The sequence below is a fragment of the Schistocerca nitens genome, chromosome 1 (assembly GCF_023898315.1).
Source record: "Schistocerca nitens isolate TAMUIC-IGC-003100 chromosome 1, iqSchNite1.1, whole genome shotgun sequence".
Taxonomy (NCBI): Eukaryota; Metazoa; Arthropoda; class Insecta; order Orthoptera; family Acrididae; genus Schistocerca; species Schistocerca nitens.
In genome coordinates, this window is record NC_064614.1 from 969,555,054 (window position 1) to 969,627,142 (window position 72,089).

A 72,089-nucleotide genomic window follows, 5' to 3' on the forward strand; every position below is an offset into this window, starting at 1 on the left:
GGAAAAGCATCATCCACACAATTCCGAAGACGGCAAGAGCTGACAAGTGCGAGAATTATCGCACAATCAGCTTATCAGCTCATGCATCGAAGCTGCTTACAAGAATAATATACAGAAGAATGGAAAAGAAAATTGAGAATGCGCTAGGTGACGATCAGTTTGGCTTTAGGAAAAGTAAAGGGACGAGAGAGGCAATTCTGACGTTACGGCTAATAATGGAAGCAAGGCTAAAGAAAAATCAAGACACTTTCATAGGATTTGTCGACCTGGAAAAAACGTTCGACAATATAAACTGGTGCAAGCTGTTCGAGATTCTGAAAAAAAGTAAGCTATAGGGAGAGACGGGTCATATACAATATGTACAACAACCAAGAGGGAATAATAAGAGTGGACGATCAAGAACGAAGTGCTCGTATTAAGAAGGGTGTAAGACAAGGCTGTAGCCTTTCGCCCCTACTCTTCAATCTGTACATCGAGGAAGCAACGATGGAAATGAAAGAAAGGTTCAGGACTGCAATTAAAATACAAGGTGAAAGGATATCAATGATACGATTCGCTGATGACATTTCTATCCTGAGTGAAAGTGAAGAAGAATTAAATGATCTGCTGAACGGAATGAACAGTCTAATGAGTACACAGTATGGTTTGAGAGTAACTCGGAGAAAGACGAAGGTAATGAGAAGTAGTAGAAATGAGAACAGCGAGAAACTTAACATCAGGATTGATGGTCACGAAGTCAATGAAGTTAACGAATTCTGCTATCTAGGCAGTAAAATAACCAATGACGGACGGAGCAAGGAGGACATCAAAAGCAGACTCGCTATGGCAAAAAAGGCATTTCTGGCCAAGAGAAGTATACCAATATCAAATACCGGCCTTAATTTGAGGAAGAAATTTCTGAGGATGTACGTCTGGAGTACAGCATTGTATGGTAGTGAAACATGGACTGTGGGAAAACCGGAACAGAAGAGAATCGAAGAATTTGAGATGTGGTGCTATAGACGAATGTTGAAAATTGGGTGGACTGATAAGGTAAGGAATGAGGAGGTTCTACGCAGAATCGGAGAGGAAAGGAATATGTGGAAAGCACTGATAAGGAGAAGGGGCAGGATGATAGGACATCTGCTAAGACATGAGGGAATGACTTCCATGTTACTATAGGGAGCTGTAGAGGGCAAAAACTGTAGAGGAAGACAGAGATTGGAATACGTCAAGCAAATAATTGAGGACGTAGGTTGCAAGTGCTACTCTGAGATGAAGAGGTTGGCACAGGAAAGGAATTCGTGGCGGGCCGCATCAAACCAGTCAGTAGACTGATGACCAAAAAAAAAAAAAAAAAAAAAAAAAATGGACTGGCCTGCACTGAGTCCTGACCTGATTCCTACAGAACATCTCTCGGATGTTTTAGAACGCCAACTTCGTGCCAGGCCTCACCTACCGACATCGATACCTCTCCTCAGTCCAGCACTCCGTGAAGAATGGGCTGCCATTCCCCAAGAAAACTTGAACTTCCTGCCTGCGAGAGTAGAAGCTGTCATCAGGGCTAAGTGTGGGTCAACACTGTATTGAATTCCAGCATTACCGATGGATGGCACCACGAACTTGTAAGTAATTTTCAGCCAGGTGTCCGGATAATTTTGATCATATAGAGTATAAATGGTTTTAACCTTATGCCTTTTCAGACTATTTTGCCATTGTGCTGAACGATATTGTGGCTCATTGTCCTACAGCATTTTATCGACATGACCAACCTGTCGAAGGAAATCCTTGTGTCAGAGCTTGGCTGATACTGCACCCAGTCGCTTTCTTCAAGGAGGTAAACGTGTTGTATTTCAACGTTAATTCTAGGACAACAAAAATGAATACATGACCTCTCTGTATTTTAAATAACGGATCCATGAGCTCTGTTGCTGCTATGTGTCTCAGTTTCTCCGGAATGATAGGGAACATTGGTTGTCTCGTTTTAAAAGTTACATGCTTTGCTCTCTGGCATTTCTTACATTTGGCCAGAAATTGTCTGATTCTTCGCTCCATATTTGCGAAGTGACAAAATATCATTAATTTAAAAAAACATTTCCTAGGTTCAAAATAACTGTTACTCAAATAAGTATACCAAATGTATTTAGTTATGAGATCCTGTGGTATGCACGCCACCATAAACTTGTACCTGTATTACGTCTGTAGCACAAAACATTGTCCTTTATGACATAGAATTGTCTAATGGCCCTTGATCCACAGTTTTTCCACATAGTTTTATCTGTGGCGAGATTTGGGTCTTTATCTTGTTCCCTGCCTAGCTGTTTTAATGTATTGGTGACGTAACATTCAAAAGACACATTTTTCAAGTAATATATTGCTACCTGCTCTTCTTCTGTGCCGGCCGCTGTGGACGTGCGGTTCTAGGTGCTTCAGTCTGGAACCGCGTGATCGCTACGGTCGCAGGTTCGAATCCTACCTCGGGCATGGATGTGTGTGATGACCTTAGGTTAGTTAGGTTTAAGTAGTTCTAAGTTCTAGGGGACTGATGACCACAGATGTTAAGTCCCATAGCGCTCAGAGCCATTTCTTCTTCTGTATTACTCACTCTGCTTTCGTTAACTCCTTCCGGCAATCTGGAGGGGATATGAGCTATGTTTGATGGACCACTCATGTAGATGATCCGAAAATCATATTCCTGCAGTTAATATCCACCGACATTATCTTCCTAGCAATAGCTTTGCACTTAACATACACTACTGGTCATTAAAACTGCTACACCAAGAAGAAATGCAGATGATAAACGGGTATTCATTGGACAAATATATTGTACTAGAACTGACATGTGATTACATTTTCAAGCAGTTTGGGTGCATAGATCCTGAGAAATCAGTACCCAGAACAACCAAGAATAACGGCCTTGATACGCCTGGGCATTGAGTCAAAGAGGGCTTGGATGTCGTGTACAGGTACAGCTGCTCATGCGGCTTCAACACGATACCACAGTTCATCAAGAGTAGTGACTGGCGTATTGTGAAGAGCCAGTTGCTCGGCCACCGTTGACCAGACGTTTTCAATTGGTGAGAGATATGGAGAATGTGCTGGCCAGGACAGCAGTTGAACATTTTCTGTATCCCGAAAGGCCCGTACAGGACCTGCAACATGCGGTCGGGCATTATCCTGCTGAAATGTGGGGTTTCGCAGGGGTAGAATGAAGGGTAACACATCTGAAATGTAACGTCCACTGTTCAAAGTGCTGTCAATGCGAACAAGAGGTGGCCGAGGCGAGTAACCAATGGCACCCCATACCATCACGCCGCGTCATACGCCAGTATGGCGATGACGAATACACGCATCTAATGTGCGTTCACCGCGATGTCGCCAAATTCGGATGCGACCATCATGATGCTGTAAACATAACCTGGATTCATCCGAAAAATAATGACGTTTTGCCATTCGTGCACCCAGGTTCGTCGTTGAGTACACCAACGCAGGCGCTGCTGTCTGTGATGCAGCGTCAAGTGTAACCGCAGCCATGGTCTCCGAGCTGATAGTCCATGCTGCTGCAAACATCGTCGAACTGTTCCTGTTGACTGAGGGATCTAGACGTGGCTGCACGATCCGTTACAGCCATGCGGATACGATGCCTGTCATCTGGACTGCTAGTGATACGAGGCCGTTGGGATCCAGCACAGCGTTCCGTATTACCCTCCTGAACCCACCGATTCCGCATTCTGCTAACAGTCATTGGATCTCGACAAACGCGAAATTGAAGTTTCAATAATGTTATCATCTAGCATCTAGTGCAATTCTAAAAATATTTGCCCTCGGTAACTCAGTGGAATAGTATAAGGCGGTACTCTTAATGGCTTGTAATCTCAAACCTTAAATTCGTACTGAACATTTTTAATGGCACCTAGTTTTTGTATAAATATCTAGGCATTTTGCTGTAACACTCCCTCTAATTCGGCTTTATCTGTTTCCGAAATATCCCTTACTTGTGGCAGTTTATTATATATTTGTTGATGAATTTCCACCATTACTTCGTCATCTGCCGGTATTGTTTCTTCTGTTGACTTATACCGGGGATGTCCCTCATCCGATTGATACAGATCCATTTGCTAAGTCCATTGTTTGTAAACGCCTGGCATTTCTTCATGTCGGAATTTTTCTTCAAAAATAAGACGTACCTTCCCGAGCATCATATACCCTTCGTCCATACTGAGTGTAACACGATTTTGACACATGAAATCGGCTCCAATGAATATGGGCACAGACAGTTTCGACACAATTACCATGCTTGGTTTTATTCCATGCTCCTGATAGGAAAAAGTTACACAGGTCTGTCTAGTAACTACCGTCGACGTAGAAGACGTAGAAGACGACGAGATGGGTTAGGTCGCACCACGCAGACCACTCCCCGGGAAGGTCGAAACCTCATTCGAATGGTGTTGCTGGACAGATCTGCGTCCTCCTCGACTCTGGCGCAAAGTGGAACAGTGTAACACGTCGTACACTATCAGGGGTGACAGTCCGTCACCGTTTATTATGGCACGGGTTACGTGCGCGTCATCCAGTTCTCCACCTACGTTTGACGAATGTGCAGAAACGTGCTGTTCGGCACTGGTGTATGGAACGACATCACTGGGGACAGGAACGGCATCAGATAGTGTTTTCGGAAGAATCCAGGTTGTGTTTGTTTGAAAATGATGGCCGTATTTCGGTTAGCCACAGACGGGCTGAGCGGCATCACAGTGACTGCATTCGCACAAGACACAAAGCGCCAACTCGAGGCCTTATGGCGTGGGGTGCTGTTGAGTACAACCACTAATCTCAGTTGGTGCGCCGGCTTGAGTGGCTGAGCGGTTCTAGGCCCTTCAGTCTGGAACCGCGCGACCGCTACGGTCGCAGGTTCGAATCCTGCCTCGGGCATGGATGTGTGTGATGTCCTTAGGTTACTTAGGTTCAATTAGTTCTAAGTTCTAGGGGACTCATGACCTCAGAAGTTAAGTCCCATAGTGCTCAGAGCCATTTTTTCCAGTTGGTGCGTGCCCATGGGCATTGTGACCAGTGTGACCTAAGTGAGTGTCCTGCGACCCATAGCCGTTCGGTCCTGCACAACACTTCAGACGCCATTTTTCAGCAAGTAACTGAACGAGCACGTGTTGCTGCACGAAAACGTGCCTTCTCGGTGTTACAGGATGTCAGCCTTTTGCCCTGGCCCGCCAGATCACCAGACATGTGGCCAATCGAAAATGTGTGGGGTATGGTGATCGACGGGTGCAGCGCTGTGACTCAGTGCCGACCACCAAAGATAAACATTTTAACCAGGTGAATACGGCATGGATGACTATACCGCAGGGCGTCATTCGCGGCTTATACGCGTCGATGCCATGGCGCATGGAACAAGTTATTGGGCCCATGGTCAACCCTGTGCCTAGTAGGCAACAGGGCACATGCTGACCGTTGTGACTGAAATGCTAATCATTTCTGCAGAACATAATAATGTACATGTCCTTTGGATATGAATGTCTTACCTCTAGTCGTTGAAGGTGTTCTGTTGCTTCTGAACATGAGTGTATGTAAGTGAATCATGGGCAACAGGAAAACCAGAGAAGAAGAGTATAAAAGCCTTTGATATATTGTGCTACAGAAGGATGTTAAAAATCTGATGAAATGATAAGGTAAAGAATGAGGAGTTTCTCCACAGAAACTGGGGAGAACAAGAAAACAGGACGAACATGTTGGTAGGACTTGAGCTGTAGAAGGAAAAAATAGCTGGAGATAACAGAAGCTGGAATGTATCAAGCAAATAATTGGGGACGTTGTGCTAAGTGCTATCTTGAAATGAAAAGATTAGCGCAGGAGAGGAATTCGTGGCGGGCCATACCAAATCAGAGGACTGGTGGGGAAAAAACAGTGAAATGGCAAGGTAGGTATGTTCACTGTCTTAAATCCAATCTGTAATAAAATATTGTAGATAGCAGGTACCTCATTACATGTATCACTGTACCATTCACGAGGTGTGTCTTCGAAGAACCTAAGATATAACTACCCAGTAACCCGGAAGGACTGCATATTTCTTTGATGTAATAACGTTGAAATTACGGTTTCTTTTTCAGAAGTTGGTATTGAGAGGTGACGTAATGGCTAAGTGTCAGACTACAAATCGAGTGATCTGAGGTTTTGTCCTCTATCTGTCCAAGGACTTTCCTCTGTCACATACCGCTTCCTTCACCGCTAATTGGTACGTACGAAAGATATCAAGTTGCAATGGTTTGGGGTCCACGTTTAAATGCTGATCCTATTTTAACTGCCACAGTAATTCTATTCAAAGTTCGCAGGATCGCTTTAGCATTGTAACCCATCTCGTCCTGTAAGAGAACACTACAACCAAATCTTCATTTTACTCACACTTATTTTCCAGAGGCTACTATCAAAAAATAAACGTAGCTAATTTAGTGTAATAATTGTATTTGAATACATTTCATTACATAGTACCTTTGCAAGCATTTGTGATGTAAACACTTTTCACTCCACATTGAAATAAAATGGTGACAGTTTAGAAAAAAAGAAAAAAAATACATTTGGGTGTCTCAGAGACACAAAAGTGATACAGCTAATTCAATTTTCTTAGCTACTTTTAGTGCTTGGAAGAGATATTTCAAGATATTTACGCACGCAGATAATCAAAAAGAACTTTTAATACTCCTAGAAACTAGAATTACGATAAATGAGTTTTTTATTTTCTTTAGCTAAAGATGAAACGTAGTTACCGGAGGTGACGAGATACAGCTGTTAAAACAATCATTCCAGATAAAAACGATCACCAATTCATGACTCGCTTACTATGTATAGCTGTAACACTGTCCACAATTTTTCGATTTTTCACTTTTCAAAATACAAATGTTCATTTGGTGTGAGGCCATAAAGCGGTCTTGCACTTACGTTTACTTGCTTATGACCGTTCTAAAAACAGAAAGTAGAAATATATTGGATTTCTTTTGAAAATTTCTGCTAAAACTAAATCAGTGCCAACTACAGTTCTACATAACAAATGAAGACATTAATTTGATTTGTTTCAAGGAATACACCGCTTATGAATACTTATTTTACATCGCAAAGAGTTACTGTACCAATATTTTGTAAGAGACATAAAAATGTGATTGCAATGGCTATTAAGATAGTTTGAATCGATCGATCTAGAGTTGGTTGGTCGTCAGTTAATTATTACAGTTTTGGTTTGTTTTGATGTATGACTTTGTTTCCAGGTTGTTCTTGTCTAAAACTGAGAACATGCGTTGGATTGTTTCACTGCTGGGATTCTTGTCTCTTGTGAGGAGCCATGAGAATTCTGGAAAAGACGTTGTCGAGATTAATTGAGGTACAAAACCAGGAAACTTCAGAATTTGCACAAATTTTATTAACAATGTGAGCAATATTAAATATTATGTAAGGGAATGCTCCTGCCTTTCCCTTTCACAACAACATATTTCACAACAGTTCAGGTACCAATACTAGGATCATGGGAATAATCATACTGTGGCAAGAAACCAGTGTGGGAAATGGCTCTGATAAAGATTGATACGGAATTAATCATCCTTATTAACAACTACCTTAGCATGTATTATGCTAAGTATTTTAAATTGCGATTTACAACTGTATTCGGTTTCTATGTGATCTTGATAACCAGAATCTAACTGTGACATCTCTATACCTTACTAAAAATGAAATGAACATGATAATGCAAAATTTGATGATGTAAACATGCCTACATTGTGGATAAAAAAACACGATAGGTTGTTCATAAGAGTTTTTGACAAACTGACAATTCCATATTTCAGTGAGATGCAGGTGCTGAATTAAAAAAACTAGGGAAGAATTGAGAAGAATATTATGAAAAATGTAAGAATAATTCTGTTTCAGAAACCTAATGGAACAACAAAGAAACATTGGTTCAAAATGGCTCTGAGCACGATGGGACTTAACATCTGAGGTCATCAGTCCCCTAGAACTTAGAACTACTTAAACCTAACTAAACTAAGGACATCACACACATCCATGCCCGAGGCAGGATTCGAACCTGCGACCGTAGCGGTCGCACGGTTCCAGACTGTAGCGCCTAGAACCGCTCGGCCACCCCGGCTTGCAGAAACATTGGGGAATGTTATGTAGTCATGGGTGTTGTAAGTACTGTTTTAGAAATATTAAGAGTGAAATTAAGAAAAAATTTAAATTAATTACTACTCATCGAGCGATTTTCTCATGGCATTATATTTACCAGTATGGAAGTGAGATATTCTACCCATTCCGCATCCTACTAAGTGGATACCGCGCTGGTACCACATAACGCACCAGTTGCACGATACGCAAACATTCACAATGTTCGCAGACTTTCACATGGATGACATTAGATGCAGTTGGTTGGGTACACACAGTCCGTCCTGCAGGTAAAGGGATGGGGACAGGGAGGGCATCTGGCCGGCGTCTACATTAAAAATCTCAGTTCTGACAACGTGCCGACCCCGTGTAGATACGAAATTAAGGCAAAAGCAAAAGAAGACTGAACAGAGAAACATGATTTTACCGCTATGTAAATCAGGGAATTTTGAAATCTGGATGTTGGCCGGCCGGCATCATACGATATTAAATCATTTTTAAACTTCTTGTTCCATTCAGTTTCGATGCCTATGACACATCTCATGGGACAGAACTTTTATTAAAAACTATCTGCTATAATTACCACCATAAAACCAGGTGAACATCCTAAAGACACGAATGCTGAGGATCCCATGAAACGTCAAATCGTACGTAATAGAAGCATAACAATGCCTAAGAGAGGCATATGTTTAATAAGAAATTCATACACGCTAACAAATCAGATTACTGTTGCTAGAACAAATAATTATGTGTACAACTATTGGAAATAATTTAAAAATGCAGTGCGGTTGCTTAAAAACAGACGCAATTTTTTTCTGAACTCTCATGACATGCTTAGCGTTTAAGGGTGGTAGTATGTCAAACGGGGCGACTTGGAGCAGGACAGACACCACAGGACATTTTAATTTCCACTATCTATATTTTTACAAATAAATTCATAAAACTTTGTCAGCATGACCAGGAAGGATTCAGGATTCACACTCATAGCAGTGGCAGTTCAAAAACATAACAAAAAAATTTTTACATGTGAAATTTCATCATTTTTTCACTTACTATTGGCCGCATTTGTTGCTATAGGTACACTTTTCTTCATAAGTAACAGAGATTCTTCGATGAATTTTGCACAGCATACAAACCATACGTACAGGTAAAACTTCCTAGCAGATTAAAACTGTGTGCCGGACCGAGACTCGAACTCGGGACTTTTGCCTTCGCAGGAGAGCTTCTGTGAAGTTTGGAAGGTGTGAGGCGAGGTACTGGCGGAATTAAAGCTGTGAGGACGAGGCGTGAGTCGTGCTAGAGCAGCTCAGTCGCCGGCACGGTAGCTCAGCGTGTTCGGTCAGAGGGTTAGCAGCCCTCCGTAATAAAAAAAACTGAGATAACCGATCAAAGACGAACTTAAACGAATGTCTTACGACGTCCGCCCCGTGAACGTACAACGAACGAAAACGAACAAAATGAGAATTAAAAAAAAAAAAAAGTTGGTAGAGCACTTGCCCGCGGAAGGCAAACGTCCCGAGTTCGAGTCTCGGTCCGACACAGTTTTAATCTGCGAGGAAGTTTCATATCAGCGCACGCTCCGCTGTAGAATGAAAATTTCATTCTACATACTTCCAGGTGTATGAAACTCAACAATTCATTTACTTTACGAAAAAAATGGATGAGCGGCTACATTTTAAACTTCATGTTTAGAAAAACCTCAAATTTTACAGTTAACTGTCTGAATTTTTACATCAGTTTTTAATAGATTTGGAAAATTCTAGCTCTCTTACTTATGAAGAAAAGTGTACGTATAGCAACAAATGTAGCAATAGTAAGTGAAAAAATGATGAAATTTCACATGTAAAATAAAATATTTTACTATGTTTTTCAAACTCCACTGCTATGAGTGAGGATCCTGAATCCTTCCTGGTCATGCTGACAAAGTTTTATGAACTCATTTGTAAAAGTATATACAGTGGAAATTAAAATGTCCTGTGGTGGCTCTCCTGCTCCAGGTTGGCCCGTTTGACGTCCTACCCCCTTTAATTCAAAATCTGTTAATCTGCTACAAATAGACAAAAGTAGCACATGTTATGTAACGGGTTTCACAGATTTCTTTTTTTTTTCTTTATTGAGTTTAAATTCCCCCAGAAGGGGGCGGGATGGCAGCAGCTTAATACGCCGCTCTTCAGATTACATAATTTGTTTTAAAAAGATAAAGACAATAAATAATAAAACCTGTCAATAAAATCGGTGACTTAAATGGTAAAATGTCGGAAAATTGTGGAACTTAAAACAAAGGGTTTATGATGCTAATAAAATACACAGGAAGCAGAAAAACAATAGGCAGACAATTAAAAAACTCGGTACAGTCTGGTTTCTGTTCGCAAGAGAGATAAAATTCATACCCAGCGACAGCGTGATGTCTGTTCGCAACACTTACGGGTTTCACAGACATACAAATTTCTTATAAATGTCGAACAAGATTCAAGAACAGAAAGCTTTTTGGTGCTGATATACATATCATTTTAGATACTAATACATGCGACTCGGATGTATACATCAAATACTGTCATGAATAACTGACAGAATAAAAGGTAGCACCGTCAGCTGCACAGTTCGACCTCGACCGTTGCAAGTACCATACAAGCAACGGCCAGCGGCGCCGCGTGCGCTGGGAGGAAGGCTCTGTCATGCTAGGTGGCGTAACCATGTCGGTGCACGTTTCAAGAGCGCCATACAACTTCGTATCCAAAGCATTACATTTAAATTGTTAAGGAAGAATTGCAAAAGATGCGTGTCAATATAAAGAACATTTAAAATACTGCTTGCCCTACTTGGGCAGAAATCCTATCTTACTTATAAAAGTGCAAGTGATATATTATGTAAAACCAGCGTATAAAAATCTTTATAAGGCTTTTTTTATTTGTATATGTATGTAAAATTATCAAGTTATTGTCAGCTGAAATCTGTTACAGTGTACACTGGCCATGTAACTTAACATAACAATACATTTTCATTTTTATTGCAAAGCAAAAGTCCTTGGGTCGTTATTCACAGAACGAAGTGCAAAACGGTACAACATTAGATACAGTTAAAACTTCACAAATGAATTTGCAACTTCATTTGTACAACAGAACAAAGACTCATGCGTCATTATTTACCTGATCCAGCGCAAAATAGGTGTAACATTAGGCGACTTTAAAATTCCAAGAGTGAAATGTTGTCAATATCTCAGGTAATGGGATAAGTGAAAACAAGATGGAATGGAAGTGAAGAAGTCCCGTGCTTCTTGACAGAGCGTAGGGGAAGGATGCGCGAGACCCGCACAGCCGTATTAGGTAAGGTCCTAATGGAAGTGGTTTGCCGTTGTCTTCCTCCGACCTTAATGCGGATGAATGATGATGATGACACAACACCCAGTCGTCTCGGGGACGGTGAAAATCCCTGAGCCCGCTGGGAATCGAACCCGGGACCATTAATGCGGATGAATGATGATGATGACACAACACCCAGTCGTCTCGGGGACGGTGAAAATCCCTGAGCCCGCTGGGAATCGAACCCGGGACCACGTGCTAGGGAAGCGAGAACGCTACTGCGAGACCACGAGCGGCGGACAGAAACGGGGTACTATATTATTTTATTTTAATTCGATGGAAGATTCTAGGTTTTTTGAATATTGTTTGGAACTGACTTTTACAAGAAATGTGCATTTCTGTAAAATATCTGTTACTTTTGTCTGCTTATAATAGATCAACAGATGAAGGGTTAAATCCAAAACGTGTCATGATAGTTAATAAATTCAGAAAAAAAGCAGCAGCTGTTTTTAAGAAATTACACAGCCTTACTGAATTCTTTCCAATAATAACACTCCTAAAGGTTGCAAGCCTGTACAAGGACTTTTAGTCTGAATTAAATTCATTACGCATTTTGAATAAAGTCTGAGCAAAAATTGAAAGAACAAGTAAATACGAGTATTTGAAGAAGCGAGCATGGACACGATGAATAAAGAAATAATGAAAAGCAGCATGAAAAATGAAAAAAATGAGAGGTATAAGTTGCAATGGAAAACTTATTAATGTAGTTAACGCTTTCAAATATGTAGGAAGTAAATTAACCAAGGAAGGAAACATCAAGGACGAAATTTTATTATTTTATATCGGAAATAATTAGAAATTAGAAAACACTAGAGAAAGCAACGATCATGACATACAAGTCGTAGTATCCGCCAATTTTGACATGTGGCGAAAATGTTGGATCTGGACAAAGAAAGATCTGAGTAGAATACAAGCAAAAGAGTTCCGCTTTCTACGAGGAATCCTAGTAAGACGAGACGGGTCAAGATAAGGAATGAAACAATATGCAACACCCTGCAGATCAAGCCCCAAAAAGAAAGTAGGCAGAAAAATAGGGTTAAATGGTTTGGCCACATAAAAGAGTGGAACCAGAGAGACTTCCAAGGAGAGAACTCGAATGGATAAACCATGGACGAAGACCAATTTGAAGACCATAAACAAGATGGAGATAGCAGGTGAAGGATGGTGTGAACCGAAGGGGACTGCAATGGGAGAATATGCTTAAAGATAGACTGAGGGAGGAAAAGAAAACTTGAAAGAGGCTCTGAACGAGCTGCATAGGCAGGAACGTTTCACGAAGAAGAAGACGACTGGTGAATATGAGGCTTTATTAAATTTACTGCATTATATTGGTGAATACGTCGCTTCATGAAATCGTTCAATGGTCTGTCTGTATAATAATGTCTCTGTTCAACACGTATGTTCAGGAACTGGCAGGTAGGAGATTAAATGATAATGGTGACAAACTATTTAAATTTTAAGGTTAAAAAATGGTTCAAATGGCTCTGAGCACTATGGGACTCAACTGCTGTGGTCATAAGTCCCCTAGAACTTAGAACTACTTAAACCTAACTAACCTAAGGACAGCACACAACACCCAGCCATCACGAGGCAGAGAAAATCCCTGACCCCGCCGGGAATCGAACCCGGGAACCCGGGCGTGGGAAGCGAGAACGCTACCGCACGACCACGAGATGCGGGCATTTAAATTTTAAGCGGCTCAGTTATGAAGAAGAAGTGTGTCTACTCAGTTATGATGGTAAGCTGCAGATATTTTTTCTTCCATTGAAACCAAAACATAATTGTCTTAAATTGTAGCTGTGCTGAAATTGCATGGGCTGTCAGAGGCGAAACTTACGTGCGTTAGCGATGTTTGCGAGGCTGCTACATGACCATACTACGGAGTAGCTGTCGTAGTCCGTGTCCAGAATCCAGTAGGGCGCCTTGAGAGAACCTGTAAGTAAAACACATTTAGCATCCGAGTTTACGAAGAAGTTAGTTCAAATGGTTCAAATGGCTCTGAGCACTATGGGACTCAACTGCTGTGGTTATCAGTCCCCTAGAACTTAGAACTACTTAAACCTAACTAACCTAAGGACATCACACACATCCATGCCCGAGGCAGGATTCGAACCTGCGACCGTAGCAGTCGCACGGCTCCGGGCTGCGCGCATAGAACCGCGAGACCACCGCGGCCGGCGAAGAAGTTAGTAACTTAATTTTTGCAGTTTTGTAGTTATGAGAATGTAAGAAAAACTTTTGTTTGATGGTGATCTAATGTATCCAAAATGTGGATTGTAATAAATAAATTCGCACACACACACACACATTCACGCGCATAAACTGTAATATAGACAAAACGACAAATTAGTTTAAATCTGCTTCACAATCGCTGAAACAACCGAAGATTTATTAGTGTACTTCACAGCAGAACCTACTTCTGTAACGTTATCTACTGAAAAAGGAGAACCGTCATTAGAGCGAAGTAACGCTTTATGCAAGACAGTAGTGCAGCATTACGAGCTGTTTCAAAATTCTGATCCAAATGTATTATGTTTTAATGCTATTAACCAGAACTGTATCTAGGGGATAGCGATGTATTTCTCACCCAAGAGTGCAGTCACAGAGGGAGCGAAAAACTGACCGAAAAGAAAGAAAGAAAGATAGTTTAAGAATGTACTGGGATAGGTACATGTGTTGTCCAAATCGTCGTGTTCCCATCTTCTGCCTATGAAAAGAAGCCTATCTCTCGACCCGTGACTGTAACCGCACGCTATTGTCACAGTGTCATTTCTAGAGTGTCATTTCGTCCAAGAGCATCACAAAGAAACGGCTGCCACTGACGAGACATCTATCGCTGCCGCGCGGAAAAGCCGAGTGGTCTGAGGCGCCTTGTCACATTTCAATCGGCTCCCCCCCGTCGGAGGTTCCAATCCTCCCTCGGGCATGGGTCTGTGTGTTTCCCTTAGCGTAAGTTAAAGTTACATTGAGTAGTGTGTAAACTTAGCGACCGACGACCTCAGCAGTTTGGTCTCATAAGGTCTAACCACAAATTTCCAATTTTTTATATCGCCTACATGATTTATGCAACAGCAGTACGCTGGGTTACGGCAGCTGCTGCCTGCTGCCTGCACAGCTCGAGCACGTTCAACAATGGAGCTCTTTCTTCTATCTGGGTACTGTATGCTAAGATTTTCAAGGGTCGAAGTAGGTTTTTGACAGGATACTTTGGCCAAGGCTTTATGTGTGCCTCCATACTGCTTCTTATATTTATTTATTTTTTTTAATTTTCATCATTTCTGTATTGTTTTTCTTTACATTATGTATATTTTTGTATTCTCATGATTTTGGAAAATTTTGAGCAATGCATATCTGTTTATTTTACGTGTATAAGTAATTCCGTTATAATTCTAGACCTGAGCCCGAAAGGAGAGAGAGAGACAGTGTGGGGTTTCCGCGAAGAACGAATTACAAGACGAGATTGTATAATCGAAAAAGCTGACAAATTTTAGCGAGAAGAGAACTGTTTATTGGTAAGAGATCAAAGGAAAAATTCTCATCATTGTGATTTGTTGAAGACATGAGACGAGGAAAGTAGTATTGAGAGATAAGGCGACATCTGTATTCCTGGTATATCTATTCTGAGGCCTGTAATAACCAATAATGTAGAGAGGAAGACGAATTCGCAAGAGGAGAACCTCGTAAGAAGAAGCAGAGAAAATAAGATTTGGAAAAGAGAAGAAATTGGAGAAGATTCATCGTAGAAGACGACACAATATATATGGCCTACATCCAAGTTCCCCAGGTGCTTGACTGCTAAGAATTTCACTAACGCGGTGGTCGTATTCTTTTGGCGGGTGCCAATTACTTTCGACCCCCTTAATTGCCGTTCCACGTTAGTGCGAAATTCACAGTGATACACGAACAGCCCTTGCAGTTTTGGGAATAAGTGAGCCAGCGTTAAGTACTTGTGAATACCCAAAATACTGCAATGCTATTTTAATATATGAATCAGAGGTTGCTGGCGAATACGGCGCATTGTTTGAGGTGTGCACGAGTACAGTGTGTGTTGTCTATGTGAGGGCCCACTCACCTGTGAGAGGAAAAGACACGAGCAGCCGGCCGTCGCTCCCGTCACTCGCCAGGTTCGCCGTTCCCTTGATTGTTTCCGTGATGCCAGTGCTGTAAAAATCACGGTTTCTCGACAAAAAATCTGTTACGTGCTACAAATATACTCACATGCAATGAAAGTGATGTTATAAATCTTCTGTATATTGCGCAATTTGTATCTACCATAGCAAAATAATCAAACAATCGGAATTCCAGGATGGAATGTAACAATAACAGAGAAGGAAAGTTGCAACTCACCATATAGCGGAGATGCTGAGTCGCGATAGGCACAATAAAAAGATACCAACCATTTCCTCGACCGACTCTCCACAGTTCCTTTTCCTTCACTACACAGTGCCCTCCCCGTCACTATTGATGCCGCCTCCCTGTACACTAACATTCCTAATGCCCGTGCCCTTACTGCTATCAAATACTACCTTTCCAGACACCCTATGGATACCAAACCAACAACCTCCTTCCTAGTCTCCATGACCAACTACATCCTCCCCCACAACTACTTCTCCTTTCAAGGCATTACCTACAAACAAATACGCGGTACGAATATGGGCACCTGCATGGCACCATCCTACGCTAACCTATTCATGGGCCATCTAGAGGGATCCTTCCTAAAAACCCAGAATTCTAAACCCCTCATCTGGCTCAGATTCATTGTTGACATCTTAGCTATCTGGATTGAAGGTGAGGACAACTTATTCACATTCCTCAACAATTTCTCCCCCATTTGCTCCACCTGGTCCTACTCAACCCAACAAGCCACTTCCGGCCGGCCGGTGTGGCCGTGCAGTTCTAGGCGCTTCAGTCTGGAACCGCGCGATCACTACGGTCGCAGGCTCGAATCCTGCCTCGGGCATGGATGTGTGTGATGTCCTTAGGTTAGTTAGGTTTGAGTAGTTCTAAGTTCTAGGGGACTGATGACCACAGATGTTAAGTCCTATAGTGCTCAGAGCCATTTGAAACATTTTTCTTGACCTCCACCTCAGAATGGCTACATCAGTACTTCTGTCCATATCATACCTACTAACCACCAGCAATACCTCCACTTCGACAGCTGCCACCCATTCCATATCAAGAAGTCCCTTCCGTACAGCATAGCCACCCATTGTCGTCGCATCTGCAGTGACGAGGAGTCCCTCTCTAAATATACCAAGGGTCTCAGTGACGCCTACAAGGACTGTAATTATCCTCCCATCCTTGTACAAAAACAAATCTCTCGTGCCTTATCTTTCCAGCCTTCCACAGCCTCCAAGTCGCACAGTCCGGCCACAGAGGAGAATTTCCCTCGTAACTCAGTACCATCCCGGACTGGAGCAACTGAATTACATTCTCTGCCAGGGTTTCAAATACCTCTCGTCGTACCCTGAAATGAAAAATGTCCTACACACTATCCTTCCCACTCCTCCTACTGTGGTATTCCACCATCCACTGAACCTACACAATATACTCGTCCATCCTTACACAACCCCTGCTCCTAATCCCTTACCTCATGGCTCATATCCCTGTAATAGACCTAGATGCAAGACATGTCCCATACATCCTCCTACCACCACCTACTCCAGTCTGGTCACTAACATCACCTATCCCATCAAAGGCAGGACTACCTGTGAAGCCAGTCATGTGATTTACAAGCTAAGCTGCAACCAATGTACTGCATTCTATGTAGGCATGACACCCAACAAGCTGTCTGTCTGCATGAACGGCCACCGACAAACTGTGGCCAAAAAACAAGTGGACCACCCTGTTGCTGAACACGCTGCCAAACAAATCCCTCATCTCAATGACTGCTCCGCAGCCTGTGCCATATGGAGCCTTCCAACCAACACCAGCTTTTCTCAATTGCGCAGGTGGGAACTTTCCCTGCAATACATCCTACGTTCCCGTAACCCTCCTGGCCTCAACCTTCGTTAGTCACTGTCCTCACCCATCCAGCCCCCTCCCTGTTCCCATTCCAGCACTACACAGCCGTCATTTCACCGCCACACCCAGTCTTTTAATTTATTTTTATTTTTATTTCTCTCCTTTCCACTACTTACCCCCTCCCCCCTCCTCACTTTCTGTCCTGCCCTCCGTCTAAACTGCAATACTTCACTGTCCGCCACTCCCATCATACTATCCCTCCCCCTCCCCACCCCAGCCTCCTCCATACCCCCACCCAGTCGCCACTACCATCATGCACTGGTGCTGCTGCTCGCACTGTAGTTTCAGCTCTCTGAGACTGCAGACGTGTGTGCAAGTTGTGTTTGCGTGAGTGTGTGTGTGTGTGTGTGTGTGTATGTGTGTCTACTGCTGACAAAGGCCTTAATGGCCGAAAGCTATGATTGTGTGAATATTTTTATTGTACATAACGCGACTCAGCATCTCGGCTATATGGTGAGTTATAGCAAAATAATAATAGTCTAGGTAACTTCCGTTCCTTCCGCCCGGGCCACGGCAGGAAAGCTGGAGCCGACCTGCTATACAGCCAGTGCTGACGCTGCGATACGATGGGACTAGAAGTGACTTGTACAACACGTCAGCCAACGACTCTTAGAGAACTATGTGAACATGCCGAGCAGGCGTGGCATAATGTATCCCATTCTCCTTCTGTACGATCGACTGGATGCCGGAGTCAGCACCTGCATTGCCATCTGTGGAGGCTATTCCACACACTCATCCATATGAGGATGTTTCAACATGGATCGATATCTGCCGGCCGGGGTGGCCGAGCGGTTCTAGGCGCTACACTCTGGAACCGCGCAACCACTACGGTCGCAGGTTTGAATCCTGCCTCGGGCATGGATGTGTGTGATGTCGTTAGGTTAGTTAGGTTTAAGTAGTTCTAAGTTCTAGGGGACTGATGACCTCAGAAGTTAGGTCCCATAGTGCTCAGAACCATTTGAAGCATTTTTGATCGATATCTGGTACCTTAGAAACGCTTGTGCTACGGATTTGTGAATGTAATAATGTACTCCATATGCACTGTTGCAACAAATATTAAGTGAATGGGAAACCTCTAAAAGGATGTACTAATTCTTTTTCCGGCAGTGTAAAATGTCTCATAGAGAGCAGAGAAATTTTCAAATGTAGAATAAAAATGTTTTTCTAGAACAGTACATTCTGAGTCAAAGAAGGAATTCCCGGACTGAAATCGTCATTCAGTTAGAAACCTGTAAAGGGTCAACATACTCGTATTTCTACTTTTATCCGCAGTGTTTTATTCTGCTACATCATAACATTTATCGCGAATGTGAAATAACTAACCTCGTCAGTTGCTTGGGTTGTGAGCGTGTTACGACGTTACAGTGGGTGGCTCAGTGAAACCTAAAAAGTCTCCGAGATTATCTGTACAAATAAAGTGTGGTGTGTGTGTGTGTGTGTGTGTGTGTGTGTGTGTATGTGTGAGAGAGAGAGAGAGAGAGAGAGAGAGAGACAGAGAGAGAAAATGTTCATGTGGTCACGATATGACAGTTTTGTGAATATACGTTCTAAACAAAAGGAGTAATTTTGAAACACCTCAGATGGTTTTATGATAGTCAAATCAACGTCAATTTAAAAAAAAAGGAAAACCTCTGGCAGTTTTCACTACAGTATTTCCAGCCTCGACACGAAACAAATATCCTTATCAGTTATGTATTGCTTATACGCTTGAAAATGACGACCTGGCGAAATTGCATGACTCATCGTAATCCCTAAGGAGGTAAACAAGGGGATGAAGCGCTTTTCTTTTTTTTTTCAAGTGTCGCTAGTAAGGCAATTTTGAAGCTACACCTACGAAAATAAAGAAATATGCGTTTCAGTATTTTTGGATATTTGACCTTATGGGTGGTTAATGCATTTTATTATCATTAAAGAACTACTGAAGTGTTTTTAAAGGTACATCTATGAACAGTGGTATTTGACTTCTCGGTTACAAATAAAGACATACGAATTGAACTCCTTTGCAGGTGAAATAAGAAATCAAATTTTTTACGAAAATGTTCTATTCTGAAAGTGTTTTTAAACCTAAGTCAATGAAAATTTAAATTTGGTTTCTCAGCTAGAAATGAAAAATACATGTTTCACTATTTTTTGGGAATTCAACCCCTATGGAGGTGAAATGGGGGATTTAAGTTTTTATGGAAATATTTCCTTGCACAAGCATTTTTGAAGCTAAATTTATGGAAATTTGTATTTGGCTTCTCTGTCATAAATAAAATATATGCATTGCACTGTTTTTGGAAATTCAATCCCTAAGGGCGTGATATATGGGGTGAAACGTTTTATGAAAATATTTCATTGCGAAAGATTTTTAAAAATTAAATCATTGAAAATTGGTGTTTCACTGTTTTTCGAAATTCAGCTCCTAACGGGCTGAAACAGTGTCAGACTGATTGCCTGACTCGTCACCGTCCAGCCCAAACCACTAAGGATAGGAAATTTGGAGAGGGTGTGGATCAGGCATCGATTAAGAAAGGATTGTCCGAAATTACTCTCGTAAACGGGTGAAACAGGCTTTTTACAAGTATGTCGCTATTAACGGAATTCTGAATATTTTTTTCAATCATTAGTCTTCTGACTGGATTGATGCGGCCCGCCATACATTCCTCTCCTGTGCCATACTCTTCATCTCAGAGAAGCACTTGCAACATACGTCTTCAATTATTTGCTGGATGTATTCCAATTCTGTATTCCTCTACAGTTTTTGCCATCTGCAGCTCCCTCCAGTACCATGGAAGTCATTCCCTGATGTTTTAATAGACGTCCTATCATTCTGTCCCTTCTCCTTGTCAGTGTTTTCCACATATTACTTTCCTCTCAAATTCTGCGCAGAAACTCCTCATTACTTACCTTATCAGTCCACCCAATTTTCAACATTCGTCTGTAGCACCACATATCAAACGCTTCGATTCTATTCTGTTCTGATTTTCCCACAGTCCATTTTTCACTACCATACAGTGCTGTGCTAAACAAACATATATTCTCAGGAATGTCTTCCTCAAATTAAGTCCTATGTTTGGTACTAGTAAAATTCTCTTGGCTACGAATTCCCTTTTTTCCAGTGCTAGTCTGCTTTTAATGTCCTCTTGCTCCCACCGTCATTGGTTATTTTGCTGCCTACTTTGACCGTCCCCACAATCTTGTTGCGTATGTTGATTTATTAATGTTTGGACTCAATTAGTAACTTGGGCGGCTCGTCACATTTTCACAGTGCTCGTCACGCTGAAACTGTGACATTCTGCAACAAGAGACAGGGGCAGTCGAATATAAATAAACAGATCTGTTAGTAATGAAACTACTCATCTTTCTTGTTGCTCTTCTTTGTAGTTCTTTGATGACTCATTATGCATTTCCTTTCTGAGATTTTTCTTTCTGTTATCATCTAGAGGATGGTCGGGTTGCTGTTCCAATAATAATGTTAAACCTGGTGGACTTTCTGCAGAATTACACATATACTTTCAGTCATTTCACTTCATAATACAAATCAATAAAATACACATAATTCGTTCTCTATCCTCGCACTTCAAACACGTACAACCAACTGCACTAAAGTACAAAGATTTACTTCTAAGAACACGTATCAAATAAATGAGTCATATATACATTCATTTATGCAAAACAAGCTTTGAAACATAAATTTCATAAATAAATTGCAATTAATTATCTCTCTTTCTTGAGAAGTCCATAATCATCGTTGTAATTTACATTAAGTATTTATAAACATTGACATCGAAATATTTTCGCATAGCTGTGTGTTAGTGGATTTTTGGGTCTTATGTCTGCGGTGCGGTATCGTTCACTTCATATGATACAAGGTCGGTTATTACATTTATCATGTCATAACCAGTTTTATTACACTAGACACTTCATTTACTTCCTGACCGTCTGTCCTGATGTTAAGCTTCTCGCTGTTCTCATTTCTGCTGTTTCTGCTGCTTCTCATTAGTTTTATCTTTCTTATTTATACTCTCAATCCATATTCTGTACTCATTAGACGGTTCATTCCATTCAGGAGATCATGTATTTGTTTTTCGCTTTCACTCAGAATAGTAATGTCATCAGCGACTTGTATCATTGATATCCTTTCATCTTGAATTTTAATTCCACTCCAGAACCTTTCTTTTTATTTCCATCATTGCTTCTTCGATGTACAGATTGAACAGTAGAGGCGAAAGGCTACATCCCTGTCTTACACCCTTTTTACTCCGAGCTCTATGTTCTTGGTCGTCCACCTTTGTTATTCCCTCTTGGCTCTTAAATATATCGTACATCAGCCGTCCCTCTCTATAGCTTACCCCTACTTTTCTCAGAATTTCGAACATCTTGCACCATTATACATTGTCGAACGCTTTTTCCAGGTCTACAAATCCTATGAACGTGTCTTGATTTTTCTTTAGTCTTGCTTCCATTATCAACCGCAACGTCAGAATTGCCTCTCTGGTGCCTTTGCCTTTCATAAAGCCAAACTGATCGTCATGTAACACATTCTCAATTTTCTTTTCCATTCTTCTGTATATTATCCTTCTAAGTAACTTTGACGCATGAGCTGTTAATCTGACTGTGTGACAATTCTCGCGGTTGTCAGCCTTTAAAGTCTTCGAAGTTGTATGATTGGTATTTTTCCGAAACTCCACAGCAACGTGAATAGTCAGTATGTTGCCACTTCCCCTTATGATTTTAGAAATTCTGATGGAATGTTATGTATCCCTTTTGCCTTATTTGATCTTAAGCCCTCCAAAGATGTCTTAAATTCTGATTCTATTACTGAAGTACCTATCTCTCCTAAACCGACTCTTGTCTCTTTATCGCATCGGACAAATCCTCCCCCCCCCTTTCCACCCCCTCCCCCTCCCGCAAAGAGGCCTTCGATATACTCTTTCCATCTATCCGCTCTCTCCTCTGCATTTAACAGTGGGATTCCCGTTGCACTCCTAATATTACCAGCCTTGCTTTTAATTTCACCGAAGATTGTTTTGACTTTCGTACACGCTGAGTCACTCCTTTTGACAATCATTTCTTTTTCGAGTTCTTCACATTTTTTATGCAGCCACTCCGTCTCAACTTCCCTGCACTTACTATTTACTACATTATTCAGCGACTTGTATTTCTGTATTGCTGAATTTCCTTGAACATTTCTGTACTTCCATCATTCATCGATCAACTGAAGTATTTCTTCTGTTTCCCATGGTGTCTTCGCAGTTACCTTCTTAGTACCTATGTTTTTCTTCCAATTTCTGTGATTGCCTGTTTTGGAGATGTCCATTCCTCTCTAACTGTAGTGCCTTATTGTTGTATCTATATCCTTAGAGAATATCAAGCGTATCTCGTCATTCCTTAATACTTCCGCATTCCACTTCTTTTCGTACTGATTGATCCTGACTGATCTCTTAAACTTCAGCCTACTCTTCGTCACTACTACATTGTGATCTGAGTCTATATCTGCCCCCCTTACAGTCTAATATCTGATTTCGGAATTTCTGTCTGACCATGATGTAATCTAACTGAAATCTTCCAATATCACCCGGCATTTTCCAAGTATACCGCCTCCTCTTGTGATTCTTGTACTCTGTTACTAGCTGAAATTTGTTACAGAACTCAATTAGGCTCTCTCCGCTCTCATTCCTTGTACCAAGTACATATCCTCCTGTAACATTTTCTTCTACTCTTTCCCCTACAACTGCATCCCAGTCCCCCATGGCTATTATATTTTCATCTCCCTTTACGTACTGTATTACCCATTCAATATCCTAATATGGTTTCTCTATCTCTTCATCTTCAACTCGAGACGTCTGTATGTACATCTGAACTATCGTTGACGGTGTTAGTTTGCTGTCGATTCTGGCAAGAACAACCCTATCACCGAACTTCTCACAGTAACACTCTCTGCCCTACCTTCCTACTCATAACGAAAAGTACTCCCGATATATCATTCTTTGCTGCTGTTGATGTTACCCTATACTTATCTGACCAGAGATACTTGTCTTCTTTCAGTTTCACTTCAGTGACCCATAATATATCTAGACTGAGTCTTTGCATTTCCCTTTTCAGATTTTCTAGCTTCTCTACCGCGTTCAAGCTCCTGACATTTCATGCCCCGACTGGTAAGAATGTTATCCTTACGTTGGTTATTCGATTTTTTTTCTATTCCTTTGGCAGTCCTCTCCTACAGATCCGAATGGGTGCCTATTCCAGAATCTTTTGCCAACGGAGAGATCAACATGTCCAATGAATACACATTATGTGTCTTTAATGCAGTGATTTCCATTGCCATCTGCATCCACTGCCGTTGACGGTTGCTCATTCTTTCACCTTTGTGGGCAGTTTACCACCACAAGGACAAGAGAGCGTCCTGAATCTCTGCTCCTCCGCTCTCTTTGACAAGGCTGTTGGCAGAATGAGGGTGACTTCGTAAGTAGGAAGTATTCAGCTGCCAATTCTGATTATTAACACAAATTTAAGCGGTGGCGTGTTTCCAACGCAGGACCAAAGACATTCTGATTATGAACCACAGACGGTACCCAGATACCACGGGTGTAATTTCGGAGATGTAACTACGAAAACTGATGTTTGGTTTCTCAGTCAGAAAATAAAAAAATCGTGTTTCAATATTTTTTTTGGAAATTCAACCACTAAGGGGTAAAGTAGTGGAGGAAAGTTTTTTGAAAGTGTATAGTTACTAGAAAACTACTTAAAGACTTTTAAGGTTACATCTGTGGCAACTGGTATTTGACATCTCGGTTGTCAGTAAAAAATAAGAAAAAGAAACGTGTTTGAGTTTTTCTGAAAATTCAGCCCCTGAGGTAGTGCAATAGGGGATGAAAATTTTTAAGAATATATTTCGCTACATTAAAAAAAAATTAAAGCTAAATTTATGAAAATCGACATTTCACTTCTCGGTTAGATATAAATAAATATATGTTAGAGAATGAAAGTTGCTATTGAAATACCTCCACAGGAATGCAAAAGGCATGATTAACAAATACTTTGGACTCCAGCTACCAAAATCGATTTTTGGTCAGAAGTACACTATGAAAAGACCGTGCTTAGATGTCCTTAATTAGTGTGAAAAGCTTAAGACCTGTTGCAGTTTGTGAACAACATAAATATTCAATGAAATAAAAACAGAAAACAAAAATCTCTTCAGGCCTTACAGCCATACGCCAGCGAAGCAGCGGACGCTAAGCTAGTAATTATATAAATTCCGATAGTAACTGATTGTATGAATAAGGGCTTTAACTCTCTTTCTACAAAGTTGTAATGCAATTACCGCCTAAATATTACCTATGTTGCAGGAAAACCAAATAAAGGAATTCTAAACAGTAGGACGTCCTTCATAGATACGATTTGAGCTACAAGAATACAATAATAATAATGTTAAAAAGATCCATAGAAGTTTCTGGTACAATCAGAGAGTGCTTGAGAATACACGCATGAACGAAAATTAGCCGCATTTCTAAAGAAATGTTGGTCGGAACGAGGTATATGACCCTGGACTTCTACCTTTAATGGCTACTATCCCATCACTTCCAGCGTTCACGTCTCCAACAAAGCCACGATCCCATGCATGTCACAGTCTTACAGTTTTCCAAGAGTTTGATCCTTTTGGGACTTACCTCATCTTTCTAATCCAAAGAAAAAATTGAGAAAACTCATAGCAAAACTGGAAAATTTATTCTCAGTGTAATGCTTGCTGCATACATGTAGCAATCGGTTGTCATTTAATGGTTACTCACTTTGGATTATTCGCGGTATTCTCGACGGTGACAACACCGTCCCCGCTGTCAGAGTACGTAGCGGTGACACAGTCGCCTTGTCCTTCGAAGATGGCGAAGTAACGGTACTGCTCGTACCATTTTCCCAGGTACTGAAAGTGAAAACATACGATAGATAACATTCAAGCTAAGTTACTAACAAACATACAGAGTCTACAGACAATGATTTGATGTACTGGGAACAAATGAAAGGTTACATTATAAATAAAAAATGATTCAATGTTATTTTATCCGTGTTGGAGCTTGTGAACTCCTCGGCCTTTAATGGTAGTTGGTGAATGACGCAACCAGCCACAAATACTTTTTGAATGTTTCCTTCTACTGTCATAACGGGTTTCGGGCTACTATGTCCATCTTCAGATGGCTAATATTTTTCGTTACATAGATGTTTCGGTCAACAGCATGTCATCTGCTCAACACTGCACAAGAATATTTGAGTATTTGGTTTCCAGCAGATTCTGGATCGTTTTGCTGTGGAACTAAATATTTTTCTTGGGCAGTGTGGAGCAGATGATATGCTGTTGACCAAGACATCTATGTAACGAAAAATATTAGCCATCTGAAGATGGGCATCGTAGTCTGAAACCGGTTATGGCTGTAAAATAAAACATTGAAATAGTATTTGTGGCTGGTTGCGTCATTCACCAACTAAAAAATCATTCGTCACGGTGTCGTGGCTACCGTTTTTGTTGATACGTGGACTCGCATACAGACCTAGTGGAGTGAGATTTCTAAGAATCATGCGCAGATTCTCTTTAACTCTGTGCCATGACGTTTGAAGGCCCTGCCTGCAGCAGGGGGAACTTAACACCACGAAGGGTCCTTAGTTAGAAATCATGGACTGTACTGTAATTCTGAACATCTGAGGTTTAGCGGGCAAGATTGCACTGCAGTTAGCAAATTAGATTTGCATCCAGGAGGATCACGACTGAAACGCCGTCCGGCCATTCAGAGGTAGGTTCTCTGTAGTTCCCTTTCTCTACCTAGCATAAAGATAACGATCTCCTATGGTAAGGCCAATGCCGATTTCCTTTACCGTCCTTGCTCAGCCCAAACTTACTACTCCCCTCGAATCGCCCCTTTGCCCATTGAACGTTAATCTAAAGTTCCTTCATTGCGTATGTAGTCACGTCGCAATTAATGGTGGAGGACTCATTTCACTCACATTTGTCTATTTTGGTTTAATTTTTTTAGCAGACATGAGTGTATCATCAATGAGATATACATTTGTTATTGTACAATGAGTGGTTTATGATTCAGTAACTTTTTCTTTTACGGAGATTTGATTTTTCCAAGTCGTCCCGATAGGTAATTTGTAAACCAGATATTTAATTTTTAGAATATTATTGAAAAAGGGAGCATTGCGAAATTGACTTCAGCATTTGGATTGAATAATTTTATCACATCTGTACTAACAAGCCTACCCTTTTTACAGACTACATAATTATTTTAATTGAGTTTGCCTCACATGCAATGCATCATAAGACACAACGACCAGTAAGGCGACACAAGTTTCTAAAATTACTCGTTTAGAGATGCAGCGGTGTTTTATAAATTCGAAAAAATCAAACAGGAAAATGTCTAGTAAATTGGACATATGTGGACATTTTGACACAACTTTTAACTCAGAAAATTATTACAAAAACAAAGATTTATGCTAAGAGTTAATGTTAAATGAAGAATGGGGAAAATGATGACGTTATTAGAAAAAAAAAACAGTTTGCTGTTTTCGCAGACATGGGCGTATCATTAGAGGGAGTAATCTTCGATTTCCCTGACATTCTAAACAAACACATTTTGTTTACTTCTCAGAAGCCTGATTCAACTTTACAACATTCAAATGGCACCAAGCACTATGGGACTTAAGATCTGAGGTCATCAATCCCCTAGACTTAGAGCTACTTAAACGTAACGAACCTAAGGACATCACACATATCCATGCCCGAGGCAGGATTCGAACCTGCGACCGTAGCAGCAGTGCGGTTCCGGACTGAGGCGCCTAGAACCGCTCGGCAACAGCGGCCGGCCCCACTTTATAGTTAAAAGAAACAGTATGTATACTTTTGGTAAGCATTTCGAGCAAAGGTGTTGTTTGAACCGAACTTTCGAATGTCCTGCACCCCAATAATTTGGACTTCAACATGTTGAAAACCGCCATACCACGATTACGACACTGGAATGAAGGCTCATAATTTCAACAATATGGGTTTGCTGCCCATTAAATGCCACCGCCCATTTAATGCCGTTAAAAGTCTAGTATTCGTGTTAGCACGAGAAAGGTGCTTCCTGACTTTCCACCGACCACCATCTTCTGTGGTCCCAACCCATGGTCCAGTTGAATAAACAGCTTGGGCATACAGTGTAGGCTTTCACGGCCGGTGTTGCCTTCAGTTGAAACTTCCGGGCAGAGAGGCCGTGGTCGATGTGTAAAATTTCCACCTGACGTTTCGTCTCCATCTGCGGGAGACATCTTCTGAGGAGATGGAGACGAAACGTCAGGTGGAAATTTTACACATCGACCACGGCCTCTCAGCCCGGAAGTTTCAACTGAAAACAGCTTGGGGTTTGACTCTGGAAAAAAAATCTGGACCCAGCTACCCCATATCAAAGGCATCAGGAAGAGCGTCCTGGGACGCCTCTGCAGCCTCTACCCTCATGTCAACCCGGAATTGATGCTTCTTGTTTACTTAGGTATCACATCTCCCTTCAGGAGAGCGCAGAAGCAGCATGAATAAAACACATGAATTGTATAACAATTCCGTGAATATGCAAAAAAGGTTATTGCAAGGGCAGTGGAATACGACACTGGAGCTAAGGAACAAACCTGCAGCTAGGGGAGCGAACGAAATGGATGGTCTGGAGCTGTTGCTGCTAATCCTCATGTTTGCTGCAGAGCACGTAGGAGTGCCTCTGGAATAAGTGAGCCCAGTGTTGTTCTCAATCAGCTTCCATCCATACCATTGTCCCTTCACCAGTAGATTAACCAGTGGTATTGAAAAAGATGCATGGAATTTTATCGCTCGGTTCTGATGCAACATCAGGAGAATTTCGCTCATTTACTGGGACTACATATAGCGTTCCCAATTTAATAATAAGAAAAGACTTAAAAACAGTATTTATAAAGAAGAGACATTTAAAAATTGAATAATATACATTTTTGTCATGTATCTGTATTATAATAGTTTCTCTGTGTAAGTTTCGAGGGCAAAGAAATATAACAAAATGATTTAAAGAGACGACAAGATACGCTCTTTTGTTAATTTTTTAGTTGTCTTCACTTCTTCTCTTGCTTTGGTTGCGTGTAGACGGACATCTTGCGAGTGCTGGCAAATGCAAGCATATTTGTACTAATTAAGCGGATAATATATTGATTTAATATTATTGTTCACTTTTAATTTGTAAGAGGTGATCCCGATTTCATGTCCGCCCTCCTTTGAATTAACCTGCATTCGAGCAATTTACAGTTCAACAATCGCAGCGGCCGATGCAGCCAACGACGCCATTACGTGGCGATATTAACTTATAAAAATTTGTGGCAGCGATAAACTCGCCCGCTATTAACATAATATATATTTTTCTCCACAGCCGCCCGACGATGCAGAAAATACGTAGCTTTAAGATTCTTATTTTCAGTACAACAGCCGAGAGCCAGAGACATGACTCCGACTACAATGCAATGGTTAACGGAGGTAAGAAAAAATACTCTCGCGCGTGTGTGGGCCGCAATTGTAATTAATAACTAAAGATTTTTTGCTTTAAAGTGAACTGACTAGCCGAGGAAATTAATATGAAAAATTTATTCCATTGTTCAACTTATATGTTCATGCTTTAAGATTCAGTGATTCTAACGTTCATGAACGTAAAAAATAATTTCCACTTAAGTTTAATATTGTTAAAAAAAGAGAACTTCACAAAATCATTTAATTGTAAATCAAAATTGAATGATATATCATTTTGATTAAGGCCCACCACGTTAAGTCGGCAACAATCAACATTGCCAATAAATAATGTATTAAATTACGACGGCCGACGGACGTGAAATACAATCTAGAGATAAGGTTACTCTCGCCTTTGCTCACGCTTTAATCAAAGGGAACGGATGGGAGGCCTGCTGCTTCTGCTTCGGGGAAAGTGGCTGGCTGGATGGTAGTTTCTGGCGATGGAGAGGATGACCGTCCGCCCAGTCAGTGACGAGAATCCTGAGAACACCAGACAGAGAATTCGTCCCATTCTTGGAAATTCTTGTCAAGACGCCTTGCAACCCCTAGAGTTGCTGTGGAATCATGTCGGCTCAGGGAACACCGAGGCTGGTTTGAAAACGTACGAGGGTGTCAAATGAAAACGTTAAATTTCTAAAAAAAAATCGAAATTACGCGCGGTTATCTTGTAAGTTGGTAAGCGTGTTACAAATAGCGTGCAGAATGGCCTGTAGGTGGCAGCATAGTGCAGATGCACACATAACGTCGCAGTATTAGTATAAAGATGGCCGCCCCCACTTGCGACTTGCATCAGGGAAGAACAGCATCCTGTTATTCGGTTTTTGCGTAGCGAAGGTGTGAAACCTATTGAAATTCATCGAGAAATGCAGGTTCAGTACGGTGGTGCGTGTTTGTCACAGCAGCAAGTCTACGAATGGAGTCGGAAGTTCGCAAAGCGTCTGACTTCAGTGGAAGGAGCTTCTCGTCCAGGTCATGCACAACGAGTTGTGACTCCACAGAACATTGCAGCAGTTGAAGCGATAGTGAAGGAAAACCGCAGAGTGACACTGAAACACATTGCAGCATGTTTACAGATTAGTCATGGGTCAGCACACAACATTGTGCATGATGTGCTCTAGTTTCACAAAGTGTCTGCAAGATGAGTGGCACGGCAGCTGACTCCTGAAATGAGAAAACGACGTGTTGATGCTTGTGAAGAACTTCTTCGGCACTTTGAACGAGAAGGTGATGGCTTCCTTGCAAGAATCGTTACTGGGGACGAAACTTGGGTTCACTTCCACCAACCGGAAACGAAGAGAGCGAGCAAGGAATGGTGCCATTCCTCATCACCAAGTGATTTCCATGTGTTTGGACCACTCAAAGACGCAATGGGAGGAAAGAAGTTCTGTTCTGATGAAGAGGTACGCCACGCGGTGCATGAGTGGTTGCGCGGACTACCAAAAGAATTTTTTTCTAAAGGAATTTATTCACGTTGTAAGCTCTGGAGGACTTGCATTGAGCGTGGGGGAGATTATGTTGAAAAGTGATAAAGCTTTGTACCACTTCTGCAAAATAAATAATATTTAAAAAATTATTTAAGGTTTTCATTTGACTCACCCTCGTTGAACTGAGTTCTTTCGAAAGCTGCCAACTGCTGGACATGACCAGGTTAGGCCGTTCTCGGAAGTGTTTGTCACGATGCCTTCCGACCCTTGGAGTCGCTGTGGAACCATGGCAGCTGTGGGAACACTGAGGCTGTTTTGTAAACTGGAATGGAGGTGTGTTGGCGGCTACCAAATGTTGCTTTCCCGTGAACAGTAATGACTATTGTTCCGAGTCCACCGTTATACAGGGAAATTCGTGTGGAAGAAGCAAGAGAGGCAGTGGGGTAGCATGGAACAGAGTGACCAGTGACAGCTCGTCAGAGAGGTTGTTTATGAGATAACCAATCATAAGAGGGCAGAGGCCAAGAGTGATGTAGTGAAGTACAAGTGGGGAAAGAGTAGTGAAGGCTGTGAGTGTTGGTGTGGAGTTGGGGCCGGCAGTGTAATTGTGAAGTGGTGACAGCGGCATGAAGAACTGGAGGCAACCCAGAGGCCGTGAGGACACTTCAGCAAGGACCGGTGGAGATCAGAGAGGCGCAGCATTCACTGTCGTAGGTAAAGCGCCAAGTAAACTTACTGTAGCTTTACTTAAAAGTGGGAGCAGGTTACTCTGATCGGTCGACGACTGGAGAACGGGTAGTTTGTGGATTCTACTTGCTGTCAGGAAGGACTGGGAGTATCTATGGGTGTAACAAGTGCTAGATTAAATCTTATTTGTTGTAGGGTAAAGAAGCAGGATTTATTAGGACATTTAAATACCGAGACTAGAGGAAATCTTACTTGTCAAAGTGTAAAAGGATGGAAGCGGATGTTAAAAGATATGAATAGAAACACTTTCGCGTTTAATATACACTGGAATATCCTTTTAACAGTTAGTCTGTCCACTTGTAAGTGCTAAAAGTCCTATGTGCTGTTATTTCTTCTTTAGCGTCCACCATAATCTTTGTGTGATGATAGACTAGGCTTTTGTATGTTGTCTGTATTTCAGCATTGGTTTCTATACGTTTTGACAATCCTTAGAACAGACGCGGGGTCTTCGTGATTGTCAGATGGGCCACTGATTTCTGTTTAGAATAATTCACCTAGTCTCAGATGGTGAACCTTTTATAGTGAGGCTGGCGACCCAAAATAATGAAAGTTATCGGCGTTCGGAGAGTTGGTTTTGAAAGCTGCCGGAAGCAGTTGACTCTGAGGAAGGGAACATTGCAAATCATGGAAAGCTGAATGTACGAAATGTCCACTGTTGGACGCTGATAACACGTACTGGCTGACACGGGTGGAATATCAGAGGCAGTGGAATGTGAATATTTGGTGCAGCATTATTGCCGACTAAGTTATTGCTTCTTACTTCATTGAAGGAATCCTAACAGATAAAATATGCGCACAATCTATTACCTAAGTGCTACTGGCTCTCCTAAAAGGAAGGAGGATTAGGGTTTAACATCCTGTCGACATCGGGTTCATTGAAAATAGAGGACAAGCTCCGGAAGCTTCAGAAAGGGGAAGGATATCGGTTATGCCCTTTCAAAGCAACCATCCAGGCATTTGCCTGGAGCGATTTAGGGAGCACACGGAAAACCCAAATATGGATGATTGTACCCAGATTGACAACGTCATCCTTGAGAATGCGAGTCCAATGGTCTAACCAGTTCGCCATCACTTTAAATATGTATTTGGTAGCAACATGATGGGTGCCCGACTCACTATTTACTTGTGGCCAGCAAAATGCGCTCACTTAGTTTTCTTCTGATTTTTGGATAGGACGTAAAGGCGTCATCAGTTGGCCTGCAAGTTCGTCTGATTTGAGACTCCTAGACACTGCTATATGGGGTAAACTTAAAATATGAAATTTATCCACAAGTACCGACGACCCGAGAGTATTTAAAACATCACACTGTTGCAGTAGCGGCAATGATAACATAGGATTCTCCTCAGTTTGACCAGAGGTCCGTAACACTTGCGATTGCAAACGCGTATTGAACTACACGGTGCACATTTTCAAAACTTGGTGTCATAAATGAAATTGTAACACATACAGCACTATGCTAGTACGCCGGATCGGCCGTATGGACAGCGGCCGCATACCGTACGGGCGCTGGTTTTCCATTGCCCGAAACATTTTTCCCTGTGCCACACGGCTGCCGGCTGAAGGATAGCCGTAGTAGTTGATATTTTGACATCAAGATGCAGCAGGAGTCAATTTACAATTTTCTAAACAAGGACGCTCAAGGAGCATGATATTTTCATTAGGGAGGCATCGGTTCTAGCGCTCAAATGGAAAAATAAACGTGTTGCGGATTGCCTCTCCACAAAATATTAGGAGGTTTCTGTACGCTGGTAAGGTGGTATTATGACAAAGATAAAGCGAAACATTATCATAAATTATAAAATGAACAAGGCTGGTGCAACCACGTCAATGAGCTTCAAAGCTACTATCCATTCGCAAGCATAACAATGAACTGACCAAGAAAACTATGCTTCCACGTTTTCCTAATGTCCACTGTTTATGGTTTCATCTTGGACAAGGATGTCACCAAGCAAAATACACACTAAAGAGTCAAACAAATGGTACACTTGCCTAATATTGTGAAGGTCCCCGCGAGCAGGCTGAAATGACCCAGCACGAACTAATACACAAATACTGTCAATAGACAAATACGTAAACAAGCATATTTTCCAATCTATAAAGTATGGGATTTTAAAATGATGCTAGATGTGTGGCTCTAAGATGCTTGGCTATGGTGTAATTCTTTAAATTTCTTAGATGATCCCCAAGACATCCATGCAATCGAGAGAGAGCAGTCTTGAACGTGTCAAGCAAGAGTTCATGGCGACATTCCTTTACAATTTCCTTTTCGTTGCCGGTGCTGCTGATTCCATTTCCTAATCTAATTGTGTATCTTTGACATTAAACTCATGCGCTATGTTACTCTTTAACAATGTTTGCACTTCAGTTCCTGTTTTGCAAACCTATTCGAATTTTAGTGTGCAGATCACATTTCTTTCAAGTTTGCGGCAGATACTAGAACAGAAATTTGCAGTTAACTTGCGAATCGTCATTAGACACCAATCCTTTGTCTTCCATATAGAGTGTAGGTCCAACCATATACAGGCAGGTGTGATTAATGTCGGCTTTAAATTAAACTTTTCTCCACTGTTCCGCTTCTGAAAATAGATTCTCTTAGTGCGTCAGTCGGGAGCAACCCATCAATCTGGCACGACACTCCTGCTGCAGAATAAGAAATTTTCGCATAAGACAGCAATCGCATTCATGTTGGAAACATGTTAATACAAAGTTCTAAATATTGTAATTTCTTCGAAACTACTAATCGGATTTGGAAGAGTGAAAGCCGTTGAATTCGTCTTTTTTGGAGCTACAATACTAGCAGCAGAAATTACTAAAGTTCTATCTGAAAAAGTGAAGCTGATAGCGATATCTATGTAATATGAAAAGGGACTACACGTCATTTAGTGAGGACTTTACGCAGTTAATCTGGGTGAAAACAGAATTAAAAAATGTGAGGCTTCACGTAGTATTTCAGGTGAACAGATAACCTGAATCATGCTGTATACTTTTGCATCACCAGGTATAGTCAACTTTTCTTAAAACTGCTCATTGCATTAGGGTTCACCAAATTCAGACTAGCAGCTCTAGGTTAAAAATAAAGAAATAGTTTCTTCTTTTCAGAGCTGCTCCTCTAACCGTCGCTAAACCAGAAACAGGCATTACCAGTTATATAAAACCGAACAGGCTTTTATCATAGTATATGACTTCCTCTCGTCTCCAAACTCCCCGGACATGAGCGTTATTGAGCACATCTGGGATGCCTTGCAACGTGCTGTTCAGAAGAGGTCTCCAGCCCTTCGTTCTCTTACGGATTTATGTATAGCCCGGCAGGATTCATGGTGTTAGTTCCCTCCAGCACTACTTCATACACTAGTCGAGTCCATTCCACAACGAGCTGCTGCACTGCTGCGTGCTCGCGGGTTCCTAGACGACATTAGGCAAGTGTACCAGTTTCTTTAGCCCTTCAGTGTACGTTCCGTGCGCTTACTCCTAAGTGTTAGACAAAATGGCGAAGGCTGCAAATGTTTGTAACAGTTTGACCGGTAAAAACGATATATTAAAAGAGAAGGTACTGTAGCAGCAGTAAGGAAAAAGTTGAAAAATGGAGGGAATGAATACATTAAGTTCAAGCAATAAATGTATTCCCGCAAAAGCTCGTCCAGAACAGGAGATAAGTCTCATTACTGATCACTAAACTACACCAAATCTGGGCAAAATGGTTGTTCTTGAGTTACCAAATATGTTGTTCCACAAGATGTAAAGGACCTGATACGGGAATCAAGGCATTTTAAGCTATTTATCGTCAGCAATATGAATGCATCTGACTTCTTAGATTTCAAGAAAGCAGCAGTTTGTAATATAAACACAGCAAATTTAAACACATCAAAAGTACAGTGGTTGTGGTTAGACAGAAATAGCCGTAATGTAGTTAAGAGCAGGAGAAGAGGACAACAAGAAAATGCAACTACCTGCCACGAAAATTACAAGCCACATCTATGAAGAAAAGAAGCAATATTTGCTTGAAATGATGCATGACGTGACAAATAATGACCACATACATTTAATGATTTTTACGTACCATGCTGGATTACATCTTTATCTTATGTGCCGTATGTACCGCTGCTGTGCTTTGATTTTCGCTGAATTTAAGTATTTTACTATTTTTGGAACAGACTTTAAAAATTTTAATTTTATTGTTGACTTGTACTGTTATTATGTCGTAATTTGGCGACTGGACAAAACTGTAATAAATACGAAACGTATTTCCCAAATCCTGTTATGGCACTCCCTTCCCGAGATTTCCTTACGCAGCTGGATGAGTAAATTGCCAGTTGTCTGTATGCTCTGCAACTGTATATTTGCACTTTGTTACTCGCATATGTTTATGTTGATATGTTTCTTATATTTTAGGAAATGCCATATTGACTGCCTGGTCCGTATATCTTGAAACGATAAGTTCTGCATTTTTGACGTGCGGTTAATCATTTTGTAACACCTGTATTGTCCATGATTGTAATTTTTATTTTCTGTCCTGTAGGATGATTTGAAGATGGATCCCGACTCGAAACTAGTCATCAAATATTTAAAATTGAAATTTGCACCTTTGGCTTTGTTCCATGCTGTAGAATGAACTTTTACTACCTTTTTGCCGAGTACTAAACTGTGGCACATAGAGCTTTTCATTCCATTTCCACTTTCAGTAAGTTTTTCATGTTGTTATAATACAATGTTCGTAATTTCGTTTGGAAACTAAATCCATACTATGCTTAACTTTCAACTAAAACACATTAATAGTACAATTATGACCATTAATTACCTAGTATATTTAAAAATCATCATCATCAAATTCATGATTTTGGCATATAAAGCCTATTTGTATCAAAACTTCAGGTGCTACGCATAGGGCTCAGAGTATATAGTTACATTTGAGAAGTTACGGTCGCCATAGAAAAACAATAAATTTTCAGTTTGAGTAATACGAGCCGCATTCTGTTACTCTGACGGCAGTGCATGTTATGACTTAGGTATAATGCGTTCCATGTCGACGGTTCCTTCGTGACTCTGTCTGTTAATGACAGGCAGATTGTGACTGTAGGTCACGTAACACGCACTCATCATACGTGAAACAGGAAGTTCGTTCTTTAAAAGCTCAGTCGACCTTGAGAGAACTTAAGCAGCGATATAAATGCCACACAGATATTACGTACGTGTGTCTCTATGATCGAGCTGCTACTCACGCCAGAGCTTCTATACAGAAGAGCCAAAGAAACTGGTACACCTGCCTGATATCTACAGGACCCCCCGCGCGCAGGAGGGACCCAGCACGACGTGGCACGGACTCGACTAATGTCTGGAGTAGTGCTGGAGGGAACTCCCATCATGAATCCTGCAGGGCTGTCCATAAATCCGTAAGAGTACGAAGCGGGGAACATCTCTTCTGGACAGCACGTTGCAAAGCATGCCAGATATGCTCAAAGATGTACATGTTGGGGAGTCAGGTGGCCAGCGGAAGTGCGTAAACTCAGAAGAGTGTTCCTGGAGCCACTCTGTAGCGTTTCTGGACTTGTGGGTGGTCGCATTGTCCTGCTGGTGTTACCGAAGTCCTGGGGAATGCACAATGGACATGAATGGACGCATGTGATTAGACAGGATGCGTACGTACGTGACATCTCACACAGTCGTATCTAGACGTATCAGGGGTCCCATAGCACTCCAGCTGCACACACCCCACGCCATAACAGAGCCTACAGCAGCTTGAAGAGTCCTCTGCTGACGTGTAGGTTCCACGGACTCATGAGGTTGTCTCTATACCCGTATACCTCCGTCCACTCGATACAATTTGAAACTAGACTCGTCCGACCAGGCAACATGTTTCCAGTCATCGGTGTCGGTGCTGACGGGCCCAGCTCTGTGTCGTGAAGTCATCAAGGGTACACGAGTGGGCGTTCCGCTCCGAAAGCCCACATCGATGATTTTTCGTTGAATGGTTCGCACGCTGACACTTGTTGATGGTGCAGCACTGAAATCTGTATCGATTTTCGGAAAGGCTGCACCTCTATCACGTTGAGCGATTCCCTTCAGTCGTCGTTGGTCCCGTTCTTGCAGGATCTTTTTCCGGCCGCCAGCAATGTCCGAGATTTGATGTTTTACCGGATTCCTTATATTCACGATACACTCGTGAAATGGTCGTATGGGAAAATCCCCATTTTATCGCCACCTCAGAGATGCCGTGTCTCAACGCACGTGCGCCGACTATAACACCACGTTCAGACTCACTTAAATCTTGATAACCTGCCATTGTAGCAGCAGTAACCGATCTAACAATTGCGCGAGACACTAGTTGTCTTACATAGATGTTGCCGACCGCAGCGCCATATTCTGCCTGTTTACATATCTCTGTATTTGAATACGTATGCCTATACCAGTTTCTTTGGCGCTTCAGTGAAGGTCGTGATATTTGTATCATATGAAGTTTTTGCAGGAAGTAAGTTTTTCCGCCTTCCCCTTGGTACTTACCAAAGTGCCCTATTTCAATCCGGGGCCACTTCGTAGCAGGCAAACACAACGGTCTTATTTCCGAATTTTGTAGTACATAGATTTCTGGAGTTATCACGGAACGTCTGGTGTCTGTTGTGTAGCGATGTAATGTGTGACTGCTACAACATGCTGTTCTGTATAGGCTACACAAGTACCGGCAAAGTGGACTGGTGTAAATCTGGCAGATGGGCGGAAACGTTGATACTGAGGGAGATAGTGTAGACCTTAAGATAACATGGAAGAATGTCCGGGGAGGTAGCTAGGCCTTACGTGATCCAGATTAGGTCTTGATAAACTTCCTGAAATCTCTTCACGTGTGTACTCGGATGGAATTGTCACCTCTAACAAGCTGTTATCGATTTTGTTCCCATTCTTCTCGAAATGAAATCTTTTTCCTTCAGGGATGGTGACAAAATATTGCCTTGCTTTTCAAATAATGCTTTTCAGCAAACACAAATACTGTCATTAGTTTTGATTATGGGATTAACCATCTACAACTGGAATCAAGTACATAATCTCACCTTTCCACAGTAGCACGTGCAAACAGTGTCCTTATTAATTTGCTGTAAATTTTCTAGTGTCTGAGTGCAATAATTCTGTTCTGTATAACTTCGTCCAGTAGCATGGAACCCAGTCCTTGATGTTTTAACGCGCCATATCATCCTGTCCAGTACTACAGCTACAGTTTTCAAAATTTTCCTTTCCTTGCCACTTCTGGGGCGAAACTCTTCATTTCTTAATCTTAACATACCATTTCATTAAGTATATGTTGACATATGCCTTAAGAAAGATTCCATTTGTGTTGCTAAAAAATAAATTTAAAGACACAGACTTCATGGAAAATTCTTGACTTTCACGAGAGAATCGTGCTGTGTTTAAGACATTTAAGTGGTTTTTAGGAAACAGTGATTAAGACTCTCGTCTGATGGTGCTGATTTATTTTTTCCACTGGGAACGTAAATCGTTTCAGGCAAATGTTGGATTAATTCCTATTAATACCTATTGTCTCTCTATCAATTTCTACAACGGTTATTAATTTTACTACCCAAATAGCAAAACTCATCTAACACTTTTAGTGTCCCATTTCGTGACACCATCGCGTGATTTAATTGATTTGCATGCAGTTACACTTAATTTACTTTTTAGTGCTTTTATCTATCTTCAGCAACTACTTTGTATTTATTGTAACAATAAAAAACCACTTACACAAAAGAAATTTTATTCTCTTAACCGTTTTCGGGAACTTCTCCAGAAAATTTTAACTATCGCATTATTTGCGAATGTCAGTGCGATAGTTATAACATTCTGAACAATGGCACTAAATACCTAAAGCCTATTACGAAAAGGAAATTTCTTTCAGGCACTTCTCCAGAAGATTTTAACCATCGCATTATTTGCGACCGTCAATGCAATAATTATAACCTTCTGAAGAAGGGCACTAAATGCCTGAAGCCGGTTAAGAAAATAAAATTTCTTTTGTGCAGCTGGTTACTGATTATTCACTACTTTAAAAATGTTGCGCTGCAAACGTATATTATCAGAAATTTCTTCTTCATGTTAAAGCTGTTGATTATTTTGATCAGGAATGCCTTCCTTGGCTGTGTTAGTCTTCTTTTTACATCCTGCCTGCTACTTCCGTCATTTATTACTCTGCTTCAAAGATGGTGGAACTGCATCACTTTGTCCACATTGTTGTCCCCAATTTTTATGTTAAATTTATTACTAATCTCACTTTTGATACACCTCGTCTTTCTTCGATTTACTCTCAATTCGTACCCCGTTTTCAGTACTCTATTCATTTAATTCAATATGTCCCGTACTTCTTACTCACTTTCACTGTCGTTAGCAACGTCATCAGCGAAACTTATCATTGATATTGTTTCATCTTGAATTTTAATCCCACTCCGAAACCTGTCTTTGTTTCCTTTGTTGCTTCTCCGATACACGTATTGGACAGTAAGGGAAAAATATTGCATCAATGATTTCGAATTTTTGCTTCGTCGTACTGATATTCCATTCTGAGGTAACGAGTCTAGAAACACGTTTTGAGCTATCCTGCAGTGGCAACGAGTCTCGAGTTATTCTTTAGAATGGTGAGTACTTAATGTTCTTAACTCTCGTCAGAACTAGAGGACAGGAACACACACCTTTCATTGTTGGTTGTGAGTCAATCAGAAGAATGATTAAACAATCATAAGCGCAAGATCTCAATACAAACATACGATGGTAACTAAACCAGAAACCTCCACGAATGATTCAATGCATGTAGTTTCGTGAAGTGAGACGTAAATTAAAAATTCTATGAAATACTTAATCTGCAAGGGAATGAACGAAATTAGTGAAGTATTTTACGTATTTTCTTGCATCTGTAGTTGAAAGGACCGAGTGATTAAGTGTATACTGAAATCGGGCGAAATGTACCGGAGCCTGTGGCGCTGGTTCGCCGGTACTGTTTGGCACACAGCTGGGATACTCACGGCAGACACGTTGAAGTCGGGCATGACGTCGACCTCCGGACAAGGGCCCAGGCCAGCTTTCTGAGACAGCGAAGGTGGCGCCAGCAGAGCCAGAGCCAGGACGGCTACGTGGTACATCGCAGCTGCAGCCATTTCTTCCCGTCCGAAGCGAAGTGTCCTGTATGTCACTCTCGGCTGGAATTTTAAAGTTCGCGAGTGAATCAGCAGGTAAATAAAGGGCATTCAGTCAGAATAGCCAAGCATATACGTCTAAAAGGAGTATCATTAGCAAACTCAGAATTAATTTTTCGCTCTGCTGCCGACTGTGTGCTGATATGAAGCTTGCAGACAGATTAAAAATGTGTACCAGACCAGGACTCGAACCTGTCACTTTCATATATCCCTGGCAAATGTATTACGAAGTGAGACAGCCAAACAAGACTGACGACACGTCCTCGCAACATTACTTCCACAAGGTCCCGGCTTCGAGTTCCGATCCAACCCACAGTTTTAATCTACCATGAAGTATCAACGCACACTGAGGTGACGCAAGTCATGGGATAACGATATGCACATATATAGATCTATGTAGTATCGCATTCACAAGGTATAAAATGGCAGTGCATTGGCTGAGCTGTCATTTCTACTCATGTGATACATGTGGAAAGGTTTCCGGTGTGATTATGGCCGCACAACGGGAATTAACAGACGTTGAACACTGAATGGTAGTTGGAACTAAATGCATGGGATATTCCATTTCAGAAATCGTTAGGAAATTTGTTATTCCGAGATGCACAGTGTCAAGAGATTGTCTAGAGTACCAAATTTCAGGCATTACCTCTCACCACGGACAACGCAGTGACCGACGGCCTTCACTTAACGACCGAGAGCAGTCGTTTTGCGTAGCGTTGTCAGTGCTAACAGATAAGAACGCTGCGTGAAATAACCAGACATACGAAGGACTTATCCGTTAGGACAGTGAGGTGGAATCTGTCATTAATGCGCTGTGGCAGCAGACGACCGACGCGAGTGCCTCTGTTAGCAGCACGACATCTATTGCAGCACCTCTGCTAGGCTCGTCACATCTCGATTGGTCCCTAGTCGACTTGAAAAGCGTCTCCTGGTCAGATGAGTTCCGATTTCAGTTCGTAAAAGTAGACGGTTCGGGCGTGGCGCAGATCCCACGAAGTCATGAACCCAACTTGTTAATAAGGCATTGTGCAAGCTGGTGCTGACTCCACAATGGTGTCGGTTGTGTTTACATGGAATGCACTCTGTCCTCTTATCCAGTTGAACCGATCATTGACGGGAAATGCTTATGTTCGTGTATATGGAGATCATTTGCAGCCATTCGTTGACTTCATGCTGTCAAACAACGTTGCGCCCCGTCATTGGGCACAGTTGTTCGTGATCGGTTTGAAGAACATTCTGGACAATTTGAGCGAATAATTTGGCCACCCGGATCGCCTGGCATGAAACTCGTCGAACTCTCATTGGACATAATCCAAAGGTCAGTTCGTGCTCAACACCCTGCACCGGCAACACTTTTGCAATTATTGGACGGCTGTGGAGGCAGCATGGCTCAATATTTCTACAGATGTCTTCATACGATCTGCTGAGTCCATGGCACGTCGAACTGCTGCCGGGCGAAATATAGTCCGATAACATATTAGGAGGTATCCCATGATTTACATCACCTCAGGTTAAGCAAAAGCTTAACACTGTTATTAGTAAGAGACGAAATGAGTCTGCGAAATTCTTCCGAATTTTTTAAGTACGAGGAGTAGCAGCACAGTCGTGGTTTTAATTATCACCTGGAACAAGTTACGTTATTATTATTATTATCATTTTTATTTATTTACTTTGCATATCCATACGCGAAGGCCTCTTTCTCAATGAAATCCACGCGCCACAGTACCGAAGCGCGCCACTAGAGGGGTCAAAACGAAACGGTGAACCCTCATTGGTAAACTTTAGTATCCAAGGATAGATAATTAGTTTTCTGCATTTGAAGAGAAACGACGACATAACACTCCATGATGAGTCGGTAGATGTGTGTGACAACAATGCATTATCATATGACTCAGTGGTTAGTTGGCGCGACCTCGAACAAGTTACGTTATTAGTATTATTATCTATTTACTTGCATATCCGTATGCGCAGGCCTGTTTCGCAATGAAATCCATGCGACACAGTACCGAAGCGCGCCACTAGAGAGGTCAAAACTGAACGGTACACCCTCATTGGTAAATTCGAGTACCGAGTTCTAGGTAATTAGTTTTCTGCATTTGAAGAGAAACGACGACATAACACTCCAGGATGAGTCGGTAGATGTGTGCGGCAACAATGCATTATCATACGAGCCACTGTTACTTGGCGCTACCAGTGCAGTCAAATAAGAAAGTGTGAATGATGAAGAACCGAATAGCCGAACACCTCTCTTTGAAGAGCCGTGATTAGCAACGGAAGTGAGGCCCTGGTGCTCGAGAGGGGGGGGGGGGGGGGCGTATCACATTCCAGACGACAATGGAAAACTAGAAAACAGTTATCTTTCACGACTTTTAGAGGATGACAAAACCCACTGCCTGCTGGATTCTCCATTGCTCACACCTACTGAAAAATGCTCTTCAAACATAGGTAGTAGTGGAAACGTGGCAGCTGTGTCAGGCGCATATAGATGATTTTTTTTAGCCACCCAGTCACTATGAACGAGTATTACGCGTGTTACTGTGACCCAGAGACAAAGTAGCAAACCGAACAGTGTAAACATGTAAATCCATCACAGCCGAATAGAGTGAAGACCCAACTATGATCGGGTAAGTTGGTCCTGAGTAGTTTTTGTGACTGCCACAGTGCGGTGCCAACAGATTCGGCTCTTGAAGGGCACTCGTCACAGGAGCATACTGGCGAAATCTCCTGACGGGGATGCGGGAGCCTGTAAAGACAAAGTTTTCGGTGGAGCTTTCGGCAGGGGTTTATGCTCCACGAGAACGAATTGCTAATTCTGTATGGGGTAGACTCACGCATTCTACTTCAACCCCCCACCCCCCACCCCCTTCCACCACTCTCCGCATTCGCCTTACATGGCACCCGGTGACTTCTTCTTCTTTCCTCGGATGGTGAAATCGTCGGTGGAAGACGTTTCTAGAATAACGACGAATTGATTTTCGATGTGGAACATTTTGCGGAATAGCCAAAATTCAACCAGCCTACAACCAAGATCTCCGCCAAGTCACCCACTGTTGTGAAAAATGTGTCGCGTTGTCCGATGAACATACAGAGGAGGACTAACACTGTCGCCAAATTTCAGAGAAGTAACGTGAGTTCTCAAGGTGATAATTAAAACTTTGCTTACTATCCTCGGATAATATGCTTGTTCACTAGCTATCACGTACAATTTTAACTTGCCTCTCAGTAGCTATCACGTAAAGTAAAACTTGCAGTATTGTAGTAATGTGTGATCTGGACTGATGCCTTCTTCAAACTTGTGCGTAATCAGTTTAAAGGGAAGCTAACCCCTGAAGAAAGACGCAGCAACGGCACAAAAGTCGCAGTGACGATTTCGATGAAGATGACATGGTGCTATAACCAACCAAGTTTAATAAGGAATGGAAACTATACACGGGTACTCGTCAATTGTGATTGTGACCGTAATCATGTATTACTTTCATCTAATACCAACTGAAATTATTGTTACTCTCGTTTACTTAACAATTATGTTATTACAATTCCGGGAACTCATCATCAGCCTCTAAATTCATACGTCACAAATAAATATACGAAACTATGGAGGTGAAAGATGGAGGTGAAAGTATGGAGGTGAAAGATACACAACTGACCATTAAAATTGCTACACCACGAAGATGACGTGCTACAGACGCGAAATTTAACTTACAGCAAGGAGATGCTGTGATATGCAAATGATTAGCTTTTCAGAGCATTCACACAAGGTTAGCGCCGGTGGCGACACCTACAACGTACCGACGAGAGGAAAGTTTCCAACCGATTTCTCATACACAAACAGCAGTTGACCGGCGTTGCCTGGTGAAACGTTGTTGTGATGCCTCGTGTAAGGAGACGAAATGCGTACCATCGCGTTTCCGCCTTTCATAAAGGTCGGATTGTAGCCTATCGCAATTGCGGTTTATCGTATCGCGACATTGCTGCTCGCGTTGGTCGAGATCCAATGACTGTTAGCAGAATACGGAATCGGTGGGTTCAGGAGGGTAATACGGAACGCCGTCCTGGATCCCAACGGACTCGTATCACTAGCAGTCGAGATGACAGGCATCTTATGCGCATGGCTGTAACGGATCGTGCAGCACGTCTCGATCCCTGAGTCAATAGATGGGGACGTTTGCAAGACAACAACCATCTGCACGAACAGTTCGACGACGTTTGAAGTAGCATGGACTATCAGCTAGGAGACCATGGCTGCGGTTACCCTCGACGCTGCATCACAGACAGGAGCGCCTGCTATGGTGTACTCAACGACGAACCTGGGTGCACGAATGGCAAAACGTCATTTTTCTGGATAAATCCAGGTTCTGTTTACAGCATCATGATGGTCGCATCCGTGTTTGGCGACATCGCGGTGAACGCACATTGGAAGCGTGTATTCGTCATCGCCATGCTGGCGTATTACCCGGCGTGATGGTATGGGGTGCCATTGGTTACACGTCTCGGTCACCTCTTGTTCGCATTGACGGCACTTTGAACAGTGGACGTTACATTTCGGATGTGTTACGACCGGTGGCTCTACCCTTCATTCGATCCCTGCGAAACCCTACATTTCAGCAGGATAATACACGACCACATGTTGCAGGTCCTACACGGGCCTTTCTGGATACAGGAAATGTTCGACTGCTGCCCTAGCTAGCACATTCTCCTGATCTCTCACCAACTGAAAACGTCTGGTCAATGATGGCCGAGCAACTGGCTCGTCACAATACGCCAGTCACTACTCTTAATGAACTGTGGTATCGTGTTGAAGCTGCATGGGCAGCTGTATCTGTACCCGCCATCCAAGCTCTGTTTGACTCAATGCCCAGGCATATAAAAGCAGTTACTACGGCGAGAGGTGGTTGTTCTGGGTACTGAATTCTCAGGATCTATGCACCCAAATTGCGTGAAACTGTAATCTCATGTCAGTTCTAGTATAATATATTTGTCCAATGAATACCCGTTTATCATCTGCATATCTTCTTGGTGTAGCAATTTTAATGGCCAGTAATGTACTTCAATTACCTATACATGGGTAATTCTGTATATTTAGGGGCTCGAACACAAAAAAAATCCTATTTGCTACACTAGGTTCTTTAATGTTGAGGATTGTTATTCTTTACTTGTTACTATCTCGAAGTTACATAATTCTGTTGATTACCTCCTTGCAGCATTCTTGGATAGTGGAGTTTCAGCACTAAAATACAAAACTTTTAGTCCTAGACGAAGCATTGTGAAGGATCTGCTCCAAATATTACTACGTTGGAACAGTGATTCCTGCAAATGCTTCCAGGTCTGGGAATCTCTCAGTACATTAAACTCTTAATAATTTACTTTTTCAACTCTGATTTAATCAGCTTTAGAGTCCAATTGCAAGTTATATAAGAATGAAAAGATGTAGTCGTACCTACGTTATACTTCTCTAAGATTACGCAAATTTATCTTGGCTGAGGAAACTAACTCTTCAACGTGTAGTTTTTGTTATGAAACAAGTATTTTTGGTTGCACATCCGGTTTCCAGATATTTTATCCGGAAACAAAGTGACTTATTTTTTATTTTAATAGTCATCTATGCATCTGAATCCTCAGCACGCCGCCCAAACAGACAGGCACGACTTAGAGGGAGTATGCCACGAAATAAAGTGAATTTCAGAAAATAGCATAACACATCATTTACCAAACATCTTTATCTTTCACTTTCTAGTGAACGTGCGAAAAGAGCAGTGCATGCAGATTACGACATCCACGTTTAGTGAAATAGCGGCAGGGTTAGAGAAGCAGAAGATATCAGATCTCTGGAACTGAAGCAAATGGGAAGGTCTCATACAAGAAATGTAATCATGACCTGTAGAAGCTGGATGCAGCTACAGTATCTTTAAGATTACAAAAAGTGATACACTAGAACTTATTTACATACTTTGAATCTTTCAAATCATACGGATCATTTTAATGACAATTTATTTCTGGCATATTTTCAGTCGAAAAGTGACCTTACAGGGCCTTAACTGGTGTTACTTGGGGAAACTCATTTATGTTCCCTATGATGTTTGTGGTTGACAGTGTCGTCTAAACTGAAGTTTCCAAAATTCAATACACGCAGGATGATCCTCCTGTTACTGTTTACAGTGTTTACAGCACTCTGCAACCTACATTTTGGGTAAGCTACCAGCAGGAGGAGCATGTTAGTGACAAACCACGTCTTCGGAAACCCAGATTGCTGTCTGTAGAGCTGGTAAACTCTTTTTTTTTTCGGGAATAGGGGCGCTTTCGATCCATTTGGTTGTACTACTGTTGTTGATCTAATCTTTGATCCGAAGGCTGGTTTGATGCAGCTCACCAAGCGTACCTACCCTGCCCAAGCCTTTTTATTTCTGCATAGCAACTGCAACCTACATCCACTTCATTCTGCTTACTGTAGTCAACCCTTGGCCTGATTCCACAAATTTTACTCCCACTCCTCCCCCGCAATACATTTCCCTCCACCCGCTCCATCAAACTGGCGATTCCTTAATGTCTGAGGGTGTGTTCCATCAAGTAATCTTAGTCAAATTTTGTAAAAATTTCAACAGAACAGTTATCTGTGCTGGTCATGTAAGCAACTTTTAATTTCACTTGATCGTGTTCCAGTATTTGGTGATCGGTAAAATGAAGAATATAGTATTTGGTCGTGTACGGGGAACAGAGACCTGTTTACGAAATCAAGCCATCCTGATTTGCTTTCTCCGTCCTTCCCTAAATTATTCCATGTAATGTCATGATATTTATACTAGTGAGCAGTGGCTGACACTCTCCCAGTTCTTGTGTAATGTTAAGATATGCATGAAGTAAATTATTATTATTATTGTTATTAGTATTATTGGTACTTTTATTCCAGAATTTCGAATTTCAACCTTACGTCACTAACTTATTTTTCTTCTAAAAATTTGTTGATACGTTATGGCCTATTCAATACCTTCTTACAATTGAATATAATTAAAATACATATAATATAAAAACAATGTATAGTAAAAAGAGGAAAATGAAAACAACAAATAAGTATCACGAAATAACAAAGCAAAAATTACAACATGATAGTGAAACCAGAATTCCTCTATACAAGTAAGGATTTAACAAAAATGATAAAAAATGTAGGTCCAATAAGAAGGGGAGAAGCCTGAAAATTATGAAGCAATGTTGGAAAACATAGAACTCTTAAAGAAAATAAGATAAACAATAAGGATTAGAAGGTTAATACTTTGGGTCATTTGTACGGGCTACAAAACAAATCTACAAGTATCTCTGGCAAGATGAACTACAAGCTGTAAGCGAGAAGATAAGTAAGGTTTAGAAATGCAGAATATAAAAGCAAAAGAAATTACAGTAGGAGCTATTTTCAGAAGAAAGATGCTACTTTTAGGAGGGTTCCGAGAGAGGAGCATTAAGAGAAAAGGTCTGAAGGCGTCAGAGTAGAGAAAAGAAGTGACATGGTGAAAAGATTAAACAATGTTTGAGGAAAAACTAAAAATATCGAATGAGAAGTAGCTGAAATGGTAGCACTGTCCCCAGTGGGCAAAAACGGAAGGGCGACAGGTGGAACGTTAGAAGTGGAAATACTGTAGATTCGAGTAGAGACTAAGAGTGGAGAGCGCTTACCACCCACGCGGCAGCTGACCCGAGTGCTGTCAGATGTCTGCGAGGCAGTGGGTGCCCTGCTAGGCGCCGGCAGCTTTTATGTAGGGAGGCGAGGGCGTGTGTGACGCACGCGGATCCCCGCCGCTTCCGCCGACGCCGCCCAGCCGCAGCTCGCCACAGGTGATTACGGCTACGCTCACCACGTGCGGCAGCCGCCACAACCAAAATGGACGCGTCGCATCGCCTAAACAGGCGCTCTGCAGGTTGACTCACTTTACAGTCTTCCCAATAGAGATATTCCGTCCTTCAGTTCTTATTCTACAAGGTGTCGATAAAGCGTTCGTTAAATTGATCGTTACCTGAGTGGAAACGAGCGCTAGAAACGTGTGCCGAGCATGAACACTGAGACAGAGATCGAGGAGAGGCGTAAAGTGTCGGACACATAAAACCGTAACAGATTTGTCTCCTATAGCCAAATAAACGTCTTGAGTGTGAATATGGAGCAACCAACGAATATAAAATATCGTTCCAAATGGCTCAAATGGCTCTGAGCACTATGGGACTTAATTTCTGAGGTCATCAGTCCCCTAGAACTTAGAACTACTTAAACCTAACTAACTTATGGACATCACACACATCCATGCCCGAGGCAGGATTCGAACCTGCGATTGTAGCGGTCGCGCGGTTTCAGACTGTAGCGCCTAGAACCGCTCAGCCACCCCGGCCGGCAAAATATCGTTCCAAACTGAGAAAAACAGCAGCTGAGACTACACAAATGAGGTCAAATATTATGAGCGTTGGACACCGCGAGACTGAATAAAGGAACTATATAACTGGGTTAGAGACGGAAATGGAGACATTCTGCCGACGATACGGGCTGCAAATGAGGAAATCCAGTGGCAAATGCGACGCTGACAAAAGACAGATGACCATGGCCAGACGCCGAGCAACGAGCATCTCGGAGATGAAGTAGCTGATAGGTAGTTCCAGCGTGCTACTGTCGTGTGTGTGTATGGAAAGTGGGTGAAGTACGGCAGGCGACAAGGTACTGGACGTCCAAGCCCCATCGCTCAACACAGAACCTCCAGGCTGAAGGCTTGCCCGCTCTGTAACGCAGGCTAAGCAGCTATCGGTAGCGGATCTCATGACAGAGTTCAGTAGGCTCAACAACGTGCGCTGCACGGTGTGCTCCGAAACACTTGCTCCTGCGCCAGCCTTATAACCTGTCTTCAGGTCTGCCACAGAGTGGGCTAGCTTCCGACATCAATGTTCTGTAGCGAGGCGTGGACGTGTCATACGTTGTCACCTATACGTGGTTTCACCGATCTTCAAATACTTTCCATAGATGCTCACGACAGTAGCTCGTGAACAACTGACCAGCTTTCCCAGTTCCGAAATACCTATTGCCAGGCGCTGGTCCATATCATCTATCATTTGTCACAGTCGCTAATGTCAGTGAATTTGCCATTGTGTGACCCATATGGTGGCTAGAATGATTCCCCACTCGTCTCTACTCCGCTTGTACACTGAAGCGCCAAAGAAACTGGTATAGGCATGCGTATTCAAATACAGAGATATGCAAGCATTTAGAGTACGGCGCTGCGGTCGGCAACGCCTATATAAGATGGTTCAAATGACTCTGAGCACTATAGGACTTAACATCTGAGGTCATCAGTCCCCTAGAACGTAGAACTACATAAACCTAACTAACCTAAGGACGTCACACACATTATGCCCGAGGCAGGATTCGAACCTGCGACCGTATCGGTCGCGCGGATCCAGACTGAAGCGCCTAGAACTGCTCGGCCACCCCGGCCGGCCACAAGCGATGGGACACAGCGTCTCCGAGGTAGCGATAAAGTGGGGATTTTCCCTTACGACAAATCCAAAAGTGTACGGCGAATATCAGGAATCCGGTAAAACATCAAATCTCTGACACTGCTGGGGCCGGAAAAAAAAAATGTTGCAAGAACAGGATCAACGACGACTGAAGAGAATCGTTCAACGTGACAGACGTGCAACCCTTCCGGAAATTGTAGCAGATTTCAGTGCTGGGTTATCAACAAGTATCAGTGTGCGAAACATTCAGCGTAACATCATCGATATGGGCTATCGGAGCCGAAGGCCCACTCGTGTAACCCTGATGACTGCACAACCCAAAGCTTTAGCCGTTGCCTGGGTCCGTCAGCACCGACATTAGACTGTTGATGACTGGAAACATGTTGCCTGGTCGAACGAGTCTCGTTTCAATTTTTTTCGAGCGGATGGACATGTACAGGTATGGAGACAGCCACATGAATCCATGGATCCTGCACGTCAGCAGGGGACTTTTCTTGGTGCGGAGGCTCTTTAATGGTGTGATGCGTATGTAGTTGGAGTGATGTGGCACCTCTGATATGTCTGTATACGATTCTGCCAGGTGACACATTTGTAAGGATCCTGTCTGATCACCTTCATCCATTCATGTCCATTGTGCGTTACGACGGACTAGAGCGATTCCAGGAGGACAATGCGACACCCCACACGTTCAGAACTGCTACAGAGTAGTTCCAGGATCACTCTTATGAGTTTAAACATTTCCACTCGCCAGTCAACTTCGAAGACATGATCATTATTGAGTATATCTGGAATGCCTTTCAACGTGCTGTTCAGAAGAAATATCTATTCGCTCGTACTTTTACGGATTTATGGACATTCCTGCAGGATTCGTGGGGTCAATTCCCTCCAGCACTACGTGAGACATTAGTCGAGACCGTGCCACGTAGTGTTGGGGCACTTCTGCGTGCTCGCGGGGCCCTACACGATATCGGACAGGTGTACCAGTTTCTTCGGCTCTTCAGTGTATGCATTCCTTACCGCCTCACGTGACCAAACGTTATCAGACAGCATTTAATCCTATTGTTGCCGGTGGTCACAACGTTGTGCCTCATCAGTGTAAGGCATCCCGTAGGGCCACATGTACCGTGAGCAGGTAGGTTCTCCACAACATCGCATTAAACTACATCAGAATGGTTTCAAAACTACTCCAGAGATGTGAGCATCCTTGTGCAGTTCCCCATGTCGCATGACCTTTCTCCTGTTAAGTACATATGGAAGACAATCGGGCGAGATACACGGTATGTGTCAGGATAATTACCAGATAATATTATACGCAGAAATTTCGCCCGTACTCCCATTCAGTTTCTAACGGTCTTTGCACTTTCCTACAGTCTGTACGGACTTGTTCTACATCTTTAGAAGTATTAGTTCCTCGTGGGTTCCGCAGAACACGATGTATGTGTGAATGAATGAAGACATAGAAGTACGGCAACAGTGATTTTAATATGCAGTTATGGAAAATAGAAAACACGATAGAAATAAAAGTTGGATCGCATCAAATATGTCTGTGGAGGGAAAAACAGAAACTGATCAAAAGAGAGATAACATTGTACGAGATTTTTTCCATTGGCCCTAAAAGTTTTCTTTATTGTCTTTCGTTTTCTGTACCCTTTAAATATTTTACATATAATGTTTCAGTCCCATTCATAAGGTTTCCTTATAGACTAGTTTGCAGAACTTAAGGACGAAAGGAACTTCCGTATGATGCGTCATTCCCAAGTAGAATAGCTTGACGAAACTAGAGAAATACTCAGAAAGATATGCTACAATATAGTAAAGAAGATAACAGAAAGAAATACGCAATGAGAAGAAAAGAAATGACACTTCTACTCAAAGACAATAATTAAACTGAAATCACTACGATTTATGATTGTCTCCTGGACATACCAAAATGCGGGACATGGTTCTTAACAGGGTGTGTGATCAAAGCAAATTTTATGCCATTGCACAACTGGCATTATTCAAGGCAAGATATAATTTCATTAAGTAAACATCAGGGCCAAAAGTTAATTTTTCAGCACCATCTTAATGCAGCTGCACAAACGGCATTATTCTCTTAAACTTGATTTCTGAGTCAAATACGTGTTTCATTGCTGGCAAAATGGAGGAGTGCAAGAAACAAGTTCGCAGACGCAGTCAGATGCAGGTTTGTTGAATAATTAATTCGGAACAATCTTATCATTGCTACTTTCACTAATTAAAAAGGAAACAATTTTGGTCAGATACTTTCAACTTCAGTACTTAAGTGTCTTTCTGTTTAAACAATTTTATTTAAGACTTTCTCTTATGATTCTGCTACAGCAGTGATGCAGCGCCGATTCTATCACCTTAAGTTAATGGTTGTGAGATGATGATTTTTTTCTCTTTTCATTAAGTAATACTGAACTCAAGAGAAGTTATACGCTTCATCTTTCAGCTACTACTGAACAGTTCGAGGATGAATCTTATTGTGTTGCATCTTAGAGTAAGTTATGTCATTATTAGTTGCTTTATAAGATACATTGTATTTATTTTGCTGTTGTGATCATCTGTGTTTGCGCCATACGATTTTGAGTCCTTCAAATTAAGACTCCATTCGATTTTGACCCATTGCAGTTCTTACTCCACACACAGACAAATTGACATCTAATATCTGACGATATTGACGTTGTGATACTACTTAATATTTTCTGTTCGAGGAACATCATGTAAACATTACTACGATTTTTAAAAAATGAAATAATTATGTTGTAATAATAAGTAAGTAATTGCGATAATCACAGACCCATTACTCAATTATCGAATGTGTAATAAGTCATGAGAACTAAATTGAATATGCGGTCATAAGAAACGACATTCTTTACTAACTTACACTGACTGGAGCTCAAGTCACTTATACTGTATAAGAAGATATTGTATATGTACTTACATATATTTTTCTTAAATATATACCACAGAAACTGGATTATTTGAACATCACATTCTGATTGCTTGCCTGTAATTTTAATGTGTATATGAATGTGTATTCGAGGAATGCTGATTTTCTATTGTAGGATAATTTATATCACAGGTAATTACTATGTATACATCGACTCTGGCCCCCCATGAAACATGGACCTTGCCGTCGGTGTAGGAGGTTTGCATGCCTCAGCGATACACATAATCGTACCACAGGTGCAACCAGAATGGAGGGGTATTTGTTGAGAGGCCAGACAAACGTGTCGTTCCTGAAGAGGGGCAGCAGAATTTTCAGTAGTTTCAGGGGCAACAGACTGAATTATTGAATGATCTGGCCTTGTAACGTCAACCAAAACGGTCCTGCTGTGCTGGTAGTGCTAGTGGCTGAAAGCAAGGGGAAACTATGGCATTAATTATTTCCCGAGGGCATGCAGCTCTACTGTGTGGTTAAATGATGATGACATCCTCTTGGATAAAATAATCCCCCATTTGGATCTCCAGGCGGGGATTATTCACGAGGACGTCGTTATCGGGAGAAGCGAAACTGGCGTTCTACGGATCCTAGCGTAGACTGTCAGAATTATTAATATGGTTGGTGGGTTCGAAAATATAAAAAAGAAATTGCATACGTTAAAGCTAGACATTGCAGGACCTAGTGAAGTTCGGTGGCAGGAGGAATTGTACTTCTGGTAAGGTGAATACAATGTCATCAATACAAAATATTGTAGCCGAGATAGACACTAAACCCACACTCACCACAGCAGTACACGCTTAAATGTCAACTAGCGCTGCAGATGAGGAGGAGATGCAGGAAATGTACGATGAGATAAAATAAATTATTAAAATAGTTAAGGGAGACGAAAATGTGTAGTCATGTGGGACTGGAATTCGATAGTGGAAAAAGGAAGATAAGGAAAAGTAGTAGGTGAACATGGACTAAGAGAAAGGAAAGAAATAGGAAGCTTCCTGGCAGAATTTTGCACAGAGCATAATTTAATTATAGCTAACACTTGGTTTACGAATCATGAACGAGGGTTGTATACTTGGAAGAGACCTGGAGGCACCGGAAGGTTTCAGTCTGATTATATTATGGTAAGATAGAGATTTCGGAACAAGGTTTTAAATTGTATGATATTTAGGGGCACATGCGGACTCTGGCCATAATTTATGGTTATGCCCTGCAGATTAAAACTGAAAGAACTGCAAAAAGGCAGGAATTTAAGAAGATTGGCCTTGGATGAAATGAAAGAATCAGAGGTTCTAGAGACTTTCAGAGGGAGCATTAGGGAACGACTGACAAGAACAGAGGAAAGGAATACAGTAGAAGAAAAATAGGTATCTTTGAGAGATGAAATAGTGTAGGCAGCATTAGACCAAGTACTTAAAAAGACGAGGGCTAGTGGAAGTAATTGGGAACACAAGAGATATTGAATTTAACTGATGAAACGATAATAAATGAAGCAGCCGAAAGGGAATAGAAACGTATAAAACATGAGATCGACAGGAAGTGTAAAATGGCTAAGCGCGAATCGCTAATGGCTAACGGACAAATATAAGGATGTAGAAGCATATATCACTAGGGGTAAGATAGATGCTGCCTACAGGAAAATTAAAGAGATCTTTGGCGAAAAGAGAACCACCTGTATAAATATCAAGAGCTCAGATGGAAAACCAGTCCTAAACAAAGAAGGGAAAGCAGGAAGGCGGAAGTATTATACAGAGAGTCTTTACAAGGGGGAAGTACTTCAGGGCAACATTATGGGAATGGAAGCGAATGTAGACGAAGTTGAGAAGGGACATATAATACTACGTAGAGAATTCGATAAATCACTGAAGGACTTAAGTCAAAAGAAGGCCCCGGGGGTAGACATAATTCTGTTGGAGCTACTGATAGCCTTCGGAGAGCCAGCCATCACAAAACTCTTCCATCTGGTTAGATTAGATTAGATTAATTATTCATTCCATAGACCCACAAAAGCGGGGATCCTCCTGGGTGTGCAAAATGTCAGATAAACACATTACAAAAATGTAATTAGAAAAACTTGAGTTTCATTAATTTTAATGATCCTCAGTCAATAAACAGTAAAATTATGTACATGAATTAAAATTAAACTTCTAATATTTACAGGTTTAATACTTACATCTGCTTTCATTAAATCCATCATTCACATATTAGCTAGTTACTTGGCTATTAGAACCAAGTGTTGTAAAAAATTAAGCGATAAATAACATTTAGAGTTATCGTTATCTTCGTATTTCTTCTTGAAAAATGGAAAGCAGCACGAAGGTGAAACAGCTTTGAAATACCTTTGTAATCATCTTACGAAGAGATCATATACTTCATAGACAATAGAGCAATGAAAGTAAAAAAAACTGTTGGCGGATATCCTAATAAGTGTAATATATAACGCAGCTTTATGTTTGCAAATAAATAGGTGAGTTGCCAAGAAAATACATATTGGGACGAAGATATTGTGATTACCAAGAAATAGTCTAAAATATACGGCAGTGTGTTATAATGTAAAATCTTCACCATGTAGCATGTTGATATGTGAAAGGGATATTTGGCAATGCACGTGGCTTGAACTAGCAGCTATTCGTCAGTATCAAGGTTATTGGGCACCTGAGTGAACAGCTGTTGTACAAGCGAAACCGAAGTACGGAAGGAGACTAACTGATAAACATTACGAAACAACTTGACCGTTTCAACTCTTGTAATGTTAACTCCGCAATTTGTTTGTATAAAGTACATTGTCAACGTGATGCAGCACCTAGAATGTAAATAATACGTAAACGCAACTCCGGAATTCCTGCTATTAGTCAGTCTGTTGTAGCGGCGTGGGAACCGCGAGAGAGCATTACTCTCCGGAAATGATGTCGTCTGGCAGTGTCGAACTACATTACACAGCTGTTGCATGTCTATGAATTCTGCAGAGCGAGTACGTCTGACAATAGACATCTGTTCACACAAAGGCTGCAGAATAAACCTTGGTACACGAAAATTGTTTTGTAACTGGCTGCTTGCTGTTACTCTCCAACCAAACAACTGTGAATAGAGAGAACACATATTTTCCGCTGGATCTTAGTGACTATCCATAAAAATTCCTGTCCTATAGTTATCAGAAACCCACACATCATTACCCACATACGTCATAAAGCAATCTTACAACATTATCGTATCGTCAAATGTAACGTCACTGTCATGTTTTAAAAAGAAACAAATAACTTGTCAATTTGTATATATTAGGTTTGTAGAGGATTTCCGCCTTATGCAAGACACCTTTGCAGTTTTCACCCAGACATGTTTCAGCACTTTTCGTGCAATCTTCAGTGGGTTTGTTTGTTTATTTTCCTTATGCATAATTATTGTTACATGCAAGTCTTTACAGAAACTTGTTTTACAAAATACTTACACTTGTAATATGAGCGATTATTGTCAACTATTTTACATTGGTTTGCATATTGTACTGACTTGAGACATGTATCGCTGACTTGTTTATTTACGTTATGTCTAAAGCTTCTAGTTTGTTAGTAGGCCTAATTTGGAAATAAAGTGGATATGTGCATTTGTTTACATACTTCAAATAAAGGTTTTGGATTTTATGCTAGTTGCTTTAGGCTTAATACGCAATCTGCAGCTTGTCGTCTGCAAACAGCGAAGTTTTATTTTGTTTTTTGTTATGCATATTCAACTGAGAATCATCAGGTATCGTGTTGTTTAACGTCTTACTTACAGTTTTTTATGTTGAGTGTTTTTTTTTTATTTTTGTCGAAATAACAGACTTATTTATTTCGCTTTTGTCGTCACACATGCATTTTCTACGTTTCATTCGTCAACCACAAAGTTTCGACACCATTTCGTGTTATTGTTGCTGTTTTATGTTCATTTGTTTCGTGACATGTTTGCTTGGGATGTGGTGCACGGATTTGATGTGTTGCTGACGTTTGTGATGCTTACTTAATGTGTGTGTGTGTGTGTGTGTTTGTGTGTGTGTGTGAGTCCAAGACAGGGAGTTGAAGACAGAGAGAGAGAGAGGTGGATAGGTATAGGAGAGAATTAGACAGAGGGAATGAGGGAGTTGTGAAGTGTATGAGTGAAAACAAAACTATAAAGCTGTCTTCCACAAGGCGAAATTCCTCTCAAATTTTCGTATGAAGTGGAGTAGTTACAATAACTGCAACTGTAGTAGTTGGTGTTAGAGCAGCACCTTTCTTAGATTGAAGTCAGCTTATAGGTATACGTGCTTAAATGAAGATCCTGAAACTAAGGGCTCACCTTCACAGGATGCAATGCTTCCAAGTAGAGAAGGAATCACCATATTTCGTCAAAATATAAGAGGTATTAGAGATAAAGTTAGTGAACTGCTTATAGATGTTGATTCTGAAATTATTGGTATATTGGAGCATCACTTAAATAATTTGACAATTAAGAGGCTTCCTTTACCAGGATACAGATTAGCTGGCTGTTTTTAAAAGAGTTCCTTGCGGGGTGGAAACAGTAAAAACAGTATTCCATTTGAGTCCATAGACGTATCACGGCACTGCACTGAACAGATATTTGAATGTTGTGCAGGAGCAGTTGAATTTAGTGAAACTAAACTTATGATTGTTGTTGTTTATAGGTGCCCTAACTCTGACTTCAGAGCATTTCTGATAAAGCTAGAGAGGGTTCTTGATCCACTTTGTAGGAAGTACCAGAAATTAGTTATATGTGGTGACATCAATATAAATTTTGTATATGATGGTGCAAGAAGAAGGATGTTGGTAGAGCTCAGAAATTCATTTGATCTGATGCAGACTGTGTTTTTACAACTAGGGTTTGCAGGGGCACAGTAGCACAGCCATAGACAATATTTTATTCATTCTTCATTACTAGACGGGAATTCTGTTAGTAAGAGGGTGAATGGCGTTTCAGACCATGATGCTCAAATTTTAACACTAAAAGGGTTTAGTAGTCAAACAAATGCCTCATTTAATCACAAACTGTGTAGAAGAGTTAATCCAACAGCAATAGAGAGTTTTTTAAACCTTGTCAAGGAACAAGAATGGCAGGATGTTTATTGTGCCGATGACATATGTGATAAATATTATGCTTTCCTTAACACATCTCTCATTGTCTTTGCGAGTTGCTTTCCAGTAGAACGTTCTGAAAGGGTACTAGCAGTAATAGGCAGTCCGGGTCGGTGACTAGTGGGATAAGGATATCATGTAGAACAAAGCGGGAATTAGAAGTAGTCACAATCAAGCTACAGTAGAACATTACAAACAGTATTGTAAGGTGCTTAGAAATATTATTAGAAAAGCAAAGAGTATGTGGTATGCAAATAGAATAGCTAATTCACAGGATAAAATTAAAACCATATGGTCAGTTGTGAAGGAACTGTTTTGTCAGCAGCACATGGTCGACGATATAACGTCAGTTCGCAGTAAAAATACTTCTGTTACTGATAAATCAGATATATGTACAGTATTTATCAATCATTTTCTGAGCAGTTCTGGTGAATTAAATAAAAATTTTGTTTCTGCAGGGAATCATATAGCTTTCTTAGCAAATGCTTTTCCGAGACTGATGTCTGAAATACTCCACTGTGATACAGACAACAGGGAGATTGAGTCAATAATTAAATCACTGAAGACTAAGGACTCTCTTGGTTATGATGGAGTGCTGTGCTGCACATTTTAACCCTGTATTTAGCCATATTTGTAATTTTTCCTTTTAGAATGGTCAGTTTCCTGAACGATTAAAGTACTCAGTAGTAAAGCCGCTTTATGAAAAGGGATAAAGGGATAATGTAAATAATTTCAGACCTATTTCTATGCCATCAGTATTTGCTAAAGTTATTGAAAAGACTTTGTATGTAAGGACAATTTTATATCACACGATTTGCTATCAAATGTACAGTTCGGCTTTAGAAGTCGTTTAACAACTGAAAATGCTATATTCTCTTTTCTCTGTGAGGTACTGGATGGTTTAAACAAAAGGTTTCCAACGCTAGGCGTATTTTTTGGTTTCACTAAGGCATTTTATTGTGTTGATCACAAAATATTGCTCCAGAAGCTTGACCATTATGGAATACAGCGAGTACCTCACAACTGGTTCACCTCTTGCTTTAGTAACAGACAGCAAAAGGTGTTTATTCACAATGTTGAGAATGGCTGTGATTTAGAGTCCGAGTGGGTACAGTCAAGAAGGGGTTGCCCCAGGGCCACTCCTGTTCCTTATTTATATAAAAGATATGCCCTCTAGTATTACGGGTAACTCTAAAATATTTCTTTTTGCTGATGACACTAGCTTGGTAATAGAGGATGTTGTTCACAACATTGGCTCGGTTTCAAATAGTGGCTTGTAGAAAATAAACTAACGCTAAATCACAGTAAGGCTCAGTTTTTACAGTTTCTAACACACAATTCAACAAAACCTGACGTTTTAATTTCACGGAATGGACATATGATTAGTGAAACAGAGCAGTTCCATTTTGTAGGTGTTCAGATAGATAGTAAGCTGTTGTGGAAAGCCCACATTCAGTATCTTGTTCAAACAGTTAATGCTGCCATTTTTACTATTCGAACGGTGCCTGAAGTGAGTGATCGTTCGACACGAAAATTAGTCTACTTAGCTTATTTTCATTCGCTTATGTTGTATGGTATTATATTTTGGGGTAACTCTTCCTATTCTAAAAAGATATTTTTGGCTCAGAAACGTGTGGTTCGGGCAATAAGTAGTGCAACTTCACGAACCTCTTGTCGACCCCTGTTCACGAGTCTGGGTATTTTGTCATTGGCCTCTCAATATATATATTTGTTACTGTCATTTCTTGTTAACAATATTAGCTTATTCCTTAATGTAAGCAGCTTTCACTCAGTTAATACTCGGCAGAAATCAAACCTGCATTTGGATCCGACTTCCTTAAGTCTTGTGCAGACAGGTGTGCAATATACTGCTACATCCATTTTAAATAAGCTACCACTCGAATTCAAAAATCTTAGCAGTAATCCATGCGCTTTCAAATCGAAACTGAAGAGCTTCCTCATGGATGACTCCTTCTATTCTGTCGAGGAGTTCCTTGAAAAATTAAGCTGGCTTTTGTTGTATGACTGCGATTACTTACACTTATGGACTGACTTTTTTCGGGTTCACGAACATTTATTTTTATCTGTTATTACTTTTATGTTGTAATTTCATGTACTGACACGTTCCATGGCCTTGGAGATCTGCTCCTCACTTTGGGCCTACGGAACTTGACGAGTAAATAAATAAATAAATAAATTCAGAAGATATCTCAGTGCTTAACAGTGACATGTTGGACAATTGCCGTCCCAGAGAAAGGAAAAAAGCTCTTAAGGTCGCCTTGGGTCTGAAGTAATTACAGATGTATAAATTTCCCTCCGAATAGTAGGCACTGCAGTGGAAATCTGTCTTGATATTGTTTTTAAAAACTACTACTACATTCTCTTGATATTATTAACACAAGAAACAGCAAATACGGAGCGAGAGAAATATACAATGGTGTTCCCATTGACATATAGAGTCCTGATAATGCGTAGACTCGATAAAAACACAGAATGCCTTCTGAAGACATGACAGTGCCCAGTAACGAGAAATGTTTAAGTCCGTCAGAATCGAAGTGAAAATGTAGTAGTACTAGGGTTAGTTGCCGTTTCGTAAGAGACAAACCAGACTTTCATACTTAGATTATGGATGTCCATTGTGGTAAAAAACAGGAACTGTTGTAAATGCAATCGCCCTTTCTTGCTGCGACTTAATTTATTTTTCCCAGGCACTTTTAGCCTTTTTCCTGCTCTAAGGCATCTTCAGTGGGATAGTTTGCTGTCATCTGCGTTACCTCTCATCTGGTCTGGAGGTCGCACTATCCCTTTATTTGGAAAACATCAGCACAATTTGGTATTACGAACTTTTTCACACTGTTCACCATGCTTCCCCTTTTTTGTGGTGTACTATTGTTTTTTGAAACTAGATATAACTAGTTGTTCGAACACCGTGATTTTACCAGCGTAAATATTGTAGCTCATTACGTGTCTCCTAATTTGTGGTTTTAAGGGAAGATAGTAGCAACATCAGTAAAGGCAGGAGAGCGTCTGTGAAGTTAGAAAAATAGTTGCGAGGTACTGCAATACGTAGAGATGTGAGGGCGCGTCATTAGTCTTGCCTGGTAGCTCATTTGATGAGTGCCCGGCCTGTTAAAGCATGCTACCGGCTTCGAGCTCCGGTCCCGAACATAATTTTAATCTGCGAGGAAGTCGATAAGCTCGAGAGTTAATTCAATGAAGAGAAAAATATGCTTAAAACTATAAATTTCTGACATCACTGTCGGTATTATATCTGCATGTAGGTACATGCTCCGTAAGTCGCTTTATGGAACGTGGTGTAGCACTTACAACCTACGTCATCCAATCATTTGCTGGATGTATTCCAATCTCTGTCTTTCTCTACAGTTTTTGAGCTCTACAGCTCCCTCTAGTACCATGGAAGTCAGTCCCTGATGTCTTAACAGATGTCCTATCATTACGTCCCTTCTCCTTATCAGTGTTTTTCACATATCCCTTTCCTTTCCGATTCTGTGCAGAACATCCTCATTCCTTACCTTATCAGACCACCTAATTTTTAACATTCGTCTGTAGCGCCACATCTCAAATGCTTCGATTCTCTTCTGTTTCGGTTTTGCCATAGTCCATGTTTCACTACCATACAATGTTGTACTCCAGACGTAAATTTCAGAAATTTTTTCCTTAAATTAAGGCCGGTATTTGACATTAGTAGACTTCTCTTGGCCAGGAATGCCCTTTTTGCCATTGCTGGTCTGCTTTTGATGTCCTCCTTGCTTCGTCAGTCATTGGTTATTTTACTGCCTAGGTAGCAGAATTCCTACTTCGTGACCATCAATCCTGATCTTAAGTTTCTCTCTGTTCTCATTTCTACTACTTCTCATTACCTTGATCTTTCTTCGATTTACTCTCTGTCTATACACTGTACTCATTAGACTGTTCATTCCGTTCAGCAGATCATGTAACTCTGCTTCACTTTCACTCAGGATATCACTGATATCGTTTCACCTTGAATTTTAATTCCAGACCTGAACCTTTATTATATTTCCATCAAGCTTCCTCGATGTACAGATTGAACAGTAGGGGCGAAAGGCTATTCTTGTCTTACTCCCTTTTTAATACGAGCACTTCGTTCTTGGTCGCCCACTCTTATTATTATTATTTCCTCTTTGCTGTTGTACATATTGTATATGACACTTCTCTCCCTATAGCCTCCGTAGGCTCCCTAATTTCTCTTATATTCGTGGTCCTTACAAGAAATGTACTTTGGCGGCAGCAGAATATTTCTACAGTCAGCTGCAAATGCTTGTTTTCTAAAGTTTGTCAATACTGTTCAATGAAAGAACATTGTCTTCTCCAGGAATTCCCACTTGTGCACACGGAGCATCTCCGTAATACTCGCGTGTTGCTCTAAGCTACTGGTAATACTCCACTACTGTTTGAATACTCCATTAGTAGTGTATCGCTTGACACAATCACGTCGATTAAGTATTTGGGCGTAACGTTGCAGAGCGATATGAAGTGGGACAAGCATGTAATGGCAGTTGTGGGGAAGTCGGATAGTCGTCTGCGGTTCATCGGTAGAATTTTGGGAAGATGTGGTTCATCTGTAAAGGAGACCGCTTATAAAACACTAGTACGACCTATTCTGGAGTACTGCTCGAGCGTTTGGGTTCCCTATCAGGTCGGATTGAGGGAGGACATAGAAGCAATTCAGTGGCGGGATGCTATATTTGTTACTGGTAGGTTTGATCATCACGCGAGTGTTACGGAAATGCTTCAGGAACTCGGGTGGGAGTCTCTGGAGGAAAGGAGGCGTTCTTTTCGTGAATTGCTACTGAGGAAGTTTTGAGAACCAGCATTTGAGACTGACTGCAGTACAATTTTACTGCCGCCAACTGACATTTCGCGGAAAGACCACAAACATAAGATAAGAGAGATTAGGGCTCGTACAGAAGCATATAGACAGTCATTTTTCCCTCGTTCTGTTTGGGAGTGGAACAGGGAGAGAAGATGCTAGTTGTGGTACGAGGCTGTATGTAATAATGTTGTGTGAAGGGGTATTGCAGTCAAGCATGACTTTCAATAGACACAATGATAGCTATAAAATCGAATTAGAAACTTCTACAGTGCTGATCGTCTAACAGGAAACGAAGCAGCCGAGGCACCAGAAAGAGCATCGGTAGTGACACATAGGCGGAACAACGTAAATCAGATGTGAATAGCCCACGACTTAACAGTATTTTCAAAGCACGCTTTGGTTTATCTTTCCACCTCCCTTTACTGTGGACAGCATGGATATTTTGGATCCGTTAGGATTTTCATTGCATTCCAGAAAATTCTGTGCTAAATGAAATTGCATCCGATCCACATACACGGTAATTCAGCTACGCTATTCATCTCAAAGAGTTACTGAATTATTTGAGATGTCGTAATTCGGTTTTCACTTACATGAGTTGGAGGAAAGCCTTCACTAAATGACTTATAGTCTTTTCCATAACTATATCAGTGACAGAGATTTCGGTATCAGCTTAGATTTTTGAAACAGACCTGTAGTAATTTCTGTTGCCAGTATCGTGTTTCAGAATCTAACCCTTACTTTCGGAGAAATTACAGTATTTAGAACATCATATTTTAAGGTGAGAATCCGTACACTTGCAAGATATCAGCCCCAGCAATCGATCTCGCGTGATGATTCGTTCCATAATTGTGATAGCACGCAGCTGTGACCTGAATGTACAGCTTGCAAACTTCGCGCGCACCGGTTGTTTGTCAGTCGCTCCGCCCCACTACAGGCGCTTAATGCCCCAGACCAGAGTACTGTACACTGGCGTGTGTAAGAGCCTTTCTTTCATAATCTCGGTGAACCAACAAGCCAGAGTACGGCATCTGCACGAGGGTACAGAATGATGGTCACACTGCAACGTTTAAACCTCAAAGAAAGAGAGCTCCTGAAAATCGTTACTGTTAAGTATTATTACACGCGGCTAATTGACTAAATTTTGTACATGCCAAATGAAAGTGGTCAGGGCTTTCTTTGTGCTGTTATTTGTTTCCTTCAGTTTCGTTGCAGCATTCACAGACAACTTCATGAATCACACTAATCTAGAAGTGCTAGATACAAAGCAAAATAGTGGACCGAGAAACGACGCTTCTTCACGTGACGATGACGATGACGTTAAGATAAAGTGGCTGCCGTTTCACCACAGTCACGTTCGTTGAACAGCTTCTTTGATACAACGAGGCAGGAATGTAAACTCGAGGAAGTAATTTATAATGATGCCTGCAGTGAAGACGTAATATCATCGCATACCAGTTTGCCACTGTAACAGAGGAGAATACGAAACACACTGTCGCCTTTCGGGAAGGAAGTAGAAGGATGGGAAATCTGTCATACCAAAGAATATCCAGTGAAATACTGTATTGATATTAGTAACGTGCTTTGTTAATTGTGCCAAAATGAGAGGTTTCTAATGTGTTGTTGGTGGCAGAGACTAGTTTGATTTTAACATTTTTATATAGTTATTCACAAATGCATCATAAATGAATGAGTGTGTCATCAGAGAAATAGCGTAACACTATTTAATTATTAATTAAAACGCAGTTGTGAGATATTTTCATTGGAGTGTAGAGCCGACGCTGCTTAAGTGGCGTACACTAGCAGGAGTCGTGCTATTCTTCAACGTGAATTCGATGGTTAATTTGTAAATCGAAAATCATTATGTTCATTTCACAATAACTCTTCAGTTGTTTGCCGGCCGCTGTGGCCGAGCGGTTCTAGGCGCTTCAGTCCGGAACAGCGCTGCTGCTGCGGACGCCGGTTCGAATCCTGCCTCGGGCGTGGACGAGCGTGATGTCCTTAGGTTAGTTAGGTTTAAGTAGTTCTAAGTCCACGGGACTGATGACATCAGATATTACGTCCCACAGTGCTCAGAGCCATGTGAACCATTTTCTTCAGTTGTTTACGGTTATAAATCCAAACAACTGAAGAATTATTACGAAATGAATGATTTTCTGCTTACTATCTAAAAATGTCGATCAAGCTGAAGACTACCTAAATTCCTGCATATACACTGCTGGCCATTAAAATTGCTACACCACTAAGATGACGTGCTACAGATGCGAAATTTAACCGCCAGGAAGAAGATGCTGTGACATGCAAATGATTACCTTTTCAGAGCATTCACACAAGGTTGGCGCCGGTGGCGACACCTACAACGTGCTGACATGAGGAAAGTGTCCAACCGATTTCTCATACACAAACAACAGTTGACCGGCGTTGCCTGGTGAAACATTGTTGTGATGCCTCGTGTATCGAGGAGAAATGCGTACCATCACGTTTCCGACTTTGATAAAGGTCGGATTGTAGCCTATCGCGATTGCGGTTTATCGGATCGCGACATTGCTGCTCGCGTTGGTCGAGATCCAATGACTGTTAGCAGAATATGGAATCGGTGGGTTCAGGAGGATAATACGGAACGCCGTCCTGGATCCCAACGGCCTCGTATCACTAACAGTCGAGATGACAGACATTTTATCCGCATGGCTGTAATGGATCGTGCAGCCACATCTCGATCCCTGAGTCAACAGATGGGGTCGATTGCAAGACAACAACCATCTGCACGAACAGTTCGACGACGTTTGCAGCAGCATGGACTATCAGCACGGAGACCATGGTTGCGGTTACCCTTGACGCTGCATCACAGACAGGAGCGCCTGCGATGGTGTATTCAACGACGAACCTGAGTGCACGAATCGCAAAACGTCATTTTTTCGGATGAATGCAGGTTCTGTTTACAAGATCATGATGGTCGCATCCGTGTTTGGCGACATCGCGGTGAACGCACACTGGAAGCGTGTATTTGTCATCGGCATACTGGCGTATCACCAAGCGTGATGGTATGGGGTGCCATTGGTTACACGTCTCGGTCACCTCTAGTTTGCATTGATGGCACTTTGAACAGTGGACGTTACATTTCAGATGTGTTACGACCCGTGGCTCTACCCTTCATTCGATCCCTGCGAACCCTACATTTCAGCAGGATAATGCACGACCGTATGTTGCAGGTCCTGTACGGGCCTTTCTGGATACAGAAAATGTTCGACTGCTGCCCTGGCCAGCACATTCTCCAGATCTCTCACCAACTGAAAACGTCTGGTCAATGATGGCCGAGCAACTGGCTCGTCACAATACGCCAGTCACTACTCTTAATGAACTGTGGTATCGTGTTGAAGCTGCATAGGCAGCTGTGCCTGTACACGCCATCCAAGCTCTGTTTGACTCAATGCCCAGGCGTATCAAGGCCGTTATTACGGCCAGAGGTGGTTGTTCTGGGTACTGATTTCTCACGATCTATGCACCCAAACTGCGTGAAAATGTAATCACATGTCAGTTCTAGTATAATATATTTGTCCAATGAATACCCGTTTATCATCTGCATTTCTTCTTGGTGTAGCAATTTTAATGGCCAGTTGTATATATATATATATATATATATATATATATATATATATATATATATATATATATATATGAGGCGATTGTAGAATACCAATACGATAATAGTTAAAATAATACTGAACATAAGTGTGCATGAAGCTGACATATTACGATCACTATTCCTGTAGAATAACATAAGTTCTCTAACAAGATTGTCAAACACGTTGGGCAGATGTGACCCCTCCCGCTCTTCCCTCGCCAACAACATCTCGCGAATAGGAGGGCTGTGGTTGTCATTCCGCTGTGCAGTAATTGTCGCACGAGCATTAGGTAGCAGCGCGTGAAATTTATGACCTGTGCATTCAGAAAGTCATAACAGTTTACTGTCACAATTATGCTCACAATTATTACCTGGGGTTAATTGCTGCGGGCTGATATCTTGCAAGTGTGCTTTTTTCCTCCTCAAAATATGAGCTCAGATTAGTGATTTTTCTTTGAAAGAGAAACTAGATATGTTCCTTTCTTACGAGGAATGCAGAAGGAATGTGCAGAGAACAGCTGCGTTGTACGCACAGAGATATCCCTATATATGATGTCCAACAAGAACGACAGTGCAGCGAATGTGCAAAAGATTGTTATTCTAAGGGCGCCGAAACATTACGGAGCGAAGCGATAAGGCTAGATGTTCTTCTACATCTGTTGCTCATGACTCACACGTTAGGTCCAGACAAATAGCGAGTGGCTCTGTTCTTGTATGTTAAACACACACTCACGAAGTTACCGGTTTATTTGCATTTACATTTCATCTGTTCTCTTTTCAGATACGAGTCCGTGCTGAAAAGTAATTCATCCGAATTTTTTATTCTGTTCACAGTGTTGGTTGAGGTATTAAAATGTCATCCATATTATTCGGTCGACTTCCCCTTTTGGTGACGCAAGTTTCAACCATCTACCGGTAGAGGGCTTAGAATTGTTGCGTGTAACATGACGATGCGTAACAAAACTATATCGGTGTGTGAGAAACAGCTTCCTGTAATCGAGTTTATAACCGCTGAAAACGTGGGTCTAATTGAAATCATCGAAAAATCAAATCAGTGTACGATGATGATTACACCGACATCAGTAATGTGCGCTGTTGGGTTGTTAGTGTTCGTAACCTCATCTTGGGCGACTGAGCTCGAAGTGAATGACCATGTACGGCAACGAATGAGACTCATAAGAATCATGTTGTTGAACTCATCAGAGAATAAGTTGGATATCACAGACACAACTTTCAGTTAAGTTTGGCATATCACGGTAAGGTGTACAGGTTATCAGTACAGAACTGCGATACAGAAATGCCTCGAATGCTGTGTGTACCTCCAATGCGCACTCCTGACATGTAACACAGGAGAATGGATATCTGTCAACGATTTCTTTTACGTTTTGAGCGCGAGGGTAATGGGACCTCGACTGCATTGCGATAGGTGATGGAGGTCGGGTTCGCCATTTTGACCTCGAAAACAGGAGAGCATCTGTTTCCAAAACTTAAGGAACACCTCCGAGGACTTTACTTTGACAGTACTGAACTGGTGCAAGCACAGATCAGGTTACGGCTCCATCAACAAAGTAAAAAATTCTACTGTGCCGGTATCAACAAAATGGTTTCTCGTTGGGAGGAAAGTGTTCGTGGCCAGGATGACTATGTTGAGAAATAAATATGTAGACACGAAGAACAAAGATGTAGAATGTTAACAACATTTGTTTTACTTAAAAAGCCTTAACAGTTTCACATAAAAAATTCGGAGGCATTACTTTTCAGTACACCCTCGTATGAATAGTACGTTTATCTTGGGTGTTTAAAAACTATGCGCTATAGCAGTTGTTTGTAGTCCTCCAGTACTCTCAGTAATAGAGTAAGGGGTCTTCGAATGACCGCTTCCGCATCGCTGGTCGTCAGTGATCTCCAACGCCTGCCGGACAGTGATGTGGAAATAACATGTAGACTACGTTCTTTTAACGGGTCCCACGTCAGCAGAGGTCGCCACTGTAGCTACACTATGTGATCAAAAGTATCCTGACACCCCCAAAATATTCATATTAGGTGCACTGTGCTGCCACCTACAGCCAGGTACTCCATATCAGCGACCTTAGGAGACATTAGACATCGTCAGAGAGCAGAATGGAATACTTCGTAGAACTCACGGACTTCGAACGTGATCAGGTGATTGGGTGTGACTGATGTCATACGTCCTAAACGTCCCTAGGGACACTGTTTCCGATGTGATAGTGAAGTGGAAGCACAAATGCTCATCTGTTGACTGACAGAAACCGCCGACAGTTGAATGTGTAATAGGCAGACATGTATCCGGACCATCACACAGGAATTCCAAACTTCATCAGGATCCATTGTAAGTACTATGACAGTTAGGCTGAAGGTGAGAAAACTTGGATTTCGTGGTCGAGCGGCTGCTCATGAGCCACACATCACTCCGGTAAATGCAAAACGACACCTCGCTTGGTGTAAGGAGCGTAAACATTGGATGGTTGATCAGTAGAAAAACGTGTGGAGTGTGGAATCACTGTACACAGTGTGGCGATCCGATGGCACGGTGTGGGTATGGCGAATGCCGGTGAACGTCATCTGACAGCGCGTGTAGTGCCAACAGTAAAATTCGGAGGCTGTGGTGTTATGGTGTGGTCGTGTTTTTCATGGAGGGAGCTTCCACCCCTTGTTGTTTTGCGTGGCACTATCACAGCACAGGCCTTGATGTTTTAAGCACCTTCTTGCTTCGCGCTGTTGAAGAGCAATTCGGGGATGGCAACTGGATCTTTCAACACGTTCGATCACCTGTTCATAATGCATGGCCTGTGGCGGAGTGGTTACACGACAATAACATCCCTGTAATGGACTGACCTGCACAGAGTCCTGATCTCAATCCTACCATTCCCCAAGATACCTTCCAGCACCCGATTGAACGCATGCATGTCGGAGTGGAAGCTGTCATCAAGGCTAGGGGCGGGCCAACACCATATTGAATTCAAGCATTACTGGTGGAGGGCGCCATGAACCTGTGAGTCATGTTCAGCTAGGTGTCCGGATACGTCTGATCACAGAGTGTAGCTGTCATGAGGAGTCCCTCTGATGGACGAGTGTATGTTAAGTCGAGAGTGCAGTGGACACCACCAGTCCCAGAACAGTTTCGATTCACCGTCGAGCATTCCACGGTATAGCGCCCCTGAGCTTGGCAGAGCACTTTTGCGCAGCAAAGAAACAAGGAGAGGGCGCTGCAACTATGCCTCTTCATACAGTGACAACTTTGGAGTGCGTCTCCTATGATGGCTTGATATTTGAATTAGATACAATGGAACTTATGGGAAACAAGTTCAAAAGTATTCATTCATTGCTGAGACACAGGCGATTCTTTGATAGGAATGACAAACACCGCAAAACCAAAAAATCAGTTCCGACTGAACTGTCACAGGTTTCAGTTTTGGGACCACTGCTGTATTCGACTTATACAAACGACAAACCGAAGTAGGTGGAAGGAGAAACAGCTCTATATGGAAACGTTATGTTATTCAAGCGCTGCCATAACGTAAATTTTATTGTAAGGCCTGAGACGTTTGGACAAAATCAGAATTTGAAAATAAATTTGGAATGTGAAAATAAATGCTAAAGAAAACCAAGAAATTATGTTCACTTTTAAGCTGAAGCATCCAAAGTGCGAACTCATAATTGGCAACACGAACTGGAAAAATGGCTGAAATGGCTAAGCACTATGGGACTTAAAATCTGAGGTCATCAGTCACGTAGATTTAGAACTACTTAAAGCTAAATAACCTAAGGACATGACACACATCCATGCCCGAGGCACGATTCGAACCTACGACTGTAGCAGCAGCGCAGTTCCAGACTGGAACGCCTAGAACCACTTGACCACAGCGGCCGGCCACGAACTGGAGTTGGTGCGACTCTGGCAAATGTATATATTTATCATACTAAATGAGACATTGACGCGGAGGTTCCACATAATCAGTGTAGTCACATATTTTATCAACTGCAGCCGCTCTTGAAAAATGACAGACCATTGAAAGGCTCAGAAATGACCGTCGGGTGTGACGATACACCCGATCATCCTTTATGATTGAAAGTGTGGTCAGTGGCGTCTGAGTGTAATTGAAAACGTGTCCATACTCCTCTATAAAAAAAGTATTTCGAATTCTCACCAACGCTCCTCGCCATTCTATCAGAACACATAAAAGGAAACACTCAAGGCAACTACCACAACATTCAACAAAAACCCATTACATTTTACGTCAACACAAATTTTCGTTACAATCCCATACATTCATTAGGACAAAAATCCTGAAATTCTCTTCATAAAAGATTCAACATGATCCAAACGCAACACTACAAGTTGTTGTTGTTGTGGTCTTCAATCCTGAGACTGGTTTGATGCAGCTCTCCATGCTACTCTATCCTGTGCAAGCTTCTTCATCTCCCAGTACTTACTGCAAACTACATCCTTCTGAATCTGCTTAGTGTATTCATCTCTTGGTCTCCCTCTACGATTTTTACCCTCTACGCTGCCCTCCAATGCTAAATTTGTGATTTCTTGATGCCTCAAAACATGTCCTACCAACTGATCCCTTCTTCTAGTCAAGTTGTGCCACAAACTTCTCTTCTTCCCAGTCCTATTCAATACCTCCTCATTAGTTACGTGATCTATCCACCTTATCTTCAGCATTCTTCTTTAGCACCACATTTCGAAAGCTTCCATTCTCTTCTTGTCCAAACTAGTTATCGTCCATGTTTCACTTCCATACATGGCTACACTCCATACAACTACTTTCAGAAACGACTTCGTGACACTTAAATCTATACTCGATGTTAACAAATTTCTCTTCTTCAGAAACGATTTCCTTGTCATTGCCAGTCTACATTTTATATCCTCTCTACTTCGACCATCATCAGTTATTTTACTCCCTAAATAGCAAAACTCCTTTACTACTTTAAGTGTCTCATTTCCTAATCTAATTCCCTCAGCATCGCCTGACTTAATTCGACTACATTCCATTATCCTCGTTTTGCTTTTGTTAATGTTCATCTTATATCCTCCTTTCAAGACACTGTCCATTCCCTTCAACTGCTCTTCCAGGTCCTTTGCTATCTCTGACAGAATTACAATGTCATCAGCGAACCTCAAAGTTTTTACTTCTTCTCCATGAATTTTAATACCTACTCCGAATTTTTCTTTTGTTTCCTTTACTGCTTGCTCAATATACAGATTGAATAACATCGGGGAGAGGCTACAACCCTGTCTCACTCCTTTCCCAACCACTGCTTCCCTTTCATGACCCTCGACTCTTATAACTGCCATCTGGTTTCTGTACAAATTGTAAATAGCCTTTCGCTCCCTGTATTTTACCCCTGCCACCTTCAGAATTTAAAAGAGAGAATTCCAGTTAACATTGTCAAAAGCTTTCTCTAAGTCTACAAATGCTAGAAACGTAGGTTTACCTTTTCTTAATCTTTCTTCTAAGATAAATCGTAAGGTTAGTATTGCCTCACGTGTTCCAACATTTCTACGGAATCCAAACTGATCTTCCCCGAGGTCCGCTTCTACCAGTTTTTCCATTCGTCTGTAAAGAATTCGCGTTAGTATTTTGCAGCTGTGACTTATTAAACTGGTAGTTCGGTAATTTTCACATCTGTCAACACCTGCTTCTTTGGGATTAGAATTATTATATTCTTCTTGAAG

At 41.5% G+C, this 72,089-nt stretch overlaps 1 protein-coding gene across 1 annotated transcript; it reads right to left on the reverse strand.

Annotated features, from left to right (window-relative positions):
- Nucleotides 1–6,433: 6,433 nt before the first annotated feature.
- On the reverse strand, nt 6,434–48,171 carry LOC126195091 (lazarillo protein-like). The gene is made up of 6 exons (XM_049933556.1): nt 48,048–48,171; nt 40,215–40,388; nt 25,292–25,422; nt 15,568–15,656; nt 13,333–13,428; nt 6,434–7,330 (listed from the first exon to the last, which is right to left on the reverse strand). Exons 2-6 carry the CDS (start codon nt 40,344–40,346, stop codon nt 7,200–7,202), a joined length of 579 nt encoding a protein of 192 aa, XP_049789513.1. The 5' UTR covers nt 40,347–40,388; nt 48,048–48,171; the 3' UTR covers nt 6,434–7,199.
- Nucleotides 48,172–72,089: the final 23,918 nt, after the last annotated feature.

Bases quoted from the DNA above. Each gene is read 5' to 3' on its own strand.
- LOC126195091 (XM_049933556.1), bottom strand. From the start codon at position 40,346: ATGGCTGCAGCTGCGATGTACCACGTAGCCGTCCTGGCTCTGGCTCTG. The intron at 15,657-25,291 runs GTGAGTAACCAT...TGATTTTTACAG, and splicing joins AATACCGCGAATAATCCAAA to CACTGGCATCACGGAAACAA. The intron at 13,429-15,567 runs GTGAGTGGGCCC...TTTTACTTACAG, and splicing joins CGTGTCTTTTCCTCTCACAG to GTTCTCTCAAGGCGCCCTAC.